We start from the raw sequence: 72,089 nt of genomic DNA on the forward strand, positions 1-72,089 counted from the left end.
CCAGGTAAACCGTGACTTTCATACAGATAAAATGACACATATTAAAGATTTGAATTAGCTTATTAATCAATCAAAGAACCAAAATGATGGTACAACTGGTTCAAAGAGAATTGTTAAGAACAGATACCTTAATAGATTTGGAATATTAAGATAAATGTAAAAATGGAGGCAGAACTACCCTTTCTCATAGTGGAGCAGGGGAAATAATTGAACGCCCACTGGATAAAACTTATAGAGAGATAAGATTTATTTTGCATTCTTACCTATTATCTACAACTTACAGAAAGGCAAAATAGCTTCCATAGAATCAAAATTTAACAGTCACGCACCAGCTGGTGGGGAGAGCCATGGACTGACCCCAGTGACAATTGGTTATCATATGGTTGGCTGTCCGCCTTAACCAGATGTGCCAAAACAGCTTCTTTGGTGTAAGTTCCTAACCCCACCATTTGGGATGTAACCATTTTAAAAATGGGAGAGAAGTGTACTAGAGACAACATGTATTTTTCCATTGAAATCCAATTTTCCTCAACATAGTAGTGGTGGTGGTAGTACCGTATATTTCTCTGTCACAAGTAACATGTGATATAAACTTTTTAAAAGCAGGTTTAAATCCTACAAACTTGAAAAAGAACACATTGTCTTTATTATCCAAAAGGGGCTGGTGGGAAGGACATTGTTCTAACATCAGACAAACCTGGGTTCTAGTCTCGTCTTTTTACCATTTCTCAGGTGATTGACCTTGGGCAAGTCATTTAACCTCTTGAGTTGGTTGTTTTCATTTCTAAAATCAGCCACTGGAATAAATGTCCTCTAGGGTGTCCTTCTGGACTCACATCTGTAGACAAAAAAGGACGACTGTTGTTGTGAATTTTAATGTGAAGTCTCCTGTGGATAATCTAACCACTGATAATTGTAACTTGGCTACAAGTGAGCCGTGTGATCAGTTACTGGCCTAATCGATTTCAAGAAATGACAAGTCCTTAGGGCCTGTGAAATGTCATCCATTTCTACTGTGTGTATTTAATAAAATGCTAATGTAATTTTGCTAAACATGCAGTACTTATCATTACACATGATGGATAAGAGATAGGAGTTTTCAATGGTAGCAAACTTATAGAAATAGTAATTACGCCCTACCGTTATAGGAACACCTATCTTTTATATTAGAAGGTCAACTTTCTTCAGCTTGTGTCAGTAAAAGTGGTAAGAGATTACAAATAAGAAGCAAAGTGTGTGTGTTAAAAGTATGGTTTAAGAACCTTCAACTAAATGCTACTTGTACAGTGCCATCTGGGTAGATGATACTCATCTATGACACCATAGAGTCATAGACACCTAGAGTGTTAAGATTCTTAAGTGGTTTGCTTTCATAAAATAATAATAGAACCTCTGTGAGTTGATCTGTAACCAACTGTAATCAACATAAAGAGGTGGTCAACATAAGGAAGTAGGCCTCCTGTACAGCTTTGTACAAGTGGTGCATATTTGGTCTATGAAAATTACGCCAATTTACATAGGTGGTCAACTATGGAAGTTCTTACTGTACTTATAAGAATATAAAATTTTTTTTGAAACAATTATAAAATTTAAAATAGTATTTGTTATAAAATATACAGGAAACTGCATGACACAAATGTGAGCTTAATGGCTTATTAGAATGAACCTGTCACCCAAACGAAGACACAGAATTTTGATCATGGACCAAGAGTTCCTTCAGGTATTCTGTCTTAATCACAGCATACTTTCCCCTTCCTAAAAGAAAACTTCTATCCTGTACTTAATCATTTCTTCACAGTTTTATTATTCAAGTGTTCATGCCTAAGTAATAAAGTTTAGTTTTGCCTGATTTTTAGTAATGTGTAATTTATGTCTCTTTTATCTAAAATTTCTTCCTTGCCTTCAGGCCTTTTGAAAATGTTTTTTGGCAATTTATCTGTCGGGGAACACGGGTCATTTGATACACAGAGTGTCCCATGGTACTGTAAGTTGGTAATTGAATAGCTTGATCAGACTCTTGTTTATTTGGGGAGGTGGCAGATGGGTGATGTAGTCTTCCAACAGGGAGTATGTAATGCCTGGTAATCTCTGTTTTTATGATATTGGCACTCGTTGAATGAAGCTTCATATACAGATCCATGAATCTACTGGGGGTGTTTTGGGCATGATTTTTAAGGTTAGGCACTATTTAAAATGCATGTATAAATCACTAATGTGTTGAAACCTTGTTATGCTACAATGTTGGTATCACTGAGGTTTAGATATGTTGCTATTACTCTTTTAGCATTACCTGATGTCAGTTAGCTTTGGTATTTCCAATGCACTCTGCCATTCTGTGGAGACTCTGCTTTATCTGGATGATACTGGGAAAGGTCAATATAAAACTACTAAGCCATTGGTCTATAAATTGATCTCCCAGGTTTAAAGATTGTCATAGACATTCATAACAAATCTCCCTCAACATGTCAAATGGGGACAATGAAATTTGAGCCATGTTTTGGAAGAAAAACAATCAAGTGTTTTGTTGTAATGAGTACTATCTGGGTTAAATTCAGCCAATTTGCAGAGCCCTGACTTTGTGCAATGGAGAGGCCCAAATTAGCCACACTTCTATCTTTGCATTGGGAGTCTTCTCCGTTGAGGATGCTATATACCACCAAAATATAAATCTCAGAAGAAAATGTTTACTTTGAGCTATTTTCAATAGGATTTTTATGGACTCAGGTCTAATTCAGTCTTAGTACTTGACTTTATACTTAATGAGAAAAAAAATAACTTATTTATCACCCTCTGATCTTAAATAAGAATGTACTGGATAGAACTAAAAATCCTTCCTGTTCAGAAATCTAATAACATGACTTTACAGTGGGGTTCCTCCACATTGGCACTATTGGTAATTCAGACTGGATAATAATTCTGTGCTTGGAAATTGTCACGAACATTGCAGAATATTTCTTAGCATCCCTGGCCTCTACCCACTAGTGCTAGTAGCATCCCCACCTCCCCCAAAGTTATGGCAAGTAAATATGTTGCCAAACATTGCCAAACATCCCTTACGAGGAAGGATCTTCCTTGGTTAACCCTTACTGCTCCAGATGTCCTTATGGCACAGTTACACTTGAAGGAAAGAAGGAATCTGCCTGGAGTTTGCATATAAAACACCCACCCCTTGCTAAATTTCACCAGTGTTTTCAAGTGATGGCATCCTGTAATATATCAGGGGGAAATGTGCTCCTGTATGTGCGTATATTCACCTTTATGCAATGTCAAATGTTCCCAAATTCTTTTAATACAGTCATACTGTCATGTGTTGCTTAACAGCAAGGAGACATTCTGAGAAATGCATTGTTAGATGATTTCTTCAGAGTGCGCTGACACAAACCACACGCCTCATCTATACAGCATTGCTCCTAGGCTACAAACCTGTAAATAAGCAAATCGTTAAAATTACCTCTAAAAGATGAGAACTTAAAAAAAATACTATCCACAATATTAAAAATAAATAATAATAAAAAATAAATAAATAAATAATAATTTCTTACAATTGCAGAACATTCAGTTACTGTCGAAGGCAAATGACAGTTTCAGTTCAGTTAGTGAATGAAAATATATTGGATCCAAATTCTGGGACTACAGTGTATTTTATCAACAGAATAACTTTTTTTTTTTTTATAAATTCAACAGAATAACTTTAATCGGCTATAGTATCGTCATTGAAACAAAGATTCCAGTTTGTAGAAGGCAATCATTTTCATATTCTAGTAATCCACTCCATTGTTTCTTGACAAAATGAGCACCGTATCTTAGGCAGGAGTTTGTTCAGGGTTTTTGCATTCTCCTGGTGGCCCCCTGGTGGTCAGACGGGCATTGCAAGCAGTCTTTGGCTGAGTGTATCAAACTGTGCGTGTGTGTGTGTGTGTGTGTGTGTGTGTGCGATTTTGAACAGAGAGGGGGGGTAGAACAGCTGTGGTCTCAGCTACAGCAAGCCAGAGATTTTGATTAAATGCAGCCTAGTACAGAGACCTGAAGACCACGGTCTGAGTCTTCAGTGAGTCAATTCTCTAGGCCAATGTGGGATTTACTTTTCTACTTTATAAAACAAGAAATAATAACAAATAAACTGTCAGTTCCCTTATAATCCTCCTGACTGCTATACTGTAGTTTTATAAAACAGAAACTCTGCCATCAATTGCTCCCTCAGAAGACAAAGGTTACATGGATGTTCCAATTCTGAATTTGAAATGCTTGGGAAGTTGAAACGAACAGATTCTGTTATCTTTTGATAAAATACTTGCAGTACTTTTTTCCCTAAAATTTAAATAATTAGGTAGTTATTCGGACCAAAGAAGAAATTTAAGTTATACTGCCACAAAGATAACTTGTATAAAATAAATGAATTATGTGCATATACACACATATATGCCCTCACTTGTAGCCTGTATTCTTTGCTTGTTTTGAGTACAACTTAACAGTAATAATTATATTGACTAGGCTAGATGCTTTTGATGTATTATGTCATTTAGTTGTTATAATAATTCTAAGAGATAAGCATTATTTTCATCTTTTCATCTGACACCCAAAATCCAGGTAATTTTCTCAAACAACAACAACAACAAAAAAAAAACCCAGTAAGAGACAGAATTGAGACCTGCCTCCTTGGCTTCAGTTCTTACCCAGTCCACTATACTTTAGGCCCATCATCAAGTTGGACTGCCATGGTCAGGAATCCCTCTTCTAGAGGCAAATACTTATCAGAGAAGACTATATTTTCAAATTCATTGGTCCCAGGATACTAAAATATCAAGAGACTAAAAATATTTCCATTCCCTTAAAGTTATTATTATTATTTTTAATTTTTTTATTGTTGGGGATTCATTGAGGGTACAAGAAACCAGGTTACACTGATTGCATTTGTTAGGTAAAGTTCCTCTTACAATCGTGTTAAAATTATTTTTTAAAAAAGTACTCAATGTAAGATTTGCAAGCAATCAAGATGAGCAATGGTTATTATTTTTTATTGCAGTGAAAAACATGTAACTGCAATCTACCCTCTGGATACATTTTTAATTGTATGGCACACTGTTGTTAATTACCTGCACCATACTGTACAGCAGATCTTTAGATCTCTTTCAACTTGCACGTCTAAAATTCTAGACCTTTTGAACAGTAAATCCCTATTTTCCCAGCCCCTGACAACCATCAATCTACTTTCTGCTTCTGTAAGTTTGACTACCTTTGATACCTCGTGTTAAGAGGATTCACACAGTACTGTATTTGTCCTTTGTGCCTGGCCTATTTCATTTAGCACAAAGTCCTCGAGTTTCATCTGTGCTGTTGCATATTATAGAAATTCTTTTCTTAAGGTTGAGTAATATTGCATCATTTGGACGTACATTTTCTTTATTCATTCATTCATTCATGGACATTAGTTTGGGTCTACATTTTGACTATTGTGAATAATGCTTCAACAAACATGAAGATGAAAATATCTACTCGAGATCTTGTTTATAATTCTTTTGGATAAATACCCCAGAAGTGGGATTTCTGCATCACATGGTAGTTTTGTATTTTATTTTATTTTATTTTATTTTTTGAGACAGAGTCACAAGCTGTCACCCTGGGTAGAGTGCCATGGCGTTATAGCTCACAGCAACCTCCAACTCTTGGGCTTAAACAATTTTCTTGCATCAGTCTCCCAAGTAGCTGGGACTACAGGTGCCCACCACAACACCCAGCTATTTTTTTGTAGTTGTCCTTGTTGTTTGGCAGCCCAGGGCTGGATTGGAACCCGCCAGCTCCAGTGTATATGGCTGGCACCCTAGCTGCTGAACTATAGGTACCAAGCCATGGTAATTTTATTATTAATTTCTTTATTTTTTCATAACAGTTGTACTATTTTACATTCCCCCCAACAATGTGCAAGGGTTTCAATTTCATATATTCACCAACACTCATTATTTTTGCTGTTTTTGGTTTTTAAATATTATTTTTTTTTAAATAATGAACACCCTAACAGGTGTGAGCGAATACTTCATTGTGGCTTTGATTTCTATTTCTCTGATGACTGATGATGTTGAACATCTTTGCATCTACCTCTATTAAATAATAGAAGCTTTTGAAGCAAAGCTCATGCCTTCTTCACAAATAAAAATTTAATTTAATTTAATTCCTTGCAATAAGCATGCACTGAGCATATGCTATGGAAGGTGGACTAGGCCTGCAGGGATGTACATATTGTCCTCTTGAAAACCAGTTTTCCCCATAGAAGAGGAAAGAAGTCATGTATACTTAAATCCTACTATAAAGTAACATCTGAGATGTGTTGTAGGGGTGGTTCTGATTGTTGTTGGGATGCAGTGAGGGGAAGAAAGCCAACATTTATTAACCAAGCACCATCACATACAAATCTGGTTAGATGAGGATTATCACAGAAGAATCTGAGGCACAGAGAAGTTAATTCCCCAGGGTCAGCAGCAACTAGCTTAGTATTGGAAATCCATATATCCAAGATCCATGATCTCTACTATAACATTCTGCATCCCCTTCTTTGGAGCTGAGAATACTTTAGGGAAACTTAGCTTTGGAGTTGAATCAATGTCAGAATTAGGGAGGAACTGGTCTCTCACTGACTTTTCTGCTGTCTCTGTGATTTGCCTTAGAAATTAAGTAATAACCTCTGAGATAACCTGAGAAGCTAAAGAGAAAATGGGGGTGAGTCTCTGAATTATGAATTAAAATCCCCATTCACCCAGGGGCACTGTTTAGTGCCCAAGAACCGCCTCAATTTAGAGACAGAGGTTTCTAATTAGTCAGTCATGCACCACTCTTCCTCTGATTTTTTCTGACCTGTTTCCATTTCCTAGGAACCTCAGGCCCTCACTTCCCCACACAGACTAATTGCCCTACAGTGAGCCCCCTGTAACTATTGAAAGATTTTTTTTTTTCTGTCTCTTGAGCTTTAGTGATTTCCTAATTGTTAAATGCAAATAATAGTGTGTTGATTCTGGAGGCAGTTCTTGGGGCTGCACAGTTATTAGGGAAATCAGAATTATAAATTCTGGTCCAGAGGCAAGGTCTTTAACATCATCAAGAAACCAACAATTAAGGATATATTATAATCAGGATTTGGGAGTTCTGCAGAGAAACTTCCTTTGCCGAAGATGGCTGGCTATGGTTGGTGGAGGAGTTCTGGGGAGTCTGAATGTTTATTTCCATCTGGAGTTGTTAGTAGAGTGTGTTTCTCATTAGAGTCAGCTGTGGAAATTCAGGAGTTTTATAATGTCTCCATTCATTCACTTTTAGCCAACAAACATTTAGATGCTACAAAGCATTACTGAGGTCAGTATAAAGTTCTGATTCATCCAGTTATATTCAGAAGGGAGAGGTCAGGATTTGTGGGTATTCTGGAAAGTCCTGCCAATTCACTCAGTCTTCTAGAGAGGCTCCAGTATAACCATATCCTGAGGATGTCTCATTTTTTTTTTTAAACCTAAATGAAGGGGAAAGATGTAGTAAGATGGATGCCTCCATGCAAATGCCTAATCATTCGTCCTGTTAAAAGAAAAAAAATTCAGACAAATTAAACTTAATGGAATTTATTTGAGCAAAGAAGAATTCATGAATTAGAAAGCATTGCCCAGAAGCAGGAACAGCCAACTTTTATTGGGTCAACACAGAAGCGTAGGAAAGAAATCATCTGATTGGCTGGGATGAGGTGTTTACCTTTATTGAGCATGGTGTGATTGGTTGCTTGGCTGCCTGTGATTGGCTGATGCTCAGCTATTTGTTACAGAAGTATTCTCCTAAGTAATGTTGCATTTTGTTAGTTGAGAACTCAAATTATAGAGACAGTCTCAGGCCAATGGCTTCCCTCTCATTTAATTTAACAGCCAACAATTTGTTGTCATCTTCTTATAAACTATTAAATTGACAGATTGTCACTATTTATCATTTAATGAGCTGCTCTTAGGAAAGTGTCATATGGTGGGAGGTACAGGAGACAGCCAGATACGGTGAATCCGGACTCTGTCCTGGCTTTGTGATTTTGGACAGGCAACTTTACCCTTCGAGTCTTAGTCTCTTCATCTGTAATATGGGCATACTAACACATGGGTTTTGCAAGCAATAATTTAGATTAATTGTGTGAATATCCCTATTATGTTATATGGCCTAATGACTAGCATTTTCCTTCTCAATAAAGAACAAGAACAAAGAAAATTTTAAGTAACATATGTATGTATTGAAGTATAAATTGAAGAATTTCCCTTAAATGAGGATAAACCAGTGTACTTAGGCCCTTGCTGGAAAATGTATGGTGAAATTGGTATTAATGACAGCAAATGATATTCAATGAAATTGACATGAACTTAAAAATTATCAACATGTTCTTTCAGGAAGCTTTCTTAGAATTCTTATTGTGTTTGTAATAACTAAACTTAATTTGAAATTAGGTGGTAAAGATGATTAAAATAATGCATAGCAAAACATAACATGATGTAAGAGAAGTATGTAAACAAAATAGAATTGTGACTTTTAAGAAGGAAGAAATGATTATTTTGGTTTTATTTTTTATTATTAAATCATACCTGTGTACATTAATGCGATCATGGGACACCATACACTGGTTTTATAGACCATTTGACACATTTTCATCACACTGGTTAACATAGCCTTCCCCGCATTTTCTTAATGTGTTAAGGTATTTATATTCTACATTTACTAAGTTTCACATGTATCCTTGTAAGATGCACTGCATGTGTAATCCCAACAATCACCCTCCCTCTGCCCATCCTCCCTGCTCTCTCCCCTCCTTCTCCCCCTTCCCCATATTTTTAGGTTATAACTGGGTTATAGCTTTCATGTGAAAGCCATAAATTAGTCCCATAGTAGGGCTGAGTACATTGGGTACTTTTTCTTCCATTCTTGAGATATTTACTAAGAAGAATATGTTCCAGCTCCATCCATGTAAACATGAAAGAGGTAAAGTCTCCATATGTCTTTAAGGCTGCATAATATTCCATGGTGTACATATACCACGATGTATTAATCCATTCATGGATCGATGGGCACTTGGGCTTTTTCCATGACTTAGCAATTATGAATTGGGCTGCAATAAACATTCTGGTACAAATATCTTTGTTACGATGTGATTTTTCGTCTTCTGGGTATGTACCTAGTAGAGGATTATAGGATTGAATGGCAGATCTATTTTTAGATCTCTTAGTGTTCTCCAAACATCTTTCTAAGAGGAATGTATTAATTTGCATTCTCACCAGCAGTGTAGAAGTGTTCCCTTTTCTCCACATCCATGCCAACATCTCTGGTCTTGGGATTTTGTGATATGGGCTAATCTTACTAGAGTTAGATGGTATCTCAAAGAAGTTTTTTTTTTTTTTTTTTTTTTTGTAGAGACAGAGTCTCACTTTATGGCCCTTGGTAGAGTGCCGTGGCCTCACACAGCTCACAGCAACCTCCAACTCCTGGGCCCAAGCGATTCTCCTGCCTCAGCCTCCCGTGTATCTGGGACTACAGGCGCCCGCCACAATGCCCGGCTATTTTTTGGTTGCAGTTTGGCCCGGGCCGTGTTTGAACCCGCCACCCTCGGTATATGGGGCCGGCGCCCTACCAACTGAGCCACAGGCACCGCCCCGCTCTCAAAGTAGTTTTGATTTGCATTTCTCTGATGATTAAAGATGATGAGCATTTTTTCATATGTCTGTAGGCCATGTGCTTGTCTTCTTCAGAGAAGTTTCTCTTCAAGTCCCTTGCCCAACCTGCGATGGGATCACTTGTTCTTTTCTTGCTTATATGTTCGAAGTTTCTCTTCAAGTCCCTTGCCCAACCTGCGATGGGATCACTTGTTCTTTTCTTGCTTATACGTTCGAGTTCTCTGTGTATTCTGGTTATTAAACCTTTGTCGGAGACATAACCTGCAAATATCTTCTTTCATTCTGAGGGCTGTTTGCTTGCTTTACTTATTGTGTCCATGGCTGTGCAGAAGCTTTTTAGTTTGATCAAGTCCCAGTAGTGTATTTTTGAAGCTGCTTTAATTGCCCCGGGGGGTCCTCCTCATAAAATACTCACCTAGATGGATTTCTTCAAGGGTTTTTCCTGAACTCTCTTCTAGTATTTTTATAGTTTCATGTCCTAAAGTTTAAATCTTTAATCCAGTAAGAGTCTATCTTAGTTAATGGTGAAAGGTGTGGATCTAGTTTCAGTCAGCCAGCCAGTTCACCCAGCACCATTTGTTAAATAGGGAATCTTTTCCCCACTGGATGTTTTTAATTGGTCAAAGATCAAATAACGGTAAGTAGCTGGATTCATCTCTTGGTTCTCTATTCTGTTCCAGACATCTACTTCTCTGTTTTTGTGCCAGTACCATACTGTTTTGATCACTATTGATTTATAGTATAGTCTGAGGTCTGGTAGCATGATTTCTCCTGCTTTGTTTTTATTTCTGAGTAACATATTGGCTATTCGAGTTTTTTTTTCTGATTCCATATAAAACGAACTATTATTTTTTCAAGATCTGTAAAGTATGACAATGGAACTTTAATAGGATTGCATTAAAATTGTATATTGCTTTGGGTAGTATGGAAATTTTAACAATGTTGATTCTTCCCAGCCATGAGCATGGTATGTTTTTTTATTTGTTGACATTTTCAACTATTTCTTTTCTTAGAGTTTCATAGTTCTCTTTATAGAGATCTTTCACGACCTTTGTAAGATAAACTCCCAAATATTTCATCTTGTTTCGCACTACTGTGAATGGAATAGAATCCTTAACTATTTTTTCAGCTTGACTATTGTTGGTATATATAAAGGCTACCAATTTATGAATGTTGATTTTGTAACCTGAGACGCTGCTGTATTCCTTGATCACTTCTAAGAGTTTTGTAGTAGAATCCCTGGTGTTTTCCAGATATACAATCATATCATCTGTGAAGAGCGAAAGTTTGATCTCTTCTGACCCTATATGGATACCCTTGATCACCTTTTCTTCCCTAATTGCGGTGGCTAAAACTTCCATTACAATGTTAAGGAGCAGTGGAGTCAATGGGCAGCCTTGTCTAGTTCCTGGTCTGAGTGGAAATTATTTCAATTTAACTTCTTTCAATTCAATATTGGCTATGGGTTTGCTGTAGATGGTCTCTATCAGTTTAAGAAATGTTCCTTCTATACCAATTTTCTTAAGTGTTCTGATCATGAAGGGATGCTGGATATTATCAAAAGTTTTTTCTGCATCAATTGAGAGAATCATATGGTCTTTGTTTTTTAATTTGTTTATGTGCTGAATTACAGTTATAGATTTATGTATATTGAACCAGCCTTGAGACCCTGGGATAAAACCAACTTGGTCATAATTTATAATTTGTTTGATGTGTTACTGGATTCTGTTTGTTAGGATATTGTTGACTATTTTTGCATCTATATTTATTAGTTATATTGGTCTATAATTTTCTTTTCTTGTTGGGTCTTTTCCTGGTTTGGGGATCAGGGTGATGTTTGCTTCATAGAACATTTTGGGTAGTCTTTTTCTGCATTATGGAACTGGTTGAGTAATATAGGTACTAGTTCCTCTTTAAAGGTTTGGTAGAATTCTGACGTGAAGCCATCTGGTCCCGGGCTTTTATTTTTAGGGAGATTTTGTATGGTTGATACTATATCAGAACTTGATATTGGCCTGTTCAACATTTCCACTTGATTCTGGCTAAGTCTTGGAAGGTGATGTGCTTCCAAGTATTGGTCAATTTGCTTTATATTTTCATATTTCTGAGAATAAAGTTTCTTGTAATACTCATTAAGGATTTTTGAATTTCTGAGGAGTCTGTTGTTAATTCGTCTTTGTCATTTCTGATTGATGAGATTAGAGAGTTTACTCTTATTTTTCTGGTTAGGTTAGCCAAAGGTTTATTTATTTTATTGACCTTTTCAAAAAACCAACTTTTTGATTTATTGATCTGTTGTATAATTCTTTTGTTTTCAATTTCATTTAATTCTGCTCTAATTTTGGTTATTTTTTTTCTTCTACTGGGTTTGGGGTTGGAATGTTCTTCCTTTTCCAGTTGCTTGAGATGTCCCATTAAGTTGTTAACTTCCTCTCTTTCCATTCTCTTGAGGAAGTCTTGCAGTGCTATAAATTTCCCTCTTAAGACTGACTTTGTGGTACCCCAGAGGTTCTGATAATTCATGTATTCATTGTCATTTTGTTCCAAAAATATGGCAATTTCCTTCTTAATCTCATTTCTGACCCAGCAATCATTCACCGTAAGGTTATTTAACTTCCATGTTTTTGTATAAGTATGCAGATTCCTATTGTTACTGAGTTCAACTTTTATTGCATGGTGGTCCAAGAAGATGCAAGGAATAATAATTATTCCTTTAAATTCACTGAGGTTACACTTGTGACCTAAGATGTGATCGATTTTGGAGTATGTTCCGCGGGCTGATGAGAAGTATGTGTATTCAGTTCTATTGGGATGAAATGTTGTGTAGATGTCTGCTAAATTCAAATGTTGGATGGTTATGTTTAAATCTAAAATTTCTTTGTTCAGCTTCTTATTGGAGGATCCATCCAACACCGCCATAGGAGTGTTGAAATCTCCGACGATTGTACAGCTGGAGGAAATCAAGTTGCTCGTCTCTGTTAGAGTATCTCTTATAAATTGAGGTGCATTCTGGTTGGGTGCATAAATATTAATAATTGAAATTTCATCATATTAAGTATTACTCTTAACAAATATGAAATGACCATTCTTATCCTTCCTTACTTTTGTTGGTTTAAAACCTATTGTATCTGCAAATGGAATTGCAATACCTGCTTTTTTCTGATTGCCATTTGCCTGCAATACGGATGACCATCCTTTTACCCTTAGTCTATATTTATCTTTTAAGGTAAGATGTGACTCTTGTATGCAACAAATATCTGGCCTGAGTTTTTGTATCCAGTCAGCTAACCTATGCCTCTTTAGAGTACAGTTTAAGCCGTTCACATTAATGGAGAATATTGAGAAGTCTGGTAAAATTTTGGGTATTGAGTTTTTTGAAAGTCCAATGGATATTTTTCATCCTTTCACCACTGTGGAAGTTGGAGTTTGATCAAAAGTTTCTGAGTGAGTTTACTTTTGTGGTAGAGGATTGGGCTGGTCATTATGGAGGATAGGTCTGAGAATATCCTTAGGAGCTGGCTTGGTTGTGGAAAATTTCTTCAACATATGAATGTCATTACAGTATTTAATTTCTCCATCATAAATGAAACTCAGTTTAGCTGGATACAGGATCTGGGATAGAAAGTTATTTTGCTTTAGGAGATTAAAAGTCGATGACCACCCTCCTCTGTCTTGAAAAGTTTTAGCAGAGAGATCTAAAGCCATTCTAATATTTTTCCCTTTGTAGGTAATGGATTTCTTACATCTGGCTTCTTTCAGAATTTGCTCCTTCATATTAAGTTTAGTGAAGTGAATTATGATATGCCTGGGGGAAGTCTTATAGGGATTGAGTCGTGCTGGGGTTCTGAAACTGTCTGCTATCTGAATTTCAGAATCCCTTGGCATGTCTGGAAAATTCTCTTTCATAATTTCACGGAGAAGAGCCTTTGTGCCTTGCGAGGCCACTTCATCACTTTCAGTGATTCCAATGAGGCGGATATTAGCCTTCTTCAAATTATCCCAGAGCTCTCTGAGAGAATGATCCATTTTTTCTCTCCATTTCTCTTCCTCCTTGAGAGTTTGGGAGTGTTCAAAGGCTTTGTCTTCAGTGTCAGAAATCCTTTCTTCTGCTTGCTCCACTCTGTTACTGAGGGATTCTTCTGTATTTTTTAGATCTTTGAGGGCTGCAAATTCTTGCTTCTGTGTGTCAAAATTTTTGGTGTTTTTGTCTTTAAATTCATTAAATTCTTGAGACAACTTTTGAATTTCTCCTCGAATTTCTAATTCCGACTTTTGAATAGCTCTTCAAATTTTTAATTCCAAAGTGTCCTCCATTCTATTAATCTTATTTGCAATGGAAATTCTGAATTCAATTCCTGACATCTCGGCCAGCTGTTTATGAATGGGATCTTCAGTTACATCTGCCATATCTTTCCTTAAGGGAATTGATCTCTTCTGGTTATTGATGTTACCAGAGTTTTTCTGCTGATTCCACCCCATGATTATTTTATATTGTTTTATTTTTCCTCTGGAGCTTTGTCGAGGACACGTACAGTGCTATGGCCTGAGAAACTGGGGACCTCTTTGGTGTGGTGGGGCCAAGTAGGTCTGTCTTGTTTTCAGTTGGTCTCTGTCCAACCCTAGTGAAACAGTTACTCTGGGTTGAAGTCTCAGCTGTGGAGAAATACCAGCAATTATGTCACCCCGCCTATCACAGGCAACAATTGGAAAAGGAAAATCAAATTTTCCTAAAACCACACACCCAGGGTACCACTTGAATAGTCCTCAGGTGATTGGCTCAGTTCAAAAGGTCCAAATCATTTGTCTCAGTCAGCACCTATCTCAGGTGGGAGAGTTTAAAAGGTCTCTGGCAACTGGATCGCAGGTGTCCAGTGACTACTCAGATATGACTTGCTCTGGTGCTCCGTGAAGTCAGGAGGACCCATTGAGCAATAGATTAGTCTGGGAAGGTTGATGCCTCCTTCCCCACCTTGCACCTCTGTCACACCCAGTCACTGATAGCCCCGCAGGGCTGTGACCCAGTTGCTTCTAATGAACTAATATTCCAGGGATTTGCACCTGCCTAAATCACAAGGAAATCTATATCTGCTCTGTCAGACCACTGCACTCTGCCTCTATCCAGCAGGGAGAAGTGAGGCTTGACAACCTCGGGTGCTTGATGGAGGCTGGGGGTTGTTCACTCAGTTCCAGCCCCACCCCTGATTGATGTTACTTACAGAACAGAACAGAACAACTTTGCGGGAATTTGTTTTAGTCCTTGTGAATTCCCCTGCAGAAGAGAAGCTGGTTTGAGTTCCTAGAGCCTGCACCTCAGGCCCTGTCTTTGCTCCTGCAGGTTTGTATTCCATTAGCTGTCAGTTCTAGCCTCCTGCCTTCCTTTGTCTATAGGCTGACGATCTGCTGAGGACCAGGTGTGTCTTAGGCTCAGTGAAGTGGTCCTCTGGGTCACCCCTGCCCTGGGAATTTCCCGGCTCTGCACGTGCGTTTTCTAGTCCCAACACTCCACCCATGCTGGTACTCCCTAAGGCAAACCCTTTACTCATGGGGCCTGAGTTTCCATCCCAGATCTGTTCCATGGTAGTTGCTACCTGAGGAGATGCCTGGCCTCCTCTTGTTGCTCAGGGAGTCAGGGGGTGTGGCTTCAGAATATCTGGGAGTGAGCCCTATTGTTGCCAAAAACGGCTGCTACTCTGCGCCTCGGGGCACCACCGCTCGCATGCCACAGAATCAGCACTGACCAGCTGCAGTCTAGGCCCTGTCCACACTCCTCAAGAAATCACCCAAGAATCTGGACTCCTGGGAGACAGGCCTCCAGACCTCAGAGTGAGAGTGGAGGGGAGTGCTGCAATCTCAGAGTTGCAAGTAGAGAATATATACAGTTTTATACAGCTTTATGCCTGGCAGGAGAATACCGTGGTACCCGAGTAGGGGAGGTAGGTCCAGTTTTTAGAAGGTCTCTCCTGTGGAGTGTAGTGGGAGGACCTTTAATCTCTGCTCATTTGTTTGTGGGGCACTTTGAGCCATTCTCATGGGGGAAGGGACTCCTGTCCTCCTGGTGATGGATTTTGTACCTTTTGTTTGTATCCTTGGGGTTGCAGCTTGCCTCAGCAGGGTTGATACGCGTTCTTCAACCTTCTCTCTTGGTGTAGCTCTAATCCACCAGGTTACTTGCTAAATTTCTGTCCTTTAACTCTCCTTCTTGACCTGAGCCTCTATGGAAAGCTGGCTTCAGTCAGCCATCTTGTCTCTGCCCCCCTGTTTTTTAATCAGAAATGATTATTTTGAAATGGCTGAATCAAGGTGGACTTCATGGAGGAAGAAATAGATTCTGATCAGGACAGTAAAGCACAAATTGAGTTTCAAAAAAATAAATTAGGCACTGGAGAGGGCCAGAGCCAAGGTGAGAGAGCTCAGAGCTGGACAGTGCCACTGTGCCTGGTTTGGCCGAGGCCAGGCCAGGTTCCATGGAAGCCACACCTGTCAGTGGTGCAGTAGCCTGCGCTTGGATCATTACTCTGTTGCTGCCATTTTGAAGTTGTACATAATTTTGAACAAGGGGCCTTGTATTTTCATTTTGCAGTGGGCCTGGAAAGTTGTGTAGCTGGACCTGACTGAAGAAAATAGCTAAAATAAAAATTCTGAAATCATACAGGATCTCATGTCTGAGTAGAGAACTTCAAAGAGTGACACAACTAGGGTCATGGAGGAACCAAACAAACTGTATGTTTTACTGAATCAGAACAGAAGAAGAGGCTACAGGCAAGGAAGGAAGTGTCTCTGGCTGGGGTCACCATACCTTCCCATTTGTTTAGAGTCACCTGGCTTATGTTGGCTAGCCCAATGTAATTATTAGTTCTCTCTTCCACTCCCTAAATGTCCTAGTTTGTAGATAAATTATTTGATCCCTCTATTTTTGTTGTTAGGGGAAGGAAATTAGGCCTGGAATTTGGATGGGGATAGGAGGTGAATAGGTGGTAGGGAACCAAGAAGAGAAAAAAATGACAGGAATTATCAAACTTTGAGGCTGAATTTCCTTTTTAACATTAAAAATTTCTGCAGATGTTAGTAGCTGAACTTTCAGTATCTGTTACTTGGGAAAAATCCATAACCTAAAATTACTCTTTTTTTGCTCACTCATAGATAAATATAGATCTAATTAATCCAGTGGTTCTCTCCTCATGTTGTGGTGACCCTCAACCATAAAATTATTTTTGTTGCTACTTCATAATTGTAATTTTGATACTGTTATGAATTGTAATGTAAATATCTGATATGCAGAATGTATTTAGGCCACCCCTGTGAAAGGCTCATTTGACCCCCCAAAGAGATCACAAATCACAGGTTGAGAACCACTGAATTAAATCACTAGCTCTTTGAGGAGCTGCATTATGTGTTTGTGTAAGATTTTAGTGATGTTGTCTAAAGTCACTGCCAGCTGATGATGCTTTTGAGATTGGTGGATTTCTTGCAAAATTCCCTTGTTCTCTATAATGAAGGATCCATGCCCTAGGAAGGTGCGATCATTAATCTGTAGGTAAAGCTCAACTTCTTTAGCATGACATTGAAGATGTTTCCCAGTGTGGAAAGAATTTATAGTGGAGCCTGCACATTATTGTTTTAAAAATTCACAAAAGATGGCTGTGGAGTAGACAAGAGTGTGTGTAAGTCAGTGGGCATGGTTTTCTACTCCCATATGAATTTAGCACAATGAAAGAAATAATTGATTTTACTCATTTATACAGTGGGAATCTGTAATGTATTTTCTTTGAAGTACACGGGGCCACTAGAGAAGTTTTGAGACAGACTGTGTTGTGGTGCATTATTTCACTCCCAAGAAACCCAGTTGACACCGTTCTGCTTCACTCCCACAGGCTTCAACTTGCTCAGCTTCCTGGTGTTGCCGAGACAACTCTGTTTGTTTCTGTATGTGTGGATTTTACATTTCTTAATTTTTCTCTATCTCCAAACTTTCATAAAGACCTGCATATTTTTGAAATCAATGAATGTGGTAGAAAGAACACTGGAATTCCAGGTTCAAATCCTGGTTCAATAACTTACCAGTTTTGCAAATGAAAACAAATTCCCGAACTCCTCTCAGCCTGCATTTCTTGATGTTTAAAATGGGTTAACGGTGGCACTCTGCAGGCTGTCACGAGGGTGAAAGTAGGCATAGCATGTGAAATGCTTCAAAAACTGTACCAGGGGCAGCACCTGTGGCTTAAAGGAGTAGGGAGCCAGCCCCATATGCCAGAGGTGGCGGGGGTTCAATCTCAGCCCCCGTCAAAAACTGCAAAAAAAAAAAAAATGGTAACAGTGGTTTTCAAACTTTAACATACATGGGAGACTCTTAGAAGGCTTGCTGAAACAAAGATTGCTGGGCCCCACCCCCAGAGTTTTTGATTTGGTAGAATTTGCATTTTAGCGAAACTCCATGTGATCTCAATGCTGCTCCTCTGAGCACCACATTTTGAGAAGCACTGCTCCTGCAAATGTAAGTATTCTTAGCAAAGTGAAAAGAATAACTCCCATCAGTCTATAGTATAGCTTTTTTTTTGGGGGGGGGATGAAGATGCACATTATAAAATGAAAGAGACACAAATATGAAAAAAAGAAATGCATGTGACTAAATGCTTTACTAGACTTTTGGCAAAATGGCTGTTTGAAGAAAGCAATGAAGATTGCTATGAATCATCTATTGGCTTCATGCAAACTAAAACCAAGGATTATACTTTCAGCTTAATTTCAACTTTATAATGATTTCCTTTAATTACTGTATAGGAGCAAACAGGAAGATGCAGGAGTGTGAAATTAATACTGACAACACCGGGCTTGCCAGGGCTCTGCAGATTAACCAGCATTTTACTGCACCAATAAAGGAATGAGGAAATAAAATTAAAAACTGATAGTGAATGGAATTACTTATTTGAAGCTAGTGATTATGTCAAGCTGTCACTCCCATAGAAGGATTAAGCACAGAGACAACCAGATAAATTATAAACTACTCAACGAGGCCCATATCCATCTAGTCCACAAGCTTGGTAACAATGAAAATCTGAAATCGACTCAGTCATGGCAGATTTGGGCTGAATGTTTAGCATTTCATAGACTCTTAGCATCTAAGAGCAGAGATCAAAAAAAATACTGGAGGTCATGTGAGATCAGGCTTCACTTTTTGAGGTATTAGTACAGTGAATTATTCGATCTAAAATGGGAAGAAAAAATAAAGGTATTTTTTCCCCTTAAAAAAAAAATCACTGCAATACAGTTTAGAAAAAAATAAAAAAAATAAAACAGTGCCAAATAGTATACCTAAAGCATGTGAAACTAGAAATTACCTTAAAATATAGCAAGGTTAGTTCTCTGCACTTTCAATAGGCAGTGTTTTCCTGTCATTTTCTTGAATTCCCATTTTTTCCCTTCTTTTTTATTGGCTACTCCTTTATAATCTAGACTCATAAGTTACCCAAAAGTCTTCTCAAAGTTACCTGGAACAATTATCCCTTATTTATTATTTCTGGGAAAACCGAATAAACAGAATATGTTGGCTTTAGCAGAAACAAAACTGCTTATTTTTATTTTTTTATTTTTTCTGTATAAGAAGAAAGAATTCTAGAATTGTGGAAAATCAGGGCTGAACATGACTTTAGAGAAGTTGACCTTCGACTCCTTTGTCCAACTGTGACAGGATGCGATGCATTGAGATTTTTCTAGGAGAGGCAATCAATATTAGCTATAAGACATTTGTTTCATTGTCGGTTATTTTTGAAAAGCATAGGAATCTAACATATTCCTTTTAGGATGAAACTTTAATCACAAGAGTATTGAAGCAGAATCGTGCCTGGACCCTGAAGAAAAGGTAGAAAAAGGAAAAGAAGAAGGAGAATATGGACCTCAGGACTCCAGTCATTCAACTAAAGATGAACTCTCTGTGGCCTAAGAAGCAACAACTTGCTTGGTCAGATTGAACTGGAAACACGTGACCACCTTCTAGTCATTGGGAATATAGAGCTAGATTTTAACCAACTTGGTAGAACTCAAAATTTTTTTAGATACATTTCTAGATCTGCTGTGACAGAGCCAACCATCTCTGGTCAGGGCTCCCAGTAGAAGAAAGAGTGTAAAAATTGGAGTTCTTTCTCTTCTTTAAGAATCTGCAGTTCCACCAGCAGCGTAAAAGTGTTCCCTTCTCTTCACATCCATGCCAGCATCTGCAGCTTCAAGACTTTGTGATGTGGGCCATTCTCTGTTGGGTTCAGTGATATCTCAGGGTAGTTTTGATTTGCATTTCTTATGTGGGGGGTAGGGAAATGAGGGAGTGAAGTGGGGAGAGGGAAGGAGGGAGGAAGATGGGGGTTCACGCTGCGTGACACACCTTTTGGGGGCAGGACACAATTATAATTGGGACTTTATTTAACAAATGAAATCAGTGTAACCTAATTCTTTGTACCTTCAACGAATCCCAAACAATAAAAAATAAATACATTTTTTTTTAAATCTGTTGCCCAATAAATTCTCTATTTGTCAATTTGTCTTAGCAGTTTTCTCACTTCCCCTTTCAACAATCTCAAAGCTTGAGAAGTATCATCAAGTCTTCCAGTAACATGGGTTCCCTGATCACACACTCAGATGTCATTGTAGCCTTTGGGGAAGGAAGTCTCTGCCTTTTATTTGTTATCATAGGTTTATTGCTGGAGTCTTCCTTCAAATGAAAAACCAACTCCCCTCTCTCTATCCCAGAGAAAGTGGAGTTAGTTAATCCAGGCTTCTGATGGAGTAAGTCTAACTTTTTAAGTGCTGTGTAGACTTAAGGTATACAGTGCTTACTATTCAAGAATTTTGCACTGACTCCTCACACTAATGCTAGGTGCTATTTTTATACCCATTTTACAGATGAGGAAATCAAGATATGGAAAGATTAAGCACATTGTCTATAGTCATATGAGTTTTAAATGAAGGAGCTGTTAATTGCAACCAGGGGATTTTATCGCCAAGGCACGGGGCTTCACCCTGTAGGCAAACTACTTTCCTTCTACTGATGGAGAATGATTTTCTCTGTCCTCTCTGTCCTCTGGGCATTCTAATCTTTTAATAGAAAGATGCTACTGGTTCTCCAATTAGTCCAGGACCAGTGATACATATAGAAAAGGCAATTTTAATATTTATACTTTTCTTAGTGGCATTCAATTATTAATATAACTACACTTCTTGATGAAGTAAAGGATAAATTAAAATCAGTGTAAGATATGCTTGATAGAAGAGTCAGCTTAGAACTTACCAGAGATGCAGTAACAAGTTTTTATTCAATGCCATTATAAGAAATTGATCTCAGATGTTAGAAAGTGGAGCTTCGTATGGAAATCTCAGACTCATCCCTACCAAGCATATACTTTTTACTATTCTTTCCAGCTCACCTCCCACTGACTGTCAGAGCAATAAGAAAATATGCAGATTGAAGAGAAATGTTGGAAGCTCTTTATAAAGCATTCAAGCTCCACTGGTAGAGAAAGTTTTTTTCTTCTTCTCTTGGCTTTCTGGGTGATCTGATGATAGACTAAAAAGACCAAAACTTTGTGAAGGACCTACTTGCTGTGGTGATCTCTTTCTCCGTCTCTCTCTGTGGAGCATATAGAACTCATTATTACTATCCCTTCTGCTTCTAAGATTATTTTATTTATTTATTTATTTATTATATTTATTTTTAAACAAAGTCTCACTATGTCACCCTCAGTAGAGTGCCATGGCATCACAGCTCATAACAACCTCCAACTCTTGGGCTTCAGTGATTCTCTTACCTCAGCCTCCCAAGTAGCTGGGACTCCAGGTGCTTCTAACACTATTAAAATTGAAAGAAGCAATTAGTATAATATCAGGTTGGTCCTTGAACGACATGGGCTTGAGCTGCACTGCTTGGCTGTGTGTGGACTCTCTTCCATCTCTCCCACTGCTGAGTTGTCAAAACCAACTCCTTTTCCTCTTTCCCTTCTTCTCGCCTTCAGCCTACTCAACGTGCAAACTACAAAGGTGAAGACCCGTAAGATGATTCATTTTCACTTAATGAATATATTTTCTCTTCCTCGCGATTTTCCCAGTAACATTTTATTTCCTAGCTTACTTTAAGAATACATTATATATGGACCGTAACATACAAAATATGTGTTAACTGGGTGTTTGTCCTGTCAATAACACTTCCAGCCAACAGTAGGCTATAAGTAGTTAAGTTTTTAGGAAGCCAAAAGTTTTTGCACATCTTTGAATGGGGAGAGGGGTGTCAGCACCCTTAATGTCTACATTATTCAAGGGTCAAATGCATGAAAAAAGTAACAGGGAAAATGAGAACAGAGGCAACAATCAGATAAAAGAAACAGGGTGGTAAATACTTAAAACAAGAATGACAATATTTATTCAGAACCAAAGAAATCACAGTGACAAAAATAATATCAGAACCCTACAGGTATTTCTTCAAGCCTTCTATGGACATTGATAGTAAATACGTGTGCCTTAAAGAGTTTCTTAAGAAAGTAAGTCATAAACACCAGGAAATATATTTATTACTTTCTTATATATTCACTGGAAGTCCTGTTAATCAGTTAGATGTAAACATTCCACATCATATATGAAATCAGCACAATGTAACCCAATAAATGCATTAATGTACACAGTTATGATTTAATGAAGAATTTTTAAAAATGCAGAACTAAAAAAGAGAGATAAAAACACAGAGACTGTTGAATGTATTAAAGGAAAGTTGAAAATAATACTAAAGTGATATACACAATCTTTTCTGTCTAGAGGTTACAGCTGGACCTGGTGCAGGTGTTTGAAGACCACTCTGTAAGTAATCCTGTCTAAGGGATGGAATATCTCTAAGGCAAACATCTAAGACACATAGAAAAATATTTAAGACTCTGGAACAAGGTTATGCCTTTAAATGTTTAGGCAAGAAATGAATCATCTCAAATACTAAAAAGAACAAAAGGATGCCCCCTAGTTGAACTGTGAATGATCTAGTAATATTTGCCATAAAATCTGGTGAAGAGAAAGTAAGCTGAGTCAATGCTGGTATGTTTGGCATATTATAAATAATTAACTGTTCATGTGATGTTAGAGGTTGAAAAACTAGTGTTATTATCACATGGCACCATCCTAGCAGATACATGAGGGCTAAATTTTTATGTAAGATATTTTCCAAAGAAAAGGGAGGAAAATCGAGAGCCTACAACATGAAATTGAGAAGACATCTGTCACGGTGGCCAAACCTCCAGTAGGCTGAATGATGACTATGAATCTATTACTGTTGATATATTACATAAAGCTGTGGGAATCGGAGCTTTTCAAATTACACAGAGAGTAATCAGCAGCCAGCAGCAATAGCTCCATCTCTCACACCTGCTGCTGTCTCCTGTGGGAATACATCCAAGACAGAAGGAGTTTTCTATCACCTTTAGATCGGCTTTCAAATTATAACATAAACCATTGATTAGTCAATCTCACAATAGGGGTGATAGATAGATACCATGCCATTACAGCATTGTTAATGGAGGCTTTCTCTGCCTCCCTTCCTGAACATCTCTAATCCAATTGCTAAAGCACTTTCCTGTGATCTTTCTCTCTTTAGTTTGTCTCTATCATGCAAATCAAATACTTTGAGGAAATTCAAGAAAAAAATTCCAGAAACTCAGAAGGTGTTCAATTTGTGAGAGAGAGAGAGGATGAGAGGGGTAGGGTTTCTTTAGAATTTTGAATAAAATAAAATAAAACATTTTTTATTATGGAAACACATTTCAGGTATTGTGACTTAGATTCTGTGCTCAGAATCTATCTAACCAAAATGGCTAGCTGAATAACTTGGTGGTCTGTGTTGATTGTGAGCAGAAGAGTCAATGCCTGATTTTCTACCTAGTACATAAATAACATTGTCTATCCTTGCCAAATACAGTTGTCCACAGTGATCAGAGGTTAAGATGACTAGACTTTTTTCATAGCCTTTAATTTCACTTGCGTTCTACCTATCCAGAAATGATAATTGGTACAACTTTAGCCTGTACAGCAATTTTATGTGAATTTGAAAAATGTACCCTTTTCTTAAGACATGATCCTATAAACTGCTATAAATTTGTAATAAATATGCAAATCTATTATGACGAACATGTTTTCCTTAGATCTGTGAAGTGTACCATCCATGCAGCCAAATGCAAATATTTTGTAGATTGTGTATGATTGTTTCTTCATCATTACAACGGACTGGATCTTGGTAATCCCATAAACTGTATTCACACAGGTGCATCTTGATCTTGTATTTTCATCCAGCCTGACACCTCCAGACATACTTGTCTGCATGTCACCTGACAACTCTGATACCAGTAGTATCTGTGGCAGACATCATGGGCCATCTTATTACTATATTTCTTCTTGCTTTGATTCTGATCCTATTTAGTTCCTGCCTCTTGAACCCATCTCTCTCTCTTTTTTTTTAGAGACAGAGTTTTATTTTGTCGCCCTCGGTAGAGTGCCAGGGTGTCACAGCTCACAGTAACCTCCAGCTCTTGGGCTTAGGCGATTCTCTTGCCTTAGTATCCCGAGTAGCTGGGACTATAGGTGCCTGCCACAACACCCAACTATTTTTTTTTTGTTGTTGTTGCAGTTTGGCCAGGGTCCGGTTTGAACCCACCACTCTTGGTATATGGGGCCGGTGCCCTACTCACTGAACCACAGACAACGCCCCATCTCTTATTTTCTTTATGGGTTACAATGTGCTGATTTTGTTCTTTTTTTTTTTTTTTTGTAGAGACAGAGTCTCACTGTACCGCCCTCAGGTAGAGTGCCGTGGCGTCACACGGCTCACAGCAACCTCTAACTCTTGGGCTTACGCGATTCTCTTGCCTCAGCCTCCCGAGCAGCTGGGACTACAGGCGTCCGCCACAATGCCTGGCTATTTTTTTGTTGCAGTTTGGCCGAGACTGGGTTTGAACCCGCCACCCTCGGCATATGGGGCCGGCGCCCTACTCACTGAGCCACAGGCACTGCCCCAATGTGCTGATTCTGTATACAATTTGGAATGCTTACAACAAACTGGTTAACATAGCCTTCACCTCCCTTATTTAATTGTTGTGTTAAGACATTTATACTCAACTCTTACTATATTTGACGTGTACCCTTGCAATATGCACAACAGGTGAGGTCCCACCAATCTCTTATTTTGGTCTTTGCTTACAGAATGTTCTTGTTAGCAATCAAGGTATTGTTTATAATTCATGCACAAACATGAAAGGTCATTTTATGAAGATGAAACTAATAACAATCAAGATTAGAAAGATGAGAAAATTTCTTTGAAAAATTATTCATGTCAAGAAATGTTTGCAAACATTCTACTGAGGAAGACTAGGAAGAAATACTCCAATAGGATCACAATGGCATTCTTAGGCCTAGAATGTAATTAAAGGAATTGTTCTTCATAGAAGGTTGACTGCACACAAGAGCAGGGAAGAACAAGAACTTCCAGTATTTATCCTACACGAACCAGTGGAGGCTGCTCCCTAGTCCTGAAGATCTTCCCTGTGTTTTTAGATAGAAATGTTCTTTGCCTAGCAAGGAAAGGTACAATTCACTTGGCAATGATCGTCTAATATGGTTATGTGTGTTTTTATCAACAGATGTTATTAATATCTGTCCAATAATGTGGTTTCCTGACAGTGAGCCTTGCTCTTTTTTCACTGTGTAAACTGGGACTAAGGGGGGTGGTGTAGCTATTTCTCATGAGTTCATTTAAAGTTAATTCCCTAGAACGTGTAATACTATATATTGATGAGCTTCTGACCAGAACACCTGACAATCTGACCCATCCATATTCCCTAAAGCGATTCCACACTCTACAAACCAAGTGTGTGTTGGTGGAACTATCTTTACACTAACGAGTCTCTCTCTTGTCCGATGTTCTAAATGCATCATTCTTGAGGTTGATGCCTAGCAAGGATTCTGCCTGAAGTCCGGAAACTATGGTTCCACACGGTCACAGCAGTGGCTCCTGGCAGCTGTACTGGCCTTGCATGGTTCACAGCCATATAGAAGACTGCAGAGGACAGAAAATGGACAGCTTGTCCCAGCCACACACAGTAGATTGGAACAGGAACGGTCAACTGACCCAATTTGACAATTAAAGATCCTTCCCCAGGAACTTAAAATTTGAAATGAAGGAATGTTCTTTATTCCTTGTGATGAGAAGTATAACAAATTGGGTTTAAAGCCATGGATAGTCATGTGAATGATGGTGGGAGTACTGGGGTTTCGAGCAGAGCATGAAAGAAGAATGCCACAGTCACGCAGACAAAGGCAGAGATAAGAAACAGAAAAGATCTTGTGGGGTTCCCAAGAGGTTTCCTTATTCTTGATTCTGCTCCTTCCACAAGTCTAGCCATCATCCTGCCCTTAGATGTTCTATCCTTCTAGACTTAAAACAGTCTGGAAGCCTCACAGCTCTTTAATTTAATTTAATGTAATTTAACTATTTTATTTGTGCTTGCTTAAGGTAGCTAGCTCAGTACTTCAAGAATTTTAACTATTATTAATGCACCTGATCTTTTCATTCATTAGAAATTTAATCAATAGAATTTCTCTATTAACACGTTTCTAATTCACATGTGACCTAGGGAAAGTCACTGAACAGATCCCTGGTCAATGAAATGAGACATTCTTTTTCATACAGTATTTGGAAAAATGAAATCAGTTAATACATATACAATCTGAATAATAACCCCTGGCTCACATCGACAGCACCCACTATACTTACATTTTATTATTATTTATTTACATTTCTATTAGTAACTATGACCCTTCTTTAAGAAAAAGCATATTGGAAACCTTCTTTATGGTTTAGCTTACCTCATATCTCCAAAATGGAGTGTTAGTGTTTATGAACACTCTGGAGGTATATTCATTCATTACTTCACTCATTCATTCAAGCAATGTTATCAAACGTTTCATATGTTTAAGCCTATTTCTGATTGTGGAAAGATTACTATTAAACTACTATTTAGAAATAGTCTCCTTTTTTGCTGTTCAATTCAGGATTTTAATTCATATGATGACTTCTCTTGAGTTACATCTTATCTGCATTAATCATACTTTTCTACTTCAGAGAAAGTAGAACTGATAAAAAGATGTTCTTTGAAGATAATTCTGGAGTATAGTTACTCGTCAATGTTTGTTTACTAAGTAACAAAGACACAAAGGTGATTGAATTATTAAGAAGATGGACAGAATCCCACCAACGATACTTACATGTGCTTTCATCTTGATTGTTCTCTAAAACGATACTCGTTTTAGAGAACAATCTCTAAATCTAAATCTCTTTGGGCAAGACTTCATTCACACAGCCCAGATGGGTTAAAATACAAAGGATCATAAATACTTCGAAGTTATAACTGTTAAAAGCAAGTCTTTCTAGACTGATTTTCTTAGACGTTGCTTTAATTAGAGCAAGTTCCAACTGAACATGCCATGAATAATTTTCTTTCTTTCTTTTTCTTTTTTTTACTGCCCTTGCTCTTTTGTTATTTTTATTTCAAATTTATATGAGGGTACACATTTTTAGGTTCCATTGTTTCACTTCCAAGGTAAAATCCAAGTTGTAGTTGAGCCCTTCACCGGGGGGGGGGGTGCTGAACACCCTCACATGGTGCATGTTAGGTGAGATCACAGTGTGCACAATCGTCCTCTCTGCTCCCCTCCTCTCTCCTTCCTCACCCCGCTTCCTTGCTGGACTATATTTGTATTTTATCATTCCTGTTGTAATGTAGTTGTTTGTATATTGCTTTCATATTAGAATTGAGTACACTGCATACGTATTTTTTCCATTCTTGAGATACTTTACTGAGAAGAATGTGTTGCAACTCCATCCAGGTAAACATAAAAGATGCAAAGTCTCCATCTTTTCTTATGTCTGAATAGTATGGCAACATTTTCAAAAGTGACAAAAAAGGATAGGATATCACCACCAGCAGCAACAGCAACACACAAAAAAACAACAAAGACAATAATCAGTGAAAAATCTTTCTCTGAACAGTTTTAAACTGTGTTCTCAGAAGGTATTGTAAATAGCACCAAAATCAATATTCACCTTCCTGGCTGACTAAGGGAGCTGAAAAGGCTAAGCTGGTAAACTAAACCTGGCCGCTAAAACATGACACTAACAACTTTCATCTCTCATAAGTGGCCATAATGACACTTTTTTGAACATATTCTAGTTGATGAGTTTTCACTATACAGTCTTATGTTTTTCTATCCTGTGATGCCTTCTTTATTTCTTATCCTGTAAATCTCAGCTCTTTCAGATAAAAAATATTCTTTTTATAATATTTTGTAATATGCTGTTCATTTTTCTGAACTAAAATTAATAAACGATGAAGCTACCAACAGTGTAATTTTACAAAATCAGTGTAATATTCTAGCTTTGATAATTTTGAGAAATAAAAGAAAAGCAAATTTTATTCAAATAATTTGCACAACTAGAGTAGAAGATAAGACTTCATCAGATGGTTTCTCCTAAATATCTGGAAATCTGGAAAGATATTTATTAAATTTTGTATAGGAAAACCTGTGCATTTGTAGGATGCTTAACATTTATAGTCCTTATTCACTAATCACCTTAGCATCATCATAATTGATATAACCAAGAAATATCTTCCATGAGATTGTAAAATTTTCCCCAGTAACTAATCCTACCCTCATTGCTAACAATTACTTTTACCAATTTTAAAAGAAAATTATACCATTATTCCAAATGACAGTAGTTTAGTCTGTAACATAGCAATTTTATCATTTATTATGCATATTGATTACTAATAGTATCATACCACTATTGTTTAAAATACATTGATGGTTCCCGGCTCTCTGAAATTCAGAGATAATTATTTCTAATAGAGCTATTCATTTGTTGTTTTTTTTATTTGAGAAATTGGCAATAGTTTCAGTCTCGGTACTGTTTTTTAGAGAGTGCTAATCTCCATCGCACGAGTTTGGGAAATTATTGACGTCTTGATGTGTCATTGTAAGCTATAGAGATTTCTAAAGGGCAAGAACTATTAAATTGAAACTCTGGTTTCCTTTTTCTCTTTCTTTTTTCTTTTCTTTCTTTCTTTTTTTTTTTTTTTGAGACAGAGTCTCACTTTGTCACCCTTGGTAAAGTGCTATGGCATCATAGCTCACCGTGGCATCAAACTCTTGGGTTCAAGTGATCCTCTTGCCTCAGCCTCCTGAGTAGCTGGGACTATAGGTGCCTGCCACAATACTTGGGTTTTTTTTAGAGACGGGGGTGTCACTCTTGCTCAGGCTGGGAAACACTTGTTTTCACTGAGAGTTTTTGTGCATTGATCTAATTATCTTTCTATATATCCCTGATGTGTCATGGAAGTCCATACACCAAGAAAAATGGTCCCTATGAAATAATGAAATAGAATATTAGTCAAAAAAGACTTGTGCCGGGTGTCCAAGCAGTTGCTATGCATTATAATCCCCCAATAATGGAATGCAATGAACAGGTTTAATTGTAAGTTTGAGAGATGTGCATTTAAATTAAAATTACTCTCACACTCTGATTTGGTAATGAATGGAAAAAAGAAATTTCTATCTTTTAGTTTAAAGGAATGATCTAATGCCTGAAGCTATATTAATCTCTCTACCTACATTTAAAGCTCTCTTTTTCTTTTCTTTTCTTTTTTTTTTCTTGTGCCAGCACATGGGATATTTTGATGACTGGAATAAATAAAAATGACGTAACCATTAGTACTGAGATAGCAACTACTCCAAATCATGCTGCCTCCATACCCTCTCAGCAGCATAGCTTTAGTTGAAATTAAATAAAGTTCTAGAAAGCTCTGGATAACTACTCCTTAGTTAATAAGACAGCCCAATTTACAGAGTCAGAGTAGTATAGAAGGAAAGTAAAAATAGTTAAACATCAATTGTGGACCTAGACTGTCTGCTTCATATCTGTGCCAACATGGCAAAGTATGTATCTTTTCAAGCCTCAGTTTTCTATCAAATAGTACAATTATAGTATCTCCATTATAAGTGACTTAGAGCTATAAGGAGGCTCACACATACAGTGTTTATACATACAGCATCTAACACAAGATTAACATTCCGTAAATATTAGTCTTACTTTCAGTTGGTTCTTCAATCCAATCAAGTTTTATTTTTAGGAAAAATCCTGGGAGAATAAAGGGTTATAATATGAATGGAGTAGCCTTTAGGCCAGCTTGTGTCCTCTTTGGATGGGGTCTCATGTGATTATATAACCTATTTATAATATTGAGTCAGCCCAAGCAGGTAAGCATAAAACCAAGTAAAGTGGAGTTAGAGGATGGTATCTCTGCTATTAAATCTCCTTCCAGAAACATTTGGTAGGGCCAGTAGTAGGGATAGGATAGGATAAAAGTCTCATGGATGATTTCAAAGTTGATCTTGAGAAAAAGACTGCAGAAAAAATTCTGATCCAATAGATATATAATGCAGATCTTTGGTAGCATGTTGTGAAAATGGCTCACTAAGCCAAGATTTTATCCCCTATAGCCTTTGTTTTTCCATCCCTAATCCTATGCTCTATTTACATGAAATACATATGTGTACCAGGGAATTATTCTCAATCAAAATAGACCAAGCCACTAAAAACCACATAATAAAAAGGAACAACTTTAGGTTTCATTAAATAAAAGCCTTTAGTTTTTTTTTCAAATATTTGTATACCTTAATGTGTCAAATTTTATGGATTTTTATTTGGAGAAATCAGTTATTTGTTGATGGTCATGGGATTATTGAGATCAATATAAAAGTAAGTCGCAAAAATATTTTGCTTTCAAACCTCCCCTGGATGAGTTTATGTGCAACCAAAGTGCTGAAGAAGACAGTGTGTGGTGCAGCAGCCTCACTCAACATCAAAGACACTCTCGAGATCAAAACAAAATCAAGCTCCGAGGAAGCGAATCTCTCTCTCTTTTTCTTAATAGGCATGTTTATGTTTTCTCTGTTGCTACTGGTCAATTCAAGGCAATGTCAGAGTCTGTGGATACCATAGTCCTTTGAAGGACTCCTTCTGAACCTGGGAGGTAAGGCGAACATGGGCGGTCGACATCTGAGAAAGAGTCTGTGATTGGAATCTGAAAACCTGAATGTGTGTTGAGAATGAACACCTTTGTACTGTTCCCTCTTCCCTCTTGCAGAGGTGTGCAGCCGCTGTCACAAGATTGGATTTATGTTGAAACATTTTTCCCCTTTCATTTCAATTTTTTTTTTGCATGAGATTAACAGGAAGATCATTGATTGTCCTTGTTAAACCTGCCTGAGCCAAAAGACATGCCCGTTTTCATGTCCTGTCATTTGCTGGGTGGGTTTGTCATAGTTTCTTGCTTGGTTTTCTGGGGGCGGGGTGGAGAAAATTCAGAGCCAATCAAACTGTAAGACTCTGACTGGGTTAAAGCCAGGCCAGGGTTGCTTAAGCAGTGCTAACATTTTCATGGATCATTTTAGTGACAAAGATTGAAAGGAGTAGAGAAAATAGCACAACGGGCTTCAATTCACATGACAAAAGGAAATTGTACAAAGTTTAATCCATTCCCATTATAGTCTCAAGATTGCAATCTCCACGATGCTGAGCCTAGGAACTTTTTTTTTTCCCTACAGTATGCATCATCAAGTTGCTTTACAAGTGGTGCTGTGGGCCGGAGGGAGGCTGCACAAGTTATATAACATGCAATTTAAGATAATGGCCTTTGAAAAGGAGAAATTAATATAAACAGACGAGGCCAGACAAAGCTTCAGTCATCTAGAAGGTAGTTTCAATCACTATGGACATTAAACAATATCACCCCCACTGAGTCTACACTATGTTTATTATCATTTAATTTCTTCCCCCAATCCCCTCCTTCTTATCATGATGTGGCAGGGATTGCAAGCTCTGTTATGACTACAATCGGTTGAAAATGCGATTCATCTAAGTGAGTAACCAGACACAGAAATTGAGCGATTTTTTCCTTGCGCCTTTAAATATTCCACCAAACGCATGAGCAAAAGAGGGAAGCTATAGTAGTGCTGTCGTAATTATCACAGCCCTGTCTTTGTTCTTGTAATGATGGAATCCATACTTTCAATTTGGAGAGCTTAATAATCACAGCTGTCTAGTCTGCTCAACGGTGGGGTTTTAGGGCTCCCATAATTATTCATTTTCACTCACTTGACAGTGGGTGTTTCCTTGAAATAATTCAGGCCACATCAGAAAATAGAATTTTAAAATCCTTTTACGTGTCCTGCTATACATAGCAATATTGGATTATGCATTAATAAACCAAATTTAATTGCCTTGGAGCACACCAGACCTCATGAACACTATGCCTCAAAACTAAAACCTGATGGCTACAAACCATCAGGCACACACATGCAGACTTTATGACTGTAACATTAGAGGGTAAAGCTCTGCAGTCTCTCGGTCCTTAAAACCACACACTTTGCTTTTTCATTCCTCAGCTTCTCCCTTCTGCTTTTCCTTTTCCTCCTTTTCTTTCTTTCTTTTTTTTTTAACAACACTTGTAGGGAATGCTTTTAGGTTTACAGGAGATTTGCATAGATGCTACAGAGATTCTATCTTTCACCCAGTCATCCTCTCACTCTTTAGTAAAAATGTATTAATGGGTAGCTGCAAGGTAATGGGAAAGACAGAAACCTATGCACAGAAAACCTACAGAGCATTCCATCTTTCTGATAGGCACTAAGCTAATTACAATAATAATAAAGTATGAATATGCAGAATAAACAGGGTAAACCATTTGCCATTATTACTTACACTAAATGAATGGGTTGTTTCATAGTGGGTTTATAATATCCATGCATATGGAAACCACCGCCGGCGGCACTGTGCCTTATTACTGTGGGTGAAAATTATGTCTCTGAGTGTGTTTACGTGTGCTGGGAGAGTGGTTTGAAAGATGAGAAAGGTAGTTTTATGGGCAAGGCCATGGAGATGCTGGAGAGGATAATTGAAATAGAGAAGCTTTTATGATTTAACAGGGTCTGGATGTAATGTGTGTGGGGGGGAACGGGGCTGGGAACAGGATGGGTGGGGCTGAGTAAGCAGTTATAGGATGCTCTCAGGATACGTATACGGGAATCTATGGACTCTCTAATGTTCTTTGATATACAAGACAGTGTCCCGTGATAATGGGGAAAGGCCTCACATTGTAAGTGATACTCTATGCTTAGTTTAAACAATTCCTCCTACGTTGAAAAAAAATAGTATTATATATTTTCTACAATTTTAAAATTAATGCATATTTCAGTTTTATAATTAAAAAATGAACTTTATTTAAAATGTATAAGTCCTTGCCACCATATAATTTTGAAATTTATAAAAGCAGCAAGAGGAAATGATTTACAATTTTATCACTTATATATAGCCACTCTGAATAATTTAATGCATTTTATTTTTAATTTATCTTATTAACATTTTTCTATCTTATAACAGAGTATAATTGTTCTAAATTGTGGTTTATTTTTATCTTCTTATTTTGTTTTTAATTCAATTAGATATTTTCATTTTGTTTTAGTTTTAATTTATCTTATTAATATTTTTCTATATGATAATATATAATTGTTCTAAATTTGGGGTGGTTGTTGTTTCCTTAGTTTGCTTTTAATTTAATTTGATTTCACATCCAATTATGAGACTAAGGCTCCATAGAGTTCACAGACAACATCACTCTTTCTCTAAACCCTATAAAAAGATTCTGAAAAATGTCCCTCACTATGTCTAAAATAAAAGTGTAGATAAAACCACTGGAAAGCACAAAAGAGACCATTGCAAAGGTAGAAGGTTTCTATTGCCTTACAAATACTTGTATGTGGGTCCCTATGATAGTTTTGAGACAGACTGTGTTATGGTCCATTATAGTGGCCCATAGTCTACAGTGTTTATCTGTGAGGTGGGTCGGTATCAAACATGGTCCAGAGAAACTGAAGCGCCATGCTGGTTCAAGGATGTTGGAGTTAGCAAACATCAAACTATTCCAAGAACAGAGAAGACTGGTCTAGGCATCAGCCACGATCCCTTTCCATAGCAGTGCCATTAACACATTAAAAAACATTAGTGAATCTGATTACATTACATACCGATAATGCTTTCCACCTCTTGTAAGAAAACTTTGGAAAGGCTCTTTTTATGTCTTCAGAGAGGTTCTTAAGTTATAAAAAACTTACTTTTCCTGGATATTAGAACTGATATAAGAATTAGAGCAGGCCTCAAGTCTGTTAGTCACTGGAAGAATTCCCATAGACCTCTAAGTAGGTTGAGGGTAGGGAAATTCTCAAGTATAGAGTGTTAACATGTCCATTCACATTTATTTAAATATAAATATGAAATAAACATTGTGTGGTATTTTTAGGGAGAGATGAGCCTGTGATGTAATTTCACAAAATAGAACAGGGCATCACATTGTCAAAGTTTGGAATGAACTATACCTTGAACACAAGATAAATACAGATGGAAGTGAAATAAAGTAAAATAAAACACTTGATATTGCCTAATGTATTAATAACTTACCGAGACAGGTCTAAAACAAAATAACTGAGTGTCTGTGGCTCTCTTAGTATAAAAGCCCCAAGAACATTTTTTTTTAAACCATTGGATGGTTCTGGGCATTCATTTCAATTTATTAACTATGTATTTAGTACTTCTGATGTTTCAAGAATCATGTGAGATGCTGGAGCTAAAATACTGAAGGAGACACCAGAACAGACAGCTGTATGGAGCTTATCATTCAATAGGAAAGTGAGAGCATTAAATGAGAAAAGCAGGTCTCAGTGGAGGACCTGAGCACAGGTGTATATAATTGGGGTGTTAGGGGAAAGTTCCCAAGCAAAGTGACAGCTAAGCTGTGACCTGGACTACAGGTAAGGTTTGGCCTATCAAAGCAGGTACAGAAATGTAAGGGATAGGAACAAATCAAAATCTAGATAAAAAGAGCAGCATGTGCAAAAACTGTGCAGATTGAGAGACGCGTGTCTGTGCAGAGTGGCGAGAGATGAAAATGACAGCTAATGAGACCTTATTTTCCACATATTCTGTAGGAAGTTAACAGATAATATTAAAAGAAGTTGAATAAATTTAGAGAATTTGTGTTAACTCTGCAGGACTTCTCAGAGCCTTTACTATGTAAATATGTGCCAACACTCTACAATATTTAGAGCTGGTAAAATAAATAATTGTCTTGCTATCATTGTGCTTTTTCAGCTGTCTCTAGGAAGTTAGACCTGTGACCAACTCTCTTTCTCTTAAACCTGGAAGAAAAAAAAGTAGTATGAAAGGAAGAGATTAAATGGGACATAGATGGCAATATGCTATGTTTTGGTGTAATTTCTGCTGGACTGTAACTATAAAATGGCACATCTACCATGGAATCCTCATTAATTCTAAAAAATTCATTTTTGAGATATTTGATCTGTATATTTATCTTCATATAATGTTAACAGCAAGCAAACAAGCACCATCTACTCCCATCATCCCTCAGAAATAATGGTTTTTATTTCTCATTCCTAAAGGGTATCTTCCCTTGGAAGCTTATTCAATTTGGTAGCCCCAGCTGTTCCACTGCAAAGTAAATGAATGGGTAAATAACTATATAAATATGTAAGAATGCAGGTGGCATCCTCCAAGAACTGTACATCTTGATAGAAAATCAATATACCGTGGTTCTTGAGGTGGAGACCGTTGGGCAAAATTTTTGTTTACCTTCCAGATAATTCCAGTTTCTGCTATCATCAGGAGAGTAAAAAGAGAACTTTCCCATCTCATAGAATTCTTTATGGGTCATGACAAACTATTTGCAATTCCATGCATTCAAATTCTAAATTCTGCCCCAATGCAGTTGACAGACTGAAGACAGATAACTGATGAGAATGGTACAAATAAATTCTGTGTATGATAATTATTTATTGATGCACAAAGTGCCTTTTATTTTGATATCTACTAGAACAAAGGCATGAACATGTTGAATACTCATACAATCGTATCGAGAACAACGTAGACAGGAATATCTCCTTGGCTTGTGTCAGGGTTTAAATATTCTCACTAGTAGAGTAAGACTTCCTTTTGTTTCAATTTTCTTTAACATGTAGCTGTTTAAAAATTAATAGTTTCTAGTTTTCATACTCAAAGCCAGATTCAAGAAGCTCCTTTTAAAATATTAATTACCACCTCAGCCACTATCCTGTAACTCTGTGAGTGATGTTTAAAATTTATAAATTGATAAATTAAGATTATAAATTTGCAGTCACTTAAAGAATCAGTGATTTAAAAAAATTTTTTTGTTTGATTAGCCTATCACTGTGAAAAATCCCTTTAATGCTTCCATTCATTTTAGGGATGGAGATGTGGCTTTTATTTTAAGCAAAGTTGTCTTTGTACAGCCATGGGATGGTCCTGTGCTGTGCTACCTTGATATACTCTACAAAGCAGGCCTCCTGGGGGTGTGTCATACTTCATAAAGGAAGCCTCCACCCCTTGCCTTCATATTTATAGGAGTAGATCAAATAACTATGTGCTCTATCTATCATTAAATCAATGCCAAATATGGAGGTTCCCAAGACTAATCTGAGGAATTTGTTCGAGGTCCCTATCCCTGGATATTCTCTTCTATTAAGTCTGAATTCGATTTCAGGAATATTTATTTTTAGCTGCATTCCAGGTGATTCTCATATCAGGTCTCCTTCAGCTTAGACATTTTTTGTCTTTGTGTTCCTAACACCAAACACAGAGGCTAGTACACATCAGATTTTTTTTTTTAATTGTTTTAGGTTAATTGAGGTTATAAAGAATTAGGTTACAATGTTTGCATTTGTTAGGTGAAGTCCCTCTTATAATTGTGTCCTGCCTCCAAGAGGTGTGCGGTACACCCTAACAATGTTCCCATTAAGTGGGAGAGTACCCATCCCCCTCCTTCCTCCCCTCTCCCTCCTCCCTTGTTACCTGCCCCCACATTGAATTGATTTGAGTTTCTCCTGCTTATGGTCCAGATCACGCTCATGTCCATGAAGCTAGTCAGGGATTCAGGCTGACAAAGTCTCTATTACACAGCTTCACCTCCGAGTTACGTACTCTAGTTGTAGTATAGCTTTTAAATTCACCATGCGAGGAAGAAGAGAAGGTGTGTTGGAGGAATTTTCTCTGTTAATTAATTGTTTCAGTCTGGAATTAACATACCCCAGTTTACACAGGGTCCATTGGCCAGGAGCAGCATGTAGTCCCACCAAACTGCAAGTGGCTGGAAAGTGTGACACACTCGTCCCCAGAAGGAGAAGATAGTCTGATAGCAATAAATATTAGGGATTTCTGTCTCTGGAGTAACACGTAAGAGTCATTTTTTTAATGTTCTTTGATAGGATTTTTTTTTTTTTTTGGTTTTGGTCCGGGGCTGGGTTTGAACCCGCCACCTCTGGCATATGGGACCGGCACCCTACTCCTTGAGCCACAGGCGCCGCCCTTTTTTTTTTTTTTTTTTTAAGTAGGGCTCCATTCATGGTTTCCTCTATTGTAACTCTCCCATCTTGGCTGTTAGTGCACTCCACCAAATACATGCTTTGCTTTCACGGAAGAATTTATGATCAACAAGATCACAAAATAGGCACAATAACTTTGAAAGCCATCCAAGAAAGACTTACATGAGTAAAACATGGTGTAAATAATACTCAAGTATCAAGGCCTGAGCATTAGAGAATTAAAAAACAGAACTCAAGGAACGGAGCACAGAATGGAAGAGGTCTCCAAGGACGTGTAGTTGGTGATTAGATACTGAATAAAAGACTTACAGATTTAACCCAAATAACTGATAATTCTTCCAGGGTTGATGTCAATCTTCTGCATACCAAATGACTCAGTAGATCAGAAAACTATCTAATATGTCAGCAGTATCCTTGAAGTAGAAAGAGAAGGAGAGAGGTTGTGTGTCATTACCGCTTCAAGAGAGCACAATAAGATCCAGTGGACAGGTAAACAATTATCTTAAATGCAAACTGAATTGAATGGACTGGTTAAGATCAGTCAAAGAAATGATTTTTTTAAAGAAAAATCTGCAACCTATGTGTTGTTTTGTTCCTGTATGACGACTGTGACAAAGAGAGTCACACTCAGTTTAAGAGAAGTATGTCCCTCCACCCCAGAGTTTTAAATAAATTAATAAATTTTAATATTTAAAATTATTCATTTAAATATTACAAAAGTAATATATGCTCTTAAACAGAATTGTACAAAATAAAATAATTTTCTCCTTTTCAAATCCCAGATTTAAAAATCTTGTTTCTTGATATAAATCCTTCCAGAGTTTTGATACATGTATGCAAATACATACCTACACACAATCGATAACACTTATATTTTTATTTACATATTATAAATACTTATTGATCTCTTCTAGACTTTAAGTATCATAAAAATAAAGGGGGGGGGGCAGCATTTATTCACTAGTACCAAACACAGTTCCTAGCACACTGTAGATGCTTAGTTACCAAAATGAACAAATGACTCTTAAATTAACAATATGTCTTAGACAGCTTTCCAATCAGTATATTATTTTTAGTTTTATTTTTAATCTCAGTATAGTCTTCCTTAAGACAAGTATGCTAGAATATTTTAAAATATTTTCTATTGATGAATATTTTCACTCTATCTTTACATAACTACAAATAATATATGAAAAAAAATTTTAATGTACCAATTTTGTTGACTAGTATGAATATTTATGTAAGATTAATCCCTGAAAATGGGACATTTAGGTCAAAGTCATGAATGTTTTAAAGGTTGACAGTCTACTGAAATGGTTCTTTGCCTTTTGGGGAGAAGTGCAGGACCATATGACAGTCTGATTAAAGTTAATATATTTCTTCCAGTGAATTATACGAATGTCCTATATAATCTCAGAAGCTCCTCGGTATGATTCCTAGGTAAAGAATCCCTGCATTAAAGTGGTGCATTAGCTACTGAGGTTGATTTCATAATAAATAGTCTTAGCTTCTAGTTGCGATATGGTCTGCCAGCTTTTCTTCAGAAAACAGATGCTCTTTGAAAGGAGAATTATGAGATCTTGAGATATTACACCTAATTTATCGCAAACAAATTTTAGCCGAGTTCACCCAATTTCAAAGGCAAATGCTTCAGAGTCAGTGCAATAGTCTGGCCTTAAGTGTAAGACTTTACACTCTTCTATGTCAAATTCTCAAGCCAAGCCACAATTTTCTTATTTTCTGCTTTAAGTTTCCCTAACTGCTTCGCTAACAGTGATATTATCAACATTTTTAAGAAAAAGAGGAACACAACCTCCTTGTTTCCAGTTTGATTTGATGAAGTTCTTACTTCATTCAGGTTGCATGAAGTAAGAACTTCAGTTTTGCCCAGCTCTAGTGTGAGTCATAAAAGGGAAGATTATTAGTAATAGCCAGGAAGATGCTTGGTCAGCAGAAATGCACAACTTCCTCTCCCAGTGACGAACGGCAAACTTATACCAGCCCATGTAGGGCAGTGGGTCAAAGCAATTACTGTTTTCTAATTCTCGAGTCAGAACAAGACAGTGTGACATGCCTGGGCAACAAAACTATTCCCTTTCTTTCACGTACACAAGCTAGCTGATTCTTCAGTTCTATAAGCTAGTTCATTATTCTGAAAGGAACAAAAGAATCGTTAATTTTATTAGTCCTCCTGCCCCCTTTCAGAGAAAGCAAAACCTGGGCTAGAATAAGAGATGTAAGTTTCAGCTGCCCTTCAGAGAGGAAGGATGCTTTTATTTAAGAAATTGTTATTGAGTTACAAGAGAATAAAACACTCCGGGTTTACTTCGCTACAAATAATATAGGCCTTTCCTCATTTCCCTTCTGAAAGAGGAACATTTGGATGTCGGAGAGAACCGATTTTGACATCTTTAGAGAATGGAATCACTTGGCTGGGCTCATTTCCTGGTTCCTGTGTTTTCATAGCACAGTTTCAAAGACAGTGTAAAGCCAACACACACTTAAAATTCTTGGTCTCTATCAAAACAAATCTGCCATTTCCTGCTTTCCTTTTTCAGAGAGCTTCATTACAGTGCTAAATTTGAACCTCATTAAAGAATGAAGTCGACACCTGTCCTTAGATCATGCCTAAAAAAACAACATTCTCTTATTTTGTAGTAATGCTACTGTATGCAAACCTAAAACTCACACTTAATATTATTGAGGGAAAACATTTCTGTATTTGTTTTTGTTTCTTTTTTCCTCTGAAACAGTCTCACTCTGTCACTCTGGGTAAAGTGCCCTGGTGTTATCATAGCTCACAGCATCCTAAGTCTCTTGGGCTCAAGAGATCCTCTTGCGTTAGCCTCCTGAGTAGCTGGGACAACAGGCCCCTACCATGATGGTTGACTAGTTTTTCTATTTTTAGTTAAAGATGGCGTCTTGCTCTTGTCGAGGCTAGTCTTGGACTTGTGAGCTCAAGCAATCACCTGCCTCAGCCTCCCAGAGTGCAGATTTGAGTTTTAAATTATGAACAAACATTGTGCAAGTTCTATCCCTATTGCCTTTTAGGAAATCAAATTGAGATTCATCTAAGAAGGAAATGGATAATGCCAATAAAAAATTTTAATCTAGGTCCTTGCTCTTCAAAAGGTGTTTTTTACACCAATAGCATCATTGTCAGCCTGGGAACTGATTCATCTATTCTCAAGGTGCATTTTAATTTGATTGCCACTAGATTTGCATGTACAGTAGTGCCCCATCTTCTGGGGTTGTGTTCCAAGACCCCCAGTGAATGTTTGAAACTGCTTTTCTTTACATTCACACCTATGATAAAGCTTAATTTATAAATTCGGGCACAGTAAGAGATTAACAACAATAACTATTAATGAAATAGAACAATTATAAAAATATACTGTAAGAAAAGTAAAATAAAGGTTTCTCAAACACAAGCAGTGAGATAACTCAATAGCCAATCTTATATACAAGACTTACTAAGTGACTAATGAAACAGGTCGATTCTTGACTGGTGCGGTGGCTCACGCCTATAATCTGGAAGGCTGAGGTGGGTGGATTGCCTGAGCTCAGGAGTTCAAGACCAGCCTGAGCAAGAGTGGGACTTCTTCTCTAAAAATGGCCAGGAGTTGTGGCGGGTACCTGTAGTCCCAGCTACTGGGGAGGCTGAGACAAGAACATCCATTGAGCCCCAGAGTTTGAGGTTGCTGTGAGCTATGATGCCAGAGCACTCTACCAAGGGCGACAAAGTGAGACTCTGTCTCAAAAAAAAAAAGAAAAGAAAAGAAAAACAAGAAACAGACTTGTCCTGTGTACAGGGTTGATATGCTAGGCAAAGGGACGAGTCAGGTCTTGGGCTACCAGAGCAGAGAAGCATCAGGAAGAATGGCACAGAATTTAAAATTTATGAATTGTTTATTTCTGGAATTTTCCATGCGATGTCTTTGGACTGTGGTTGACGCTGTATAACTGATACCTCAGAAAGTGTGACACAATGGACAAGAAAGGACTATTGCACCCTGTTTGAGAAACCCTGATAATGTAGGGCATTGTTGTGAAGCTATGTAGAGAACTGAATGTCTTACTCCCTAAAATACACTATGTGTGACTTAACACTATTTTCCATGGGTATTTACAGTTCTCAAGATTACAGCAAGTTATTTCTCTGAGTAGGACTGGAATTGAAGAGCATGTCTTTGAGGAAATTTAACTGGCAAAAGAAAATCAAATACTCCCTCAAGTTCCTCATAGCTATGCAGTAATGCAAAACATTACTGCTGAAAGGTCCAATGAAGACAGATTTGTTCAACTGAAACAAAAAGTTTTAGTGGAAAAAAAAATCAAGAGCTCAAAACAATGAAAAAAATAAGCTTGCTTCATTTTAGTTTAAGATATTTAAATTGTCAATTTAATGTGTTCATTATAATTGGCCATAAATAACTTTTATAAATTCAGTCCAAAATTACCAATTTCTTGTCATTATTTTTTTCTTTTTTTGAAAAATTTCAGATTAATAGGAGGGTACAGATCATTAGGTTATAAAATTTACACATGTAAGGTTAATCCGAGTTGTAGCTATGACCTGTGCAGGGGAGTGTGCCATCTATCCACACACTGCAAGGATTGGGTGGGAACCTACTGAATGCCCTCCCTCCACTGTCTTGAATTTAAATGAGTTTTTCTGTCATGCAGGTCTGTGATTGTTATCTTTTCCCCCCTAAATACTGTCTGCAAAACAATACTAAAACTCATATATGCAATAAATACTATTCAGTGGCAGGCATTGCTTTAGATATGTGAGCTACATTAGCAAAAAAAATCTCTATCCACCCTTCTGGAACTTATGTTCTTGAGGGGGGAGCCCAGGCAGTAAGAACCAAAAAGAAGACGTGAGTTGTATAGAAACAGGGTTGGTTGCAATTTTAAGGTCGATTGCAAAGATACCATTTGAGGAAAACCGGAAGGAAATGAGAAAAACAAGAGAAAGCTTAATTTTTTTTTTTTTTTTTTTTTGCTACTGGGTGGTGAATGTCAATATTTTCAGTATGTTTACATTTTCCTACACTTCAGGAAGAGCAAGGGAAGGAAGAACTCTGCTTAACTTGTAATATGAAATATTGCTTTAGCAATAGTGGAGAACCACACTCTATAATCAATCTGTCCAGTGAGCCACGTATTCAGCCACATGTGAATTCAGATTTTGTTTTTTAGTTGCATCTGAATGTACAAAAGTGAACTTCTTATTTTAAATGGAATTATCTATAGAAATGAAATCCACATCAATAACTTCATCATGTGCTTACTACGTATAAAAATTCATTATTTTTCCCCTAATATTAGAATAAGTTAATATTATTCTTACTTTACAGCAGTGTTTTTCAACCTGTTTTATCTCACAGCACACTTGAACTTATAGTTGATTTCCACAGCACACTTAAATTATGTTGATCAAAAAAGAAGAGTATGGAATATTTTACTGAATGGAGTAAAACTGAAAGCTTTTCCTCTTAGAACTGGAACCAGACAAGGTTGTCCTCTGTCACCTTTACTATTGAACGTAGTGCTGGAAGTTCTAGCCAATACAATTAGGCAAGACAAGGAAATAAAGGGAATCCAAATGGGAGCAGAGGAGGTCAAACTGTCCCTCTTTGCTGACGACATGATCTTATACTTAGAGAACCCCAAAGACTCAACCACAAGACTCCTAGAAGTCATCAAAAAATACAGTAATGTTTCAGGATATAAAATCAATGTCCACAAGTCAGTAGCCTTTGTGTACACCAATAACAGTCAAGATGAGAAGCTAATTAAGGACACAACTCCCTTCACCATAGTCTCAAAGAAAATGAAATACCTAGGAATATACCTAACGAAGGAGGTGAAGGACCTCTATAAAGAAAACTATGAAATCCTCAGAAAGGCAATAGCAGAGGATATTAACAAATGGAAGAACATACCATGCTCATGGATGGGAAGAATCAACATTGTTAAAATGTCTATACTTCCCAAAGCAATCTACCTATTCAATGCCATTCCTATCAAAATACCAACATCGCACTTTCAAGATTTGGAAAAAATGATTCTGCATTTTGTATGGAACCGGAAAAAACCCCGTATAGCTAAGGCAGTTCTCTGTAACAAAAATAAAGCTGGGGGCATCAGCATACCAGATTTTAGTCTGTACTACAAAGCCATAGTGCTCAAGACAGCATGGTACTGGCACAAAAACAGAGACATAGACACTTGGAATCGAATTGAAAACCAGGAAATGAAACTAACATTTTACAACCACCTAATCTTTGATAAACCAAACAAGAACATACCTTGGGGGAAAGACTCCCTATTCAATAAATGGTGTTGGGAGAACTGGATGCGTACATGTAAAAGACTGAAACTGGACCCACACCTTTCCCCACTCACAAAAATTGATTCAAGATGGATAAAGGACTTAAATTTAAGGCATGAAACAATAAAAATCCTCAAAGAAAGCATAGGAAAAACACTGGAAGATATTGGCCTGGGGAAAGACTTCATGAAGAAGACTGCCATGGCAATTGCAACAACAACAAAAATAAACAAATGGGACTTCATTAAACTGAAAAGCTTCTGTACAGCTAAGGAGACAATAACCAAAGCAAAGAGACAACCTACACAATGGGAAAGGATATTTGCATATTTTCAATCAGACAAAAGCTTGATAACTAGGATCTATAGAGAACTCAAATTAATCCACATGAAAAAAGCCAACAATCCCTTATATCAATGGGCAAGAGACGTGAATAGAACTTTCTCTAAAGACGACAGACGAATGGCTAACAAACACATGAAAAAATGTTCATCATCTCTATATATTAGAGAAATGCAAATCAAAACAACCCTGAGATATCATCTAACCTCAGTGAGAATGGCCCACATCACAAAATCTCAAAACTGCAGATGCTGTCGTGGATGTGGAGAGAAGGGAACACTTTTACACTGCTGGTGGGACTGCAAACTAGTACAACCTTTCTGGAAGGAAGTATGGAGAAACCTCAAAGCACTCAAGCTAGACCTCCCATTTGATCCTGCAATCCCATTACTGGGCATCTACCCAGAAGGAAAGAAATCCTTTTATCATAAGGACACTTGTACTAGACTGTTTATTGCAGCTCAATTTACAATCGCCAAAATGTGGAAACAGCCTAAATGCCCATCAACCCAGGAATGGATTAACAAGCTGTGGTATATGTATACCATGGAATACTATTCAGCCATTAAAAAAAATGGAGACTTTACATCCTTCGTATTAACCTGGATAGACGTGGAAGACATTATTCTTAGTAAAGCATCACAAGAATGGAGAAGCATGAATCCTATGTACTCAATTTTGATATGAGGACAATTAATGACAATTATGGTTATGGGGGGGGAACAGAAAGAGGGAAGGAGGGAGGTGGGTGGGGCCTTGGTGTGTGTCACACTTTATGGGGGCAAGACATGATTGCAAGAGGGACTTTACCTAACAAATGGCTTACTGTACCCTCAATGAATCCCCAACAATAAAAAAAAAAAAAAAGAAAAAGGAAAAAAAAAGAAGAAGAGTATGGGGTGGGACACAATTATACGAGGGACTTTACCTAACAAATGCAATCAATGTAACCTGGTTTCTTGAACCCTCAATGAATCCCCAACAACAAAAATAAATAAATAAAAATATCAAGAACCACTAATTTTTTTTCCAAAATAAATAAATAAAACAAAGAATATACTTACTGTGCTTTGAACTTCCTTTGAAAGTAATTTAATAAATGGTCTCTAAAAATTTTCGCGGCACAACTAAGAGCCTCTCACAGCACACCAGCGTACCGCAGCACACCAGTTGAAAATCACTGAGCTGGTTGTTCAGAGAAGAGACGTCTGAGATGAAGAGTCAAGCCCAATGTTAGAGACCTGTGTTACTGATTCAGACAAGAAGGGAACTGCTCTCCCTCTGCAGCCACAACCACTGTCTTTTCACTAAATTTACTTATAAGAGGAACTGAACTAATTTCTTATGAGCAGACTTTATACGGTATGAACAAAAAGATGCCACCCAGATAGTTAAATAATCATTTCATGGCAGCTCAATACTTACACCAAAATCAAACTTCAAGATCCTAAAATCTTGAAATAGTGATTATAAAAGTTTCTTTACAGTGAAACTTTTCATTGGTGTTCATATCCACTTATGATTGATTTTTTTTTTTTTTTTTTGAGACAGAATCTCAGTTTGTCACCCTTGATATGAGTGCTGTAGCATCATAGCTCATAGCAACCTCCAATTCCTGGACTCAAGCAATTCTCTTGCCTTAGCCTCCTTAGTAGCTGGGACTACAGGTACCTGCCACAACTCCTGGCTAGTTTTAGAGATGGAGTCTGGCTCTTGCTTAGGCTGGTCTCAAACTCCTGAGCTCCTGCAATCCACCCGCCTCAGCCTTCCAGAGTGCTAGGATTATAGGCGTGAGCCACGGTACCTGACTTTCATTTACTGAATTCTACCTATGAGTTAGAGACCACGCTACACATTCCATACATGTAATCATATTTCAACTTAATAACAACATTTTAGGAAAAAACTGAGACTTACTAACATTGTCATGATGACTGTTGAGTCCTTGGCCCTTGTTCAGAGCTCTAGCAACTTCTGAGTAAGGAGCTACTTATAGAATTCAGTCCAGGGAAGTTAAGGACTAGTCCTCCAAAATACGGTAAGTCTCAGAGATGGGCAAGGAGTGGTGGGTGTCATAGACTGTAAAGGTCAATTGGCCAGTGCAAAATACCAGACCTGGCTCTGGCTGTGTCTCTGGAAATATGGCCCAGCAACCAATTCCATTGCATGTCAGAACCCATCTGCCATTTCTGGCTGCCAAACATTTAGTGAGAGACCTGAACTATCTAGGTGGCATATATACTTAAATCTTTCCTTGCTGGGACATGGGGGGCCATGACCACTCTCTCAGAGCCTGAAATGACTCAGAGTGTCCCTGGTCATCATTAACAGCTGAAGAAAAAAAGGAGCCCCAACTATATTGTGTGTGCCTCTAAATACAGTAAGTCATTGATAGCAAAGACCCCAACTCATCGCACATACATTTAAGGAAACAGACTGTGTGCAGTACATGATTGAAAGCTTTTCATTTTTAAAAAAACCTGTTAAACAGAAAGTCTGGGCATTTCATCTGGCAAGTTTTACGAACCCTAGCAGAGAACGCACTTTGTGTGGAATTCTCATTTCCTGACAATCCTGGATAGATCAGGCATAGCTGTGATAATGTTCCTTTCTGTGTATTATAATGAAGCTGCCATGGTAACTCGACAAGTCACGTTAAAAATGTGCAATTTTAAAAGTTCATTTCTTAGAAAAAGATTAGCACAGCTGTAACACTCATAATAATCTAATGAGACTTAACACTCTGGCAAAAAATTATATATAGACTGCTCAGAATTCACAATTGCATAGCCCTCCTGAGAATGCCATGGTCCACCCATGACTTCCCTAATCAATGAGACCAAGGAGATGTTAGGTCAGAAGCTTAATTAAGTTTTGATGTGTATAATGCAGCAGTGGAACCCATTCAGCACCTACTTAGCTCAGGGTGTGAGCTAAGTAAATCACAGGAGCATTTACTTAGAAAATTTTATGTACTACCCATTTTTATAATTTAAGGAACTACAGGTATAATAAATGTTCCTGGAGGTAGTTACTTAGGACAGATTGACTATACCTTTGACATTCAGAAGAAATGAATGAGTGGGGTGTACAGAAATTCAGACTGAGAAGGAAACAAATGTGACAGTTGGGAATTGGATACATTTCTGAAGTTAAACTCTTTATCTTCACCTCCACCTACCCCAGGTTTTTTGAAAGGAAAAAGGTATAAATTTATGCTCAAGGTCTCTGTCTGTTGTGTTGGAAAACATTTATATAGTTTTTTTCTTAAGGGAGATTGTAATTTTTGAATTTTAATTGTTATTGGAGAATGAATCATATGCAACTGATGAAGAGATTCGGCATGTTCTGGAAGCTCCTGCTGTGTCTAGGACTTCAAGAGCCCTGGAAAGAAGCATTCCTGGAGGTGTTTGTGACAAACTCCTGAAGCAGCGTGTTCAGTTGGAACATCTTTTCAGGAGCTTTCCTGGAAGGTTTATGATTGAGGATCAGAGCCCTGACTACAAAGTCAAGTACGTGGAATTTAATAAATTTTTATTACAAGAAAGCTTCTGTGGCCATATGCTAATAAAAGAACCTTAATCTTCATGCACAATTCCACATTGCTCAGAAAATTACACTCTACAAAGTTTAAGTGGGTACTGACCTCACAAATGCCATTTTTTTTTTTTTAATTCTACAAAAAGCTTTATTTCTATTTGGTCCAAGGCTTGGGAGAGGACTCTAGGATGGCTAAAAAGCTGGCTTGTGGCTGGAGGGACAGGTTCTGGCAGAAGCTCTGATACTTTGAGGAGAGCTCCTCAGAGGTCCCTGTGCTCTGTAGGCTCCCATCGTGCTTGAGTGAGGCTTGGCAGAGATGCCTGCCCAGCCCAGCCTGGGGGCCGGTCAGGTGGTGGCCCATTTCTTGATGAGTTTTACCTCCTCATCTAGGGAGTGACTTTCCAGGAAGCCACAGGGATGGGGGTCTGTGCAGGCAGAACCCAGGCCATGAAGATACAAAAGAGCCTGATTCAGGCTTTTCTCCAAGGCCATGGTGGCTTCCATCGGGTCCGGAGTCACACCCCACTCATCTTTCATCTGGGTTTGCACCCCACTCATCTTTCATCTGGGGTTTTCACCCCACTCATCTTTCATCTGAGGTCGCACCCCATTCATCTTTCATCCGGGGTTTGCACCCCTCTCATCCTGCATCTGGGGTTTGCACCCCACTCATCTTTCATCTGGGGTTGCACCCCACTCATCTTTCATCTGGGTTTGCACCCCACTCATCTTTCATCTGGGTTTGCACCCCACTCATGTTTCATCCGGGGTTTGCACCCCAATCATCTTTCATCCGGGGTTTGCACCCCACTCATCTTTCATCCGGGGTCGCACCCCACTCATCTTTCATCTGGGGTCACACCCCAACATCTTGTATCTGGGTTTGCACCCTACTCATCTTTCATCTGGGGTTGCACCCCACTCATCTTTCATCAGGAGTTGCACCCCACTCATCTTTCATCCGGGGTTGCACCCCACTTATTTTTCATCTGGGGTTGCACCGCACTCATCTTTCATCCGGGGTCGCACTCCACTTGTTTTTCATCCAGGGTTGCACCCCACTCAGCTTTCATCCGGGGTCGCACTCCACTCATCTTTCATCTGGGGTCGCACCCCACTCATCTTTCATCTGGGGTCGCACCCCACTCATCTTGCATCTGGGTTTGCACCCCACTCATCTTTCATCCAGGGTTGCACCCCACTCATCTTTCATCTGGGGTTGCACCGCACTCATCTTGCATCTGGGTTTGCACCCTACTCATGCTTCTTTTGTTTTTTATTGTTGGGGATTCATTCAGGGTACAATAAGCCAGGTTACACTGATTGCAATTGTTAGGTAAAGTCCCTCTTGCAATCATGTCTTGCCCCCATAAAGTGTGACACACACCAAGGCCCCACCCCCTCCCTCCGTCCCTCTTTCTGCTCCCCCCCTTTAACCTTAAGTGTCATTAATTGTCCTCATATCAAAATTGAGTACATAGGATTCATGCTTCTCCATTCTTGTGATGCTTTACTAAGAATAATGTCTTCCACTTCCATCCAGGTTAATACGAAGGATGTAAAGTCTCCATTTTTTTTAATGGCTGAATAGTATTCCATGGTATACATATACCACAGCTTGTTAATCCATTCCTGGGTTGGTGGGCATTTAGGCTGTTTCCACATTTTGGCGATTGTAAATTGAGCTGCAATAAACAGTCTAGTACAAGTGTCCTTATGATAAAAGGATTTTTTTCCTTCTGGATAGATGCCCAGTAATGGGATTGCAGGATCAAATGGGAGGTCTAGCTTGAGTGCTTTGAGGTTTCTCCATACTTCCTTCCAGAAAGGTTGTACTAGTTTGCAGTCCCACCAGCAGTGTAAAAGTGTTCCCTTCTCTCCACATCCATGCCAGCATCTACAGTTTTGAGATTTTGTGATGTGGGCGATTCTCACTGGGGTTAGATGATATCTCAGGGTTGTTTTGATTTGCATTTCTCTAATATATAGAGATGATGAACATTTTTTCATGTGTTTGTTAGCCATTCGTCTGTCATCTTTAGAGAAAGTTCTATTCGTGTTTCTTGCCCATTGATATATGGGATTGTTGGCTTTCTTCATGTGGATTAATTTGAGTTCTCTATAGATCCTAGTTATCAAGCTTTTGTCTGATTGAAAATATGCAAATATCCTTTCCCATTGTGTAGGTTGTCTCTTTGCTTTGGTTATTGTCTCCTTAGCTGTACAGAAGCTTTTCAGTTTAATGAAGTCCCATTTGTTTATTTTTGTTGTTGTTGCAATTGCCATGGCAGTCTTCTTCATGAAGTCTTTCCCCAGGCCAATATCTTCCAGTGTTTTTCCTATGCTTTCTTTGAGGATTTTTATTGTTTCATGCCTTAAATTTAAGTCCTTTATCCATCTTGAATCAATTTTTGTGAGTGGGGAAAGGTGTGGGTCCAGTTTCAGTCTTTTACATGTACATATCCAGTTCTCCCAACACCATTTATTGAATAGGGAGTCTTTCCTCCACGGTATGTTCTTGTTTGGTTTATCAAAGATTAGGTGGTTGTAAGATGTCAGTTTCATTTCTTGGTTTTCAATTCAATTCCAAGTGTCTATGTCTCTGTTTTTGTGCTAGTACCATGCTGTCTTGACCAGTATGGCTTTGTAGTACAGACTAAAATCTGGTATGCCGATGCCCCCAGCTTTATTTTTATTACTAAGAAGTGCCCTAGCTATACAGGGTTTTTGCAAGTTCCATACAAAACGCAGAATCATTTTTTCCAAATCTTGAAAGTACGATGTTGGTATTTTGATAGGAATGGCATTGAATAGGTAGATTGCTTTGGGAAGTATAGACATTTTAACAATGTTGATTTTTCCCGTCTGTGAGCATTGTATGTTCTTCCATTTGTTAATATCCTCTGCTATTTCCTTTCTGAGGATTTCATAGTTTTCTTTATAGAGGTCCTTTACCTCCTTCATTAGGTATATTCCTAGGTATTTAATTTTCTTTGAAACTATGGTGAAGGGAGTTGTGTCCTTAATTAGTTTCTCATCTTGACTGTTATTGGTGTACACAAAGGCTACTGACTTGTGGACATTGATTTTATATCCTGAAACATTACTGTATTTTTTGATGACTTCTAGGAGTCTTGTGGTTGAGTCTTTGGGGTTCTCTAAGTATAAGATCATGTCGTCAGCAAAGAGGGAGAGTTTGACCTCCTCTGCTCCCATTTGGATTCCCTTTATTTCCTTGTCTTGCCTAATTGTATTGGCTAGAACTTCCAGCACCATGTTGAATAGTAAAGGTGACAGAGGACAACCTTGTCTGGTTCCAGTTCTAAGAGGAAAAGCCTTCAGTTTTACTCCATTCAGTAAAATATTGGCTGTGGGTTTGTCATAGATAGCTTCAATCAGTTTTAGAAATGTGCCACCTATGCCTATACTCTTCATTGTTCTAATTAGAAAAGGATGCTGGATTTTATCAAATGCTTTTTCTGCATCTATTGAGAGGATCATGTGATCTTTATTTTTGCCTCTGTTAATATGGTGGATAACGTTTATAGACTTGCGTATATTAAACCAGCCTTGCATCCCTGGGATGAAGCCTACTTGATCATGATGAATGACTTTTTTGATGATAAGCTGTAATCTATTGGCTAGGATTTTGCTGAGAATTTTTGCATCTATATTCATGAGTGAGATTGGTCTGAAATTCTCCTTTTTGTTTGGGTCTTTTCCTGGTTTTGGTATCAGGGTGATGTTTGCTTCACAGAATGTGTTGGGGAAGATTCCTTCTTCCTCAATTTTTTGGAATAATTTCTGCAGTACAGGAATAAGCTCTTCCTTGAAGGTTTGATAGAATTCTGGTGTGAAGGCATCTGGACCAGAGCATTTTTTGGTTGGAAGATTTTTTATTGTTTCTTTGATCTCAGTGCTTGAAATTGGTCTGTTCAGGAGCTCTATTTCTTCCTGGCTGAGTCTAGGGAGAGGGTGTGATTCCAAACATTTATCCATTTCCTTCACATTGTCAAATTTCTGGGCATAGAGTTTCTGGTAGTATTCAGAGATGATCTCTTATAATCTCTGTGGGATCAGTTGTTATTTCCCTTTTATCATTTCTGATTGAGGTTACTAGAGATTTTACTTTTCTATTCCTTGTTAGTCTGGCCAATGGTTTATCTATTTTATTTATTTTTTAAAAAACCAACTCCTTGGGTGGCACCTGTGGCTCAGTGAATAGGGCGCTGGCCCCATATGCTGAGGGTGGCGGGTTTAAACCCAGCCTCGGCCAAACTGCAACAAAAAAATAGCCGGGCGTTGTGACAGGCGCCTGTAGTCCCAGCTACTCAGGAGGCTGAGGCAAGAGAATTGTGTAAGCCCAGGAGTTAGAGGTTGCTGTTAGCCGTGTGATGCCACGGCACTCTACCGAGGGCAGTACAGTGAGACTCTGTCTCTACAAAAAACAAACAAACAAACAAAAAAAACTCCTTGTTTCATTAATTTTCTGAATGATTCTTTTGTTTTCAATTTCATTGATCTCTGATTTGATTTTGGATATTTCTTTTCTTCTACTGAGTTTAGGCTTAGATTGTTCTTCTTTTTCCAATTCCATAAGACGGCTTGTGAGATTATTGATGCGCTCTCTTTCTGTTTTTCAAATGTAGGCATTTAAAGCGATGAATTTTCCTCTCAAAACTGCTTTTGCATTATCCCACAGGTTTTGGTAGCTTGTATCTTCATTGTTGTTATGCTCGAGGAAGTTAATGATTTCCTGTTTTATTTCTTCCTGCACCCATCTGTTATTCAACAGAAGATTGTTTAATTTCCATGCCTTTGGGTGGGGTAGAGCATTTTTGTTAGAGTTGAGTTCCACCTTTAGTGCCTTATGGTCTGAGAAGATACAAGGTAAAATTTCAATTCTTTTGATTCTGTTGATATTTGTTTTGTGTCCCAGGATATGATCAATTTTGGAGAATGTTCCATGGGGTGATGAGAAGAATGTATATTCTTTATCTTTGGGATGGAGTGTTCTATATGCATCTATCAAGGAGAGTTGTTCTAGGGTCTCATTTAAATCTCTTATATCTTTGTTTAATTTCTGTTTAAAGGATCTGTCCAGCTCTGTAGGAGGAGTGTTAAAGTCCCCTGTTATTATGGTATTATCAGATATCATATTGCTCGGACTGAGTAAGGTCTGTTTCAAGAATCTGGGAGCATTTTAATTGGGTGCCTAAATATTTAGAGTTGAAATGTCTTCTTGTTGTATTTTTTCCTGGACCAATATAAAGTGGACCATATTTGTCTGTTTTGACTTTAGTTGCTTTAAATCCACATGTATCTGAAAATAAGATTGCAACTCCTCTTTTCTTCTGAATGCCATTTGCCTGAAAAATTGTCTTCCAACCCTTGACTCGGAGCTTTAATTTGTCTTTTGAAGCCAGGAGTGTTTCTTGCAAACAGCAAATGGATGGCTTGTGTTTTTTAATCCAGTCAGCCCATCTATGTCTCTTCAGTGGGGAATTCAAGCCATTAACATTTATTGAGATAATTGATAAGTGTGGTAGTATTCTATTCGTCTTATTTTGTGAGAGTCCATTGCTTAGTTTTATCTTTTGCATCAGTGTGGAGGTTACGTTCTGTCCTTTAATTTCTGAGTTCTTACTTTGCTGCTGATCCATTGTGGTGGTCAGTGTGCAGAACAGGTTGAAGTATTTCCTGTAGAGCTGGTCTTGTTGTGGCGAATTTCCTCAATGTTTGTATATCCATAAATGATTTGATTTCTCCGTCAATTTTGAAGCTTAGCTTAGCAGGGTACAGAATTCTGGGCTGGAAATTGTTCTGTTTAAGTAGATTAAAGGTAGATGACCATTGTCTTCTTGCTTGGAAAGTTTCATTAGAGAAGTCTGCGGTAACTCTGATGGATTTGCCCCTGTAGGTCAACTGGCGCTTACTCCTGGCAGCTTGCAGAATCTTTTCTTTTGTCTTGAGTTTGGACAGGTTCACCACAATGTGTCTTGGAGAAGGTCGGTTAGAGTTGAGGTGACCTGGGGTCCGATATCCCTCTGAAGCAGTGTGTCAGAATCTTTGGTGATATTTGGGAAATTTTCTTTTATAATATTCTCTAGTATGGCTTCCATTCCTCTGGGGCATTCTTCTTCCCCTTCTGGGATTCCTATAACTCGTATGTTGGAACGCTTCATAAAGTCCCATAATTCTGACAGTGAACGTTCTGCTTTCTCTCTCTTCTTTTCTGCCTCTTTTACTATCTGAGTTATCTCAAGAACTTTGTCTTCTACCTCTGAAATTCTTTCTTCTGCATGGTCTAACCTATTGCTGATACTTTCCATTGCATCTTTAAGTTCCCTAATCGACTGTTTCATTTCCTTCAGCTCTGCTATATCCTTTTTATATTCTTCATATCGTTCATCTCTTATTTGATTCTGTTTTTGGATTTCCTTTTGGTTATTTTCCACTTTATTAGCAGTTTCCTTCATTTTTCCATCATTTCTTTCATTGTTTTCAACATGTGTATTCTAAATTCCCTTTCTGTCATTCCTAACACTTCTTTATAGGTGGAATCATGTGCAGTAGCTACCTCATGGTCCCTTGGCGGGGTTGTTCTGGACTGGTTCTTCATGTTGCCTGGAGTTTTCTGCTGATTCTTCCTCATGAGTGATTTCTTTTATCTTTTTCCTTACCCTAATTTTCCTTTCACTTCCTCTTGCTCTTTAAGTTCTCATGCCTGTGGTCTAAGGGTTACAGGACCAGAAGGGTGAGAAGGTTGAAGAGCAATAAAGGGACAAAAGAAAGGAGGACCGAGTGATAAGGAAAAAAAAGAAAAATAGAGAAAGGAGAAGGGGTGGGTAAAAGGAATATTGACAAAAAGAAGAGAGGCACAGAAAGAGGGAGACAGAGCAATATAGGTGTACAATAGGGTACTTTGATACAACCTTAAAAAAAAAACCACCTTCTGGGGTTGCCCATTTGGGTGATTCCCTTGAGGTCAGCAGCTCTTTTCTAACCTGATCAGACACAGTACCCCATCTCCACCAAATAGAGAAGAAAGACAAAAATGCTATTAATCAAACCAAAACGAGCAAACAAGCAAACTTTACCGGATAAAATTGGGTGAAAAACCAAATAATAACAGTGGAAACACTGGCAAAAATGAAGTTGTAGTTATTGAAAAAGGCAGCAATGGGAAATTATAATTGAACTAGAAAAATTGAGAAAGAAAAAGGATCTGTATGGAAAAGGTTGAAATTAAAAAACAAAACAACATCAACAACATCAAAATAAACGAACAAAAAAAAACCAACCAAACCAAAAAAAAAAAAAAAAACAACACAACCAAAAACAAAGCAGTATGTATATGTTCTTGAATATTGTCTGGGCGACACGTGGTCTTCTGGGGTATGAGATGTTAATCACAGTTCTGATATGACTGGAGGCTGCTGATTTCTCAAACCTCTGCAGGTAGACACACTAAATCTCTCTTCAGCCCACTTAAAAAGCACTTTGAACTTGTAAACTTGCTGTGCAGAAGCTTTCCCAGGAAAGTGCTTGTAGCTGGAATCATTGCTGAAGTGGATGTCCACTTACCCAGTTGTTCCAAAACCGGTCTCACTCTGCCCCTGAGGGTTAGGGCTGCAAGGCAGCTCAGACCCCACCCTTAGGCTACTTGGTCGCTGGGTTACCAGCTCCCACCCAATTCTAGCTCTGCGACCCTGAGGGCAGAGCTTGCTGGGGCAGATCGCTCACAATGGCTCCCAGTGACCCACAGCCAAACACTATTAGCTCCGTCTGGCTCAGCAGCTCAGACTGGGGCCCTAGACAAAGGCCAAAGTTCTCCGTATTCCTGCTCAGGCTCTCCCCAAGGCAGTTCAACTGAGTGCCAAGTCCAAAGACACCAAAACAGTTCACAGGTCCGGCCTTTCTGGTTTGCCGTCTCGCTGCTACTGAACTTACAGTTGCGGGCGGGTTTAGACGGATTGAACACACGCGACCACTTGCTGTTTTTCCACTGTTTTAGTCCTCCTCTTGGGGTCCAGAAGTCTCTCGCTGACTTCCTGTATTCTCACAGTGGTGATGATAGGCAGATCCCACCAGCCAGAGATGCCTGGAGTCCTATCTCCCCAGACTCGTGGTGCCCAGATGCAAGGAAGCTGTTTCTCGGCCTCCATCTTGCTCCACCTGCACCCCACTCATCTTTCATCCGGGGTTGCAGTCCACTCATCTTGCATCTGGGTTTGCACCCCACTCATCTTGCGGCCCGGGTCGCACCCCACTCACCTTGGCATAGCTTCTGCACATCTTGGAAGAGTGTGTGGCCACCCATCTAGATTTGCATCTTCAAGAGACGTTCAGTGCCCTTGAGATGCTTCTCCTCAGCCATCTCTGGGAAGAAGTGGCCCCCGCCTATGAGAGCCACGTTGTGATGGTTGGAATAGTAGCCTGGAGAAGTAGGTGGAGGAGGCCAGCAGGTGCAAATTCACCACGTGGTTGGTGGCTACCTCCACATTGGTGGAATAATTCTGAAGACTCTGGAAGCTCAAGGTTGATCAGTAATTAGGAGCAAACCACAAAAAATGGTGTCAGCAGGCTTCAGAAGCAGGCAATGGTCAAGAAGATGGGCCTGGAAATTGGAAGTGGAAAGAGGGGACTGCAAAGCTGCCATAGGCTGGAAGAAAGGGGGGTCTCTGCGTCTGCTCTATCAAAACACTGTTTAAGCAAGACCCAGCTCTGGGGGACGGCCCACTGCGCTGCCTCCCAGATGCCTTTTAAAGAAACTAAGCTACATGGCCCAGGATGACCATTTCCCTCCTCAACCTCCCTTTCCCAAATCACCCAACAGTGATTTGATTATCAATTTTACCTGCTTCATTCACGAAAAAGACAATGAAAGTATTTGACTCCAGACCCCACATCCCTCCTCTTTCCTGCCACGATAGATTGAGTTGGTTACTTGGTGGACAAAGTAAGAGAAATAGTTTAAGTCACCTGGTTTAATTTCATGTCAAATCAGCTTTGTTGTCAAGCACTGTTTTGACCCTCTCAACAATTTCTAGACATGCCGGTGGCAGTGAAATCAAATACAAGTGGATGAGTTTCCTTGAAACTGATCCTCTGACACACTGTGGGAAAGAACTGGACAATCAGATTGGGCCAGTCGGCCTGGTTGGCCGCCTTCAGACACATGGCGCTGTCAACGTTTTAAGAAACCAGGTTCAATTTCTGCCCTGAGAACAGTGTCAGGGTTCACTGTGGCTTTATGCACGTTTAACTTGATGCTCTGGTAGCCTCATACCTATTTTCTTGGGGTACTTTCTACTTTATGACTCCCATAACTTTGGCAGAGAGATCCTATTTAGCTTTGGATGGAAAACCAGGGGACTCAGGGTTGCTGGAATTTAAGTGCTCTATTTTATCTATAAACTCATAATGACTTGAGAAGCTCTGTTCCATGCTTAATACATGTCAAATTAATAGCAACTACCTTGTTTTACAGGATGTCCCCAGAATCACCCGTGAAGTCACCATATATAGGGAAAATGGGAAAGTGAAGCCAAATCTACCTTTATTTACAGACTATTCATCACAAAATTTTACCCAACAGGAGGCCAATGCATACAGAATATTTTGGAAATATTTTGTAAAATTTTGTAATGGATAGTTTGTAAATAAAGGTGTGTGTAACTACTATTTGCCATTTTTCCCCTACGTATGGCAACTTTAGGGGCAACTTTTAGTACACCCTATAGATTGTGTTTTATGCACTGGATCTCAAGTGTGAGGGAACTCATATTTTGGTAGAAGAAATGACATGGAAGTAAACAAATTACTGTTTCCGAGGAAAGAATGGACCCTCTTTTCACATAGACTACACATCCCCTCCCCTGGCACCTCACTTCTCGATCTTACGGGAAGGTTTTTCCAAATGTTACTTCTCATTTACTTCAACCAACCCACTGTCCCCTGTAATTTTATCAGAAGACCTTACAAATATTTTTATCCTCTGAAAAAACAAAAAGAAAATCATATTTTTTTCAATGTCATATCATTCCACCTCAACATTCATATGTAGTAACTTAGACTAACTTTACTCAGTTCTTTTCTTCTGATACTACCCTGGTCCCTTTCCAAGGTGAATTACTCCCATCCATAATTCACTCTCTCATACTCATGCTCCAGGCTCCTTGGGATCCACTGACACAGGCAGCCTATCCCATACCCCATGCTTCTCTGAACTCAGCCCCTCAGCCTAGAACATTCTTCCACATTTGTCTTGCTTAAGTACCATTACTCAAATATGAAAACCTGTCTTATATCTTTCCTTTCTGTGTCTTTCACTTCTCTTTCTCCACTGACTCTGTATCTTTAGCCTTCAAAGAGATTTGTCATCCTTACGAAGAAAGTGAAAAAAATCAATAATTTTTCTTTAATGTTGCTCATGAGATCACTATAATTTCTTCCTTCAACATTTTCGAAAGAGGTACTCTCTTTAGCTCCACTTTTTAGAAAATATATGTTACTTGGATATTTTTTATTGTAAAATAAATATAGAAAAATTGGCAAAATGCTTAAGAGTTAAGAGAAATAAATGCATTCACAATCCTACCACCTATAAGAAAATGCTAGAATGGCAGAGGCGTAAGTGAGCAGTCTCTGGAGTTAGATTTTGGTTTTGAATTCTGGCTCCTCACATATCAGTTGTGTGACTTTGGCTAAATGCTCTTCTTTGTAGCTTTGTTTCCCCTTTTCATGCCACACGTGTTACAGCAGGGAATTGCTATAAAAATTAAACTTTTAATTTAAGGGTGAAAATAACTGGCACTGGTAAGTCAAACTATAAATATGTCAGCAACTTTTACTGTTGATGTTGTCTTTGCAAAGATACTTTCAGAGTGATTTTTAGTGGGGATCTTGCATACAAATTAGTTTTACAACCTGGTTTCTCACTTAACAGACGTGTCATGTGTCTCCCCACTTCTTCAGTCTTTGCTTCCTCTTTCTCTACCTGCAGCCTGGCCTGGGCACCAAGCTATCTGGTTATCTGGCTATCTGTAGCCAGCCACTTTATCACAGGTAAATGGTGGTGTTTAATACTATGAAGTGAGATTCTTCTTCTCAACTTTTTTGAGTCTTTCTTTACTGAACTTCCTTTACTGACACTGCCTTCCTAACATAGCTGACACTGTTCTCTCTTTGTTCTCTCTACTTGTCTTAGTCTACTGTAAGATTTATACTCTCTGCTGTCAAACTGCTAAATGTTGTCAGTTCTTCAGAGCACCAAATACACATTTCCTTCTTGTGTGTGTTATGCTTTCCCCCTTGTATATACCACATGCCCTTCAAGTGTAAGAGCCTTAAAACTAAACTTATTTTCTTCTCTTCTAAAAAAGTCTCTATCCCAATCACAGCTAACAGCATTACCACCCACCCAACAATCTAAGTCACTTTAAAACTTTTTGTTTTCCCTAGAGGATAGGCTCACTCAAAGCACTTTACTTTGGGTTGAAAACTGAACACTTCTACATCCTCCGCACCTACAAATCTGTTCCTACACTTTTCTCATTTCTGTCTCAACCAGGGGCACCACAATCTAGCTCTTTTCTCCAGATAGAAACTTTGGGTTGTCCTCAGTTCTGACTTTTATTTCTTGTTCCATTTCTTCCAACCATGTCTTTGTTTTCCTGTGATCTCCAGCCTTTCTCTTTCTGTCTTCCACCCCATTTTTATCTCAGATTTCATCATCTCCTGCCTGTGTCAATACAGTGGATTCCTACAGTGGGTTGATTGGTATTTCACAAAAATGCAAATCCACCCAGAACCACAGAATTTGACCTTATTTGGAAATAGGATCTTTGCAGAGATCCTTAAGCGTAAGGATCAAGATGAATCCATTCTGGATTGCATCCCATGAATGAGTTCTGTAAGGTCAGAAGAGGACATTCACCCCCCACAAGACATTTGGGGAAAAAAGGCAGGTAAAGATGGAGGCAGAGATTGGAGGGAAGCAGCCACAAGTCAAGGAGTGTGAGGGGCCACCAGCAGGTGAAAAAGGCAAGGAAGACTCTCCCCTAAAGCCTTCCGGGGCATTGTAGCCCTGTTGCCACCTTATTCAATTCCTGTTTTTAAATCGCTAACTTTGTGGTATTTTGTTATGGCAGCTCCAGGAAACTCATACACCTCGCAACTGGTTTCCCTCCTTAATCCATCTTCTGTGCGTCTGTTCAAATTCTTGGACCTGACCATGTCTCTGATAAACATCTTCCAATAAAACACCAGCAGGGTTTTTCCCAGCCTGGCCTCTTCCTTTCTGCATAGTTTTCATGTTACATATCTCTTGCAGTCATGACTCCTGAACGCAAGTTTTATCCCACACCTGAGTCCTCTCTGAATTCTGCCTCTCTTCCTGGAAGGCCCTTATCAGCCTTGTCTTCTTTACGCTGTCATCACTCACCAGTCACAGTCCAGCCTAGGAGTCTCCTTCTCTATCTGGCCCTTCTTGCCTCCTCTATGTAATGTTCATATGTTGCATTTTCTTCTATTACTGCATTGTTCACACACTGTAATTGTTAATATCTTCTTATTCATCTTTATAGTCCAATATTTTTGACAGAGATCCAAACACATAGACAAATTCAGTATTCTTGTTGAATGAAAAAATTCCTTCTCCCTTATACAGTATCTTACACATAATTAAATGTACATCTATTTTAATTTTAAAAATTGCCTGTGAGTCTTTCCTCTCAACCTCACTGTCCTGGTTCCAGTCATTTTCACTCCCAAATTAGATTTTCTTGCCTCCATCTTCCTGCCTATCCATTTTGTTTCTCCTTCTGCCATTAATAGAATATTTCTGAAACCGAGTCATGACTACATCATTCTCTCAGCTGGAAACTTCAGTAATTTTCTGTTAGCTTTAGAATAAAGCCCAAACTTTATACTGTGACTTATCCCAGTCTATCTTCCTCCATCAAGGATACTGTGTTCCCACTTCACTAGATTTCCCACAAAATTTATAAACTCTTATCTATGCTTCATAGATAAGAATCATATCTTGGTTCCTGAACTCTCTCCTGGACTAAGTCTTCAGACTCCTTAAAGGCTTTAATAATCTCTTTCTCTTCTTTTCAGGATCAGGGATGGGAATGAGAATACATTAATTTTTCTCTTACTTTCCTGTAGAACTTTGTCCCAACTATGCTTGCATTATGTTACAATGTACATACTGTTAGATCGTAGCATAGTTGATAGCATATATGTCTAGTTTTCTCTCCTTGAACTGTCCTTACCCAGAGATGAGAGCTTTGAACTTGGGACTTCCTTTACTGTTTAGATATGCAGTACGTTATCTCAAAAAGAGTAGGTGTTTAGAAATGCTCTTTTTGGAGGTGGCTAACTCTTTTTCTCCATTAAAGATATGTCTGTGAAGGTATTATTTAGATAATATTAATATTCAAATAAGTAGATGTTACATAGAGCAGATTGCATTCTATAATGTGGGTGGGCCTTGTCCAATCAGTTGAAGTCATTAACTGGAAAAATTAGAGAAAGAGTAATTCTTCTAGTAGGCTACCTTTGAACTTGAACTGCAACTCCTCCCTGGATTTCCAGCCTATTGTCCCACCCTGCAGTTTGTTCTTGGAAACCTCTTTCACAATTGCTGAGACGATTCCTTAAAATAAATCTTTCTTTCTGTACATACACACATACTATTTATCCTGTCTCTCTATAAAAATTATCCTGTCTCTCTATTCTATAAAGAATTCTGACTAATAACAGTCAATGTGTGTTTTCTCATCTGAAATATTCATTGATTCTCTTGTCACACAAAAACTTCTAAAACACAAGAACACAAAACAAGTTATAACTAAAATTTGTGAGCTTGAATTTGGAAACGTTTGTTTATAAAGGCATATTTTTGGTCCAGAAGCCCCAGAGTCACTCTGAGCCTGAGTTTGAACCCTGACTCTAGCAGCTGGGTGACCTTGATCAAGTATATTTAACCCTTTGTTTTTTCTATAACCACGAACGATTGCTGTGGTAAGGATTAAATCAACAAAAATACATAAAGTGCTTCAAACAGTACACATACCTGGAGCACAGTAAATGCTCACTGAACGTCAGCTGTCACATATATAAAGCCTCCTGTGCCTAACACTTCAGTTTAGTCATTTCCAGTTGTTAATGTACTGCTGAGGAAAGTATGGATTGCAATTGTCTTCAGCTCCTACAGTATGAAATGTGACATGCAATAATGTATTCATTAAAATAAAGTTCCACTATTAATGTTTTGGGCGGCTTACGCTGCTTCATATACTAATATTATATGTGTATTTCCAGCATGATTTTTTCTGTTTGTTTGTTATTTAAATAAAATTGTCTCTTTTGATTCTAGGATATAGAAAACGTGGAAAGTTCAAATATAAAAATAAAAATATTTTCTTTTCCTAAAGCTATAATCAACAGAAGGCATTAGGTAAGTAATTACTTAAGGGAATAAAAATGTTGTTTTCGAGTTTGCTAACTGTTCTTCCTTTCCAAGGGGGTTGCTAGGGCTCTGTCTTTACTGGAACATATGCAAATACATACATAATTAGAGAAAACTGAGTTTTTCTTACTTTGGAAAGAAAACAGTTGTTCCAAAAAATAAATCCAAAAACAATTTTTTGTTTAGTTTGGCAATACAGCCGTAGCGCATGATTTGAGGGGAATTAGTGGATTTATTTTTTGAGTATGTGTGTTTTAACACTTAATCTGAAATAAGACTAAAAGCAATCTTTATTTCTTAGCATATTTCCTTCTTGTTTTTTAAGAAGGTGTTTCAGGATCATGTTGCAAGAAAATACGGTCAATCAGGAAGGGAGAAATAAAAATGTATTCACGTGCACACGAGCATGCACCAACGTGTGTGGGTCGCACCCACAAATCCCTTCACACACTGCTTTTCCCTCATTACTTTCCGTTTTCCACTGGTGGTATTGAATTCCTTTTGCCTTTTCTTGATGAAACACCATGTCCCCAAGGCATACACTGATGTTGAAAGAAAACATTCCCCTCCCCACCGCCATTTGAGTGTGTGAAAGATTGACGATAGAGGCATTTTCCATCTTCTCTCATGTACTTCTCTCTTTAGAACATCACTGATAATTTGGCAATCAAATGCACTTGAAAGATGTAGATGAAACAATTTCGTCCTTTTTATCAGTGGGAAAAGAATTTCTGATTTTCAAATGGATCAAGAAAGACACATGCACTTCAGCAAAATGTATTAATAACTATCTAAAAGCCATATAAAAATAAATGAGAAATTGAACACAAAGCAATACACATTAGAAAGGCCCATAATCTTGAACATGTTCAAATCATCTCCTATCTTCCAATCAGGCTTCATCAAATCAATACAAATTGAGGAGTGTTTATCCCTTTCTTGTAAATTCCCGGCAACGAAGATGATTCATTGATGGGCTAATTATTACCTATATATGTACATCTATGCAAAGGTATAACATATGCTATTTAAGAAAATTCAAATTAAATTTAAACTTGATTTGACCTTGCATTAAATATTGTCTTTCTTTTTTTAACTTCTCATAGAATGTACTCATAATAGTATGTGGAATCAGTACTGATATTCCCACTTTAGAGAAAGAAAAAAAAAAAAAGAGAGATATAAACTAGCCTACATTCCACAGAGAGTTAACCCAAATTAAAAAAAAAAAAAGTTTTGCTTTTTGTTTTATTAAATGCCAGGGTTCTTTCTATAAATTCAAGTTATTGTTATTTTTTTTTAAAGTCTAAATGTTTTCTTACAAAGCTATTCTAAATGGAGGAAAATTCTCAGGGGAGGTAAGTTTTCTCTTTCACACCTTATCTTTTCTACCAAAAAATATTTCTAAGGTTTTAATAAAAAAGGCTTATAATCATAAGTGCTTATAATCATTGATTCAACATGGTAACTACAGATTAATTAGGACCCTCATTGTTGGTATTTCTGTATCTAAAAATCAGTTTGGTTTGAAATATTTTTGCTTGGGTGTTTGTCAGGTTTGCTAACTAATGTAGATACATTTGGTGAATTTTTCTTTTTTCTTCTGGCCTGATATTAACACCTTGGGGTTGGAAATGGTGTGATTTGACCAAAGCCCATGCTCTGTGGCTGATAAGAAGAACTCTACTTCTGTGTCTCCTTAAGCTTAATTTTTAATTTGGTCTTTACTGGGTTTTCCTTCTCAGCAAAAGGAGTTTTCCCTAATATGTTCAACAGATGCTCCTTCCCCATGCCATCTTCTCAGAGAGCCTAAAAGTGCTCTATTGTGGAGCCTAGCATATATGCTCAAATATACAAACACAGCAATACTTCTTTTCTTTATTGACTTGCACTGAAATCTGTGCCTCTGCTAAATAAAACACTTTGCCATCCCAGTCTCAGGCTGCCCATGTGCTGAGACATTTGTGTCTCCTTTAAATGCATCAGAACTCCCCAGGTTTGCCTCCAATAATATTTTAACAGATAGTATCCTGCCAAAAGCCGATCAAATGCTTTCCAAATCTCCCTGACAGCATTATTGATGACAGATGGCTAGCCTCCACATTTCGCCAACTGCAGGACGGTATCAGCAGTAACACTGCCTCGATATGATTGTGTAGCAGGGCAGCATATGCGATTCCTCTTCAACCCTCGACCCCTGCAAGAACATAAATATTTAGAAGACTTCTAAAATATCAGAAGAGCTATAATTGCACATGATTTTATGTGGACTGTTTACTTACTGGTACCCTTAGCGGAAGAAGAATTACTTATTTGTTTTTCTTTTTATAGGAATCCCAAGTGTCATTCTACTATATTTATAAAGTCCACTTGCAGAGGTTACTACACAAAGGCAGCTAATTTTCCATTAGTGAAAATAGATGGACTCAGAGCTTAAAAATGCAATTTCTTAGAAGTCCGCTGTTGCTTCCAGGTAGGCATTTTTTAAACCAGAAATGAAATGATATATTGTTTTTCCTATTTACTCTCTTAGTCTTCTTGGTCTATGTGAATGTTAATCTTTTAACTATATCAAAAAGGCAATTAATGTTGCATAAAAATGTACTATTACTGTAGCTGATATATATATGTACATACACGTATATATGTCTATATATTTATGTCTGTGTGTGCATATATAAGTGTATGGATATGTATGTGTGTATATACATATAATAATATTTGAGCAGGTCTCTTGGGCACCAAATATGTTATTATGGCAAATATGATAGCTTACTATGAAAGCTTTAAATGGTTGTCATGTTCTTTTTTTTTTTTTGAGGCAGAGTCTCACTTTGTTACCCCCAGTAGAGTGCTGTGGCATCATAGCTCACAGCAACCCCAAACTCTTGGGCTCAAGCAATTCTCTTACCTCAGCGTCCCAACTAGCTGGGACTTCAGGCACCTGCCACAATGCCTGGCTATTTTTAGAGATGGGATCTCTCTCTGGCTCAGGCTGGTCTTACCCAACTCACCTCCTAGAGTGCTGGGATTACAGGTGTGAGCAACCATACCTGGCCAGTTGTCATACATATTCTTGATTTTCTAAGTACCCCACACATTGGCCTTGATTACAAACTCTCTGAATTTGAGGATTGAGTCTGTTCTGTGTATTCCCAACAACAGCATAAAGTCTGATAGCATAAATAGACTTCATTCATTTGCTCAACAGCAACCACCTGTTGCCATAATAGGTACTCAATAAATATATGATGACTGTCTGGGTAACTAGACAGCTGGATACATAGGTGGATAGATTTATGTACTATTAAGCACATTACAACATTCATCTTCTCCTAAAATAATGTAGTGAAAGTTGGTATACATTGTGGGTAAAGCCTGGGCTTAGTTTTTTACTTATTAGCTTTATAAAAGTGGAAGTTTTTAGGATCTAGTGCCTCAATTTTCTCATCCTTAAAATGTGAACAGTGATGCTCTCAATAACATAAAAATATAGAGGCCCTATAGTGACTGGGCTAAGCACATTGTTGCTAGAGACAGATTTCCTGTATGTGAATTGATGTTCTACCTCAGAATGGCTGTATGACCCTGCCCAAGAATTTTTTTTAAGGATTTGGTCAGTTGAGCACGCATAACAAATGTTAGTTATTTTTGCTGTACAATACTATATTTTCTTTCTTGAACTAAATAAGTTTTTTGTTTGTTTGTTTGTTTAAACATAATTAGTTTAAAAGGAAATACACAGTAATTATAATTTAAGAGGTGTAAATATGAATTCATCAGTTAAGTAATAAATGTGATATAAAAGGGCATTAGGGCTAGAAATGGTGATAGAAAAATACCCCCACAATGTAATAGGACTTTCCAGAGAAAAATTAATCTATCCATCTTATTAATTCCCTCATTCATTTGCTCAATAGTATATTTTGAGCCCTGGGTCTGTGACAGGTACTACTCTAGGTGTAGTAAATATAGACAGCAGTGAGCAAGCAAACAGAAATTGTAGCCTTCAACAGTGTCTACAGCCCTGTGTGTGTGGGTGTGTGTAGAAAACAGTGAAAAGTAAAATAAGTATATATAATAGGTCAAATTCATGTAGGTAATGTGTTAAGGAGAAAATAGCTCAAAGGGAGTAAATTTAGAGTTTGGTGGTAATTTTTCAAAAAGTACATAGGGGAGTCCTCATTTATGAAAGTTTTGAGATGGACTATGTTATGGTCCCTTCATTATTCCACTTCCAAGAAACACAGTTGGCAGCATCCATTCTAATTCACCTGTGCAACTTTCAACTTGCTCAGCTGTTCAGTGTGTTGCTGGGAAGGCTTCATTTATTTCCATCCATGTGGATTTTAGGTTTCTTGATTTTATAGTACTTCAAAACATTTTTAATGAACCATGAATATGGTAGATTTATAATAGAGATCTAACAGAGATGAGGGAGTGAACTATGCTGATGTGCTTAGACAGGAAAGACCGAGTGGAAGCAATTGGAAGAACCCTAAAGAGAAAAACTACCTACTATATTCCAGTAAGATTAAAAAGGCAAAATTTTTTACAAGAATGCTCCCCAAAGAGAAGGGTAGTAGACCATTTCAAAGTGGAGCATGGGGATAGATTGGATGGTGTAGAGCCTAAGAGGCAAATAGAATGATAATTAGCTTTTTATCTGTAAGGAGATGAGAAGTGGTTAAAGGCTTTAATGGGAAAATAAGATTATCTGATCAACATTTTAACAGAATTATTTTAGTTACTGTTTTGAGAATACAAAATAGGGGAGACAAAGTTGGAAACAGAGTCAGGAAGCTTTTGCAAAAAAGCATGTAAGAAATTATATGTGCTTCTGGAACAGGATGTTATAGTGAAGACTATAAAGAGTAGGCAAATTCAGATGCTATTTTGGAGCTGAAGCCAAAAGGATCTGTTAACAAATTAGATGTGAGGAGGAAAGGGTTAAAAATCCATTAATGGAGTCACTGGAAGGATAGGGTTGCCGCTGGAAAGCTGAAGGAGATAAATGAGAAGTAAGCAACCTTCTTTGGACAAGTGGGGATGGTGAGTAGGCAGATACATTCATATATCTGAAGTTGATGATAGAAGCCTGAATTGGAGATTAGCAGTTGGAAGTTATCACTGTACTGCCACTGCAAAGCCACAGAACGGTGAGATTTTCAAAAGGGCAGGAATGGAAAGAAAAGAGAACATTAATTCTCTATGGACTCTATGGAAACCCCCAATATTTATGTTCCTCCCGTATGCAAAATACAGTCATCTCATCCCATCATCCCTCAACATTTCAACTTACTTCAACCATCTACTATGTCATCAGCCATTAATAATGTCATCAGCTCAAAAGTCCACATTTTATCATTTAAATCATCTAAATCAGGCATTGCTAAGCCTTTTGGGTATAATTCCTCATAAGGAAAAATCTTTTTCCATCTACAAAATTTGAAAATAAATTATCTTCTTCCAAAATACAATGGGAAGTGAAAGATACTAACCTCCAAAGAGGTAGAAATTAGAAGGAATAAAAAGGTCATTAGTTCTAAGAAGGTTGAAATCTGGAAGGCTAAGTTTCGTTATATTTTAAGAGTTTAATTTTCAGTGGCTTGAGATTCTACCTTCTGGGCCTACCCGTCTTGATGGCCTCTGGCCTTGCACTCATGGCAGCTCCGTTGACTTCTTCCTTGAGTCATTCTCCCTTTCCAGTTACATGTGGCACAAGTTTGTGGTTAAGTAGTACTATCAGCCTATTTCCTGATTATAAAATTTTTTTTATGCTTTATATAAAATAATTTAATCAGTTGTACATATTTAATACTAAAAAAAATAATTAACGATCAAAGTCCTTCATGCATTTTGAGGAAGTTCTGGATTAAAAATGATGGCCAACTAGATGTTGCTTTTGCCTGGGAAGATGGTATGACTTTCTGCTGTAGAGTCATCAGTAAAAAAAATTTGAAAATATGACATCCTTCTTTCACTTTGTCCTGGCTCTGTCTCCTTCAGTTTAAGCTGAGTGTGTTTCTGCTTTTGTAACATTCTCAATGACTTTGTGGATCTCCCACTTATGTCACAAGGGTCCATAAGACAACAGAATCCTTCACAGATACTTACTAGATAACTCCATTTCTATTTTTGGCTTCTGTTGAAATGTTTGAAGGGACTCCTGAGTAACATACCTAATCTTTTCAACAAAAAAGTTTTCCAGTCCCATTCTTGGCCTTGTCTTCAGAGTTCAGTTTCCTGACAGTGGATTTCTCAATATTAGCACATTTTCCAATCTGAATGGATATGAATTTTTCAAATCTTCAAGCACTGCTTTTATGTTTGTTTGTTTAAATCTTTTCCCTTAATTCATCTCTTCCCTCTCACATTTTACTCTAAACAGCAAGAAGAAATCATCAAGCCACACTTTCAACATTCTGTTTGGAAATATTCTCAGCTAAATATATAAGCTCATTGCTTACAACTTCTGCTTTCTGCACAACAGGAAAACACAACACAACCATGTTCTGCCACTATATGAAATGGATCACCTTTCCTCCAATTTCCAGTAACATTCTGCCATTTCTTTCTGAGCCCCTGTCTTTAGTATTTATGTTTATACCATTAGCACTGTGTCTATGGCAATATATATATTCTTAAGATAATAGACATGTTCTTTATTAGACTCTTCATTTTATTCGGAGCTTTCACCAAAATCTATGTTCTTGTTGCCATCATGCACCTCAAAATTCTTTCACCCTCTATCAGTTGCCCAACTCTAAAACCACTCTCATGATGTTAGCATCTGTTACAGCAGAATTCTACTTCATGGCATTAGAATGATTGCTCTTCATTTTTTTTTTTTTTATGTACATGTAAGCTTCTAACTGGGGATTATTTTCTTTTGTCTTTTAGTATTTCATCTGGTATGGATCTAATGATAACACATTCTTTTATGTTTCGTTTTTCTAAAAGTCTTTTCTATCTTACCTTTATTTATAAAATACATGTTTGCCATGTATAGGATTTCTTTTTTTAATTAATTAATTTATTTTTATTGTTAGCTCATAGCTGTGTACATTAGTGCCATGAAGGGGTACAATGTGCTGGTTTCATATACAATCTGAAATATTCTCATCAAACTGTTCAACGTAGCCTTCATGGCATTTTCTTAGTCACTGTATGAAGGCATTTGTATTCTGCATTTAGTAAGTTTCGCCTGTACCCATTCTAAGACGCACTGTAGGTGTCCGTTGTCTTCTGTTTTGATGTTTTTGATCCTGTGAAAGTAATGCATTGTTGGCCTGCTCGGCCTGCTTTTAAGATATTCTCTTTGTCTTCAGTTTTCAGCAGTACGACTACAATGAGTCTAAGAATAAAGTACTATCATTTATATTTATTTTACTTGAGATATATATCTGTTCTTGAAATTGCAACTTGGTATTTTTTGTTGTTTCAAGAAAAACTGTTACCATTATATTTCTTAAATACTTTTTATGAGCTTATGAACATTAGATAACTTGACCATTGCTATGGCTTGATGTTTTTATACCCTCTAAAAATTCATGTTGAATTAATCCCCAATGTAATAGCATTGGGAGGTTTGACTCTTGGTAAGAGATTGAGTCCTGAGGGCTCTGCTTTAAAGAATGGGGTTAGATGCCTTTATAAAGAAGCTTGGGATGGACATTGTTTGTTTTTGCCCTTCCTTTTTCTGCTGTGTGATTACACAGCATCTGCCCTACTCCCAGGACACAGCATTCAAGATGCCATCTTGGAAAGCAGTGGGCCTTAATCAGATAACAGATGTTGGCACCTTGATCTTGCACTTTCTAGTTTCCAGAACTGTGAGAAATAATTTTTTATATATTCATTTATAAATAATGTTCTTTGTAAATCACTCAGACTCAGGTATTATATGCAGACTAAGATAACCATATATCATATACCTCTTTTCCTGTTTTCTATATTTTTAATCTTTTCCCTTTCTGTTTCAAACTATATACTTTAAGCTACCTATTGGAGTTTTAATTCCTTTACTGTGTTATTCAGTTACAGAATTTCCATTTGCTTTTTTTAATCACTTACATTTGTCTCATGTAATTCTTCACTTTGTTTTCTATTTCTTGAGCATATATTAATCATAGTTGCTTTATGTCCATGGCTGATAACTGCAATATATGCATTTCCTGTGGGTCTGTCTTCACTGCCTTTTCCCCCTGGTTTGCTTAACACATATGTATGTGTGTGTGTTTATATAGCCAGAAATAATATTTGAAAAATGATGGTAACAAATGGAAGTCTTGAATGATGCTATCATTCACTAGAAATATATTTTTTCCCCCTTTCCTCTGGCAGTTTGGCTTGCAGCAGATCAGATTATTCCATTCTGAGATTAAGCTGATTCAAATTAGTGTTCAAGTATTTGTGAGGGCTCATCTAGGTAGTGAAGCCCAGAGTTGTGTAGCAGTGTCCTTTCTCCTTGGCTTACATTAAACTTCAGCTATTTAATACCATTACTCCTAACCACTTTAGACTTCTGTTCAGATTTTCAGATTCTTGCCATCACTTTAGAACTGGCCAATATTTTACAGTAAAAAACAGAGATAAATGTTATATTCGCCCCCTTTTTATTTCCCTTCTCTCTGAGGTCTTTATCTCTTGAGTCTTCAGTGCCTTCGTAGCTGTCTTAAATCTTTAAACTAGCTTTGAAAATTATTTCATTTGGGTTTTGCCATTGCTCTTGGCAGAATTCCGTCACAGTAAAAATTGAAAGTCTTTTTGAAAACAAAACTTGTATTTTACTATACATATGGTTCTGCTACTTGCTTATGTTTTTCTTTTTAAATACACATTAGAGAGTCTCATTTGTTAATTGTATAAAGCTCCCTGGTTCTTTTAATTGTTGCATAACATTATAGCTAATACCCCCTTGATGAAACTTAGATCTTTCTCAAGTTTATGCCATTATCAACAGTTATACAACCAACCTCCTGGGCATGCTTTTTGGTATATATGAAAACATGTGAGTTGTAGGACAGAGTAAATATTGCTAATCAAAACTGATGGCTGTGAACACAAAAACTTTAACTGATACTTCACATTTCCCTTATAAAGATGGTTCCATCTACACTCCCACTAATAGAAGTAGACTAAAAGTAATGCTTTTTTAAAAATTCAGGTAGACAATATAATTTGCAAAAAATTATTTCCTACTACTCTTTTTATGTGCATAAAACACTGACAGAATGTAACTAGTTGTTTAAATTGACAATTATTTATTGTTCCAAACACACTTTGGGGCAGGGAGGATTTATCTATGGAAAAGCTGACAAAGTTCTTGCCATGATGGAGATGACATTTTGTGGTCTCCAGCAGGTTGGCTTGTGTTATCTGATATCTTGGAGACTATTTTATTTGTTTCAATTCCTCTTACATTCTCCAATTGCCACAATTGTCTCTGAGTACTCGAAAGTTTACAATAAAAATAGTTTAAAAACATTTTGTATATAAATAAATAAAACCTAGGAAGCAAATACAATGATTAAAGACAAATTAAGAATGACAAAGTTTTAACTTACAACGCAAGGTTGAAATCCCTACTATGAAGAAATTTGTTTTTTAAACAGAAAAAGTATCAGTAATTGACAACTCAATGAAAATAATGCAAGTAGCCCCCCAACACATGAGCAAGATGTGTTAAATTTGTTCTTAACAACAGATTTGCAAATGAAAGCCACACTGAGATAGCATTGTTCATTTATCAGACTGCCAAAAATCATGGATTTGACCAAAAATTTTGGGCAAGACTATAGGGTAACTAGCACTTTCCCTCACTGCTGATGGGATTGCAAAATACATTTTCAGGGGAATTTAGAAATATTGAAAAAGTAAATGTCTTTATTTATCTAGCAATTTCTTCAAGGAACCTACCTGAAGATACCCTTGCAAACATACAAATGATATATGTTTTAGGATATCGATTGTGACATTATTTAAGATAGCAAAAGCCTGGAAGAAACTTAAATGTCTACCTACAATGAACTGGTTCAATAAGCAATACTATGTCTACATAGTATAGAGCCAATCTTCTAAAAATCTAAGGTGGAAGATCTCTATATGCTGATACTGGGTGACGGCAGGGTAATGGGAAAGTGAAAAGAGAATGCCCACAAAAACCAAAATGCAGAACATT

This window comes from Nycticebus coucang, chromosome 3 (genome assembly GCF_027406575.1).
Source record: "Nycticebus coucang isolate mNycCou1 chromosome 3, mNycCou1.pri, whole genome shotgun sequence".
In the NCBI taxonomy this organism is placed as follows: Eukaryota; Metazoa; Chordata; class Mammalia; order Primates; family Lorisidae; genus Nycticebus; species Nycticebus coucang.